Source organism: Hypomesus nipponensis, chromosome 9 (genome assembly GCF_054491055.1).
Source record: "Hypomesus nipponensis isolate SF chromosome 9, ASM5449105v1, whole genome shotgun sequence".
Classification (NCBI taxonomy): domain Eukaryota; kingdom Metazoa; phylum Chordata; class Actinopteri; order Osmeriformes; family Osmeridae; genus Hypomesus; species Hypomesus nipponensis.
The window spans coordinates 25,851,078-25,910,728 of NC_140369.1; the positions used below are offsets into that span (position 1 = coordinate 25,851,078).

Below are 59,651 nucleotides of genomic sequence, written 5' to 3' on the forward strand. Positions count from 1 at the left end.
GCCTCTTATAATCAAGCTCCAGGGTTCTTTTATACAGGGCCCCTCATATTGTCTGCTCCAACCTGAAACAAAAGAACATTGTCCCTTTCCAAGGCACACTGGGTCAAAGTTGAAGGTGTCCATTTGACTATTACAAGGTTCATTGCTTATACCTTGTGTCTTTGTCTTGGCTTTGAAGTGGAGGCCCTATAGGCTCAGGGGGAGGAAGAAGTTCCTCTTCCTGCTGAGTTTAACACCATAGCAATATAATCAATTGAGTCATATTTGAAATGAGCACTTTAAGGACTTGTGTCTTATGTTGAGACCACCACCATTAGTAAGTCATTACAGACACTTCAATCACAGCCACACGTTCACACACTCTCACCATCTGTGTTACAAGTGGTAAATACAACTCAAAAGCGTACCCCCAAAATGAGCAGGCAGACACAGTTTCCTGATCATCTAGGACCTCTACTTTAGAAAGTAAAATGGTATATTTGATCAATATTCAGCAATCACACATGGCATACATACTGGCGTTTGACTATTAGTTTCACTGTTACCTCTGTATGTGGGACGACAGTGGGTGGTGGCAGCAATACCACTGTATTTCCTGTCTCTGCAGAGAACAGTAATACATTTCACTCCTACAATATTCATAAATAACAGTTGAATGAACATGGTCACATAGATTACTTGAAACATACATATGCCTGGGCTTCCAACCTGCTGCCACCAGGGTCTGAAGAAATGCCCCCTTCCACTCCTTCCATCATGGGGCGACCCTGATAGATATCCTAAAAAAAGGGACTAGTTCAGGCAATTCAGCCTTGTACTTGTGTGCCTTAAAGACGATTTGTCATGATCTTGTATTGTTCGGTTCTTCTGCGTTCATCCTGGACTTGCTGTCATAGCAACAAGTCAGTTAGCTTAGACCTGGGGCCTGTACTACGAATCAAGATCAACATGATCTGGATTACTTTCAGTTACCCGGCTACGCGAAGCCTAACAATCGCAGTCACGATAAGCGGTACAACGATGGCGGTTATCAACTCTCTAACTCAACCCAGATCTTTCCAATCTAGAGATGTGCGCGTTCACATAGAGGGGCGGTGTTTGAACCGTATGTCCAATCGCTAACATGGACGAAACAAGAGCCGCATATTTCACACAGGAGGAGCAGACAATCTTACAAACTTTGTCTGCTCCTCCTGCGTGAAATATTGTAATACAATCATATCAGGAATACAGACATATAATATAGGCATAATTCAACAAAGTCTCTGCTGCCAATCTGGCAGAAAATAGCAGACGCTGTAAATGCGTAAGCTACATGACTTATTGAAGATGTGATCATAATTACACGTGTGCATTCCACAACGTTAAACTTTTGTTGCTGTATTATTTGAGTTGCAACCCTGCAGTGGCAACCCTGCAGTGGCAAACGATTGTGGGAGCAAATAAAAAATAAAACCATAATTCAAAACGGTAAGCCAATACTTGTACATATTTTAATCAAATCCAGCTAACTGGACATAGAAGAACTATGTCACCTCAGCCATCCATCTGCAGAACCATCAGCTTACATGTGCGGATAACCACATCAACAATTCGTACAACTACTTTTATGCATTTTCGCTATTGAATTACGACATACATGTATATCCGAATTGCATTTAGCTAAACATACTTATTTAATTAGTGATGCAACCTACAAATGAACATATTTATTTAAATATGGGAAAAAAGGTTATATCTAAATCTTTACATATTGCAACATAATACCTCATACAATATTATTATGATGAAACCATTTACAGAGATCTATCCCCCTATTAGCCAATTACTGTGGGCATTGTTAGTAAGCTTCTTGACATCATCCACAACAAGAAGTTTCTTTTTTTTAGCTCAACATGTCTCCCCATTCCCACCAAAAGTTGGTCTCAGCAGCTTTGAGAATGTTTTAGCAGGAAACTCTTACTGAAGAACTTTTACTGCTATTTAAGAGAACTCTTATTGGTACGATAAAGGAGGAATCTCTGACTGAAAAACGTGTCCTCAAACGTGTGTCTTCATGTGTGAATACAGAGAACTACTTTTAGAAAAGGATTTGCTACATTGTTGACATTGATAAGGTTTCTCTCCTGTGTGCGTCCTCATGTGCACAACCAGATTACACTTCATTGAAAACTGTTTGTTACATTGTTGACATTGATAAGGTTTTTCTCCAGTGTGTGTCCTCATATGAATAGCCAGATTACCCTTCCGAGGAAACTGTTTGTTACATTGTTGACATTGATAGGAATTCTCTCCTGTGTGCGCCCTCATGTGTATAACCAAACCATATGGACGACAAAATGATTTGTGACATTGTTGACACTTATATGGTTTCTCGCTTGTGTGTGTCCTCATGTGTTCATGTAGAGTATCCCTTCGAGCAAATAGTTTGCTACATTCCTGACATTGAAAAGGTTTCTCTCCTGTGTGCGTCTTCATGTGTTTAACCAGATTACCCTTCTCAGAAAATGGTTTGTTACATTGTTGACAGTGATAAGGTTTCTCTCCTGTGTGGCTCCTTACATGATAAACCAAGGCCCTTTTTTCACGAAAGGTTTTGTAACATATTAGACATTGATGTAGTGTTTGTCTTGTATAACGTCCTTCTGGCATATGTTGCCTTGGCAGAGCTTCACTGTCTTGTGTTCTGTTCAGAAAAATCTGCACTCCATGTTCTTCCTGCTCCAAACTCTGAGCTGTAGGACAGTCTGGAGCTTCAACACAGAGGGGCTGAGAGTCACTGTCCAGTTCTGGTGCTGCATAGTCTTGTACATCAGGCTCTGCTTTGATTTGCTCCTCAGTTGTGTTGCTGGGTAGAGAGTCTCCTTCTCTGTTCTCTACTTTCACAGTTTGGTCAAGATGTGAACATTCAGAGGAGCCTTCCTGATCCCAGTCATGTTTCACACTGGTAGAAGTGAACATGGAGTGTGTAGTTTCAGACTGCAGTCCTTCGAACTGCTCTTCTTCCTGACTGGTCCAGAGCTCCTGTTCCTCTTTAATCTGTTGGGGTTCTGGGAGAGAGAGCCGCTGCACATCTGGGGAAAAGAATAGTATGTTTGTGATCAACTTAGTCATTATGCAACCCACATACCTGACAGCTAAAACCAGACCAATTGTGGTGATCTTAGCATATATGTGCTACTCATCCAAAGCTTGAAATTTCAGCCACGTATGCTCCCAAAATTGTATCTGTGACCTCAAAATAATTTGGGGAGTATATGTGGATTTGTTATGGTGCAACCTGCTTTCATTTCTTTAGAAAACCCTGGCTAATTAGCCTTCTGCAGAGTGCCTGCTTGACACAGTTGATACAGTGATCGGTCTACCGTTCTATCGAAAGTTACAGAACCAATTAAACCTAATATTTATGTTCTTAACCTGAATGATCTTAGTAAAAAAAATATGAAAGGGCAGGGTTCTATAGTGCGAGGATTTTTACACGCATTTGCCTGAAAAAAAGTATCGTATAGGCCGTAAGTCTGCAACCTTCTCTATCAAAAGAGCCATTTTCTCCCACAAAAGAAAATGTATCTGGAGCCGCAGAGCTTATTTGACCCTTAAAGTGAAGATTAAGCAGTGTATAAAGGTTGCTGCCATCATAATGGCCCTGTCCTCAACGGTCTTTGCAGAAAGAGGCATACAGTATTTCTTCGATTAAACGCCGCCCTCGAATAAACGCCGCCCTCAAATAAATGCCGCCCCAAAAATGAACAGTGTAATAAACGCCGCCCTCGATGAAACGCTGCACCCAAAAATCTAAAAACTGTTATTTAATTGGTTAAATGAAAACACAGTAATTACACAGGTAAATAACACGAGTATTATAATTCCCTCGACACTGGCTTTCTTACTACAGGTTTGAAACTTCTTCTCCAAATCCACCGTGAAAACTAAAACCACAGAAAGCTATAACGAAAAAATAAAGACCTCATTAACTTAATATGAACGTACAATGACATGCGCAGCATGTAAATAACCTTCAAAAAAGTAAAATACAGACACAAAACATACCCCGTTGGCTGCATGCTGTACACAAGGAAATAGAGGTTTCCTTAGATCCTTAGCTAACATCCGATCAACAACCTTAAACTTTTATCGGAGCATTCAATTGTCAGGGCTTCGCTTGCTGTGGACTCTCTCACTCACAAGTGTTTCAAAAGGCCTTCAAAATAAAGGCACTGTACTTTTACCAAATAAAGTCAGTTAATAATACTGAATGCATGTATTCTAAATTAGGACATGGTTGAAAACAAATGATACATTATGCAATTGTGACAATTACATGTAGCCTACAATACTGCGAATTAGCTGACTTCACCACTGGCGAATTCGCCTTTCATCAATCCCAAGTTTGCGTGCTAAAGATCTGTTGCTGCTGGTGAGTACTTTCTGCACAGCTTTCAGTTTGAAAGCTGGGCGTGTAAGAATGTTTCGGCATGCCGCTTCAGATTTCTAAACAATGTAGACACACGCGCGGCTTCAATTTGATAATAGACTGTGTGTTTGACCTCCTTGTCTATTCTTTGTTTGTCGATGGCCGCACTGCAGCTGCAATTCTCTAAATATCTCTTACTAATTAAACGCCACCCTCGAATAAACGCCGCCCTCGAATATATGCCGCACCAAAAATTATCATTGTGTAATAAACGCCGCTGTGTTTAATCGAAGAAATACGCTATCTCTAATTTGTCGTATGGTTTGCTCTGATCAGCTTTCCGCTGCAGTTCCGAAAACGCTTTTTTTCATTCATCTCTTGCTTTGTACTCTTCTGCAAACCCTGCGTGTTTGTTCTAGGAAAAGTTTTTCAGCATTACCTTTTTTGTTGTTTGATCATTTGTCAAGCATATAGGCATGTCAAGCATATAGGTAACCAGCATTGTTGACAGTTAAAGCAAATGCATCTGTCCACGGAGAATTCAACTCTTTTCTTCTTACGAGACTTTCCTTTTGGATTTATCCCTGGTTAGCTTACCATGGGTCAAAAACTCAAGATTAGCCACCTGCAGGGGGAAAAGACAGCAATAGACTTTGTAGGATGTGATGCATAGGTTAGTTGACAAAATATGCTTATAAAAAACGCCTATTTTATGGTCACAGGAGCACATCGATCTTCAATTACCATTTACATGTAGTCATTTTACAGATGCTCTTATCCAGAGTATTACAGTAAGTACAGGGACATTCCCCCGAGGCAAGTAGGGTGAAGTGCCTTGCCCAAGGACACAACGTCATTTGGCACAGCCGGTAATGGAACAGGTGACCTTCAGATTACTAGCCCGATTCCCTAACCGCTCAGCCACCTGACTCCTTATTTACCGAGTCGTGTCGGTTACACAATCTGAGCTTGGAAATAGTGACTTGCTAAAGTAGGCAAATGGCTCGAGCAAAACATTTCATAATAATTTCAGTAAATCAAACAGCTGCAAGACTCAGTGAAATGTTCTATAGTAAAAAAATGTATACGAATTTGAATCGTGATTCATATTGATTCACAAATTAAATTGTATGTTTTTGTTTTACATGAGTGAGTTTACTAAACTGCTGAAAAACAATACATTTCAAGATTTTGTATGCAGTGGGATTTTTTTTCGTCAACATTTAACTATCACAGCAAACTGGAATCAAATGGAAGCATATTTTGAATCAAAATGTGAAGATGAAAAAAAATCATTAATATAAAAAATCCTGAAACAATTTTTAATCAAATCGTAACCCCAAGAATCGAATTGAATCATGAGGGAGCAAAAGATTTCCCATCCCTAGTCTCCAATATTCACATTGAAATATAGATTTTAAATTGTGATGGATAAACCATGTCCTAAACTCCTCTCTCACCTCTGGCACCTTCCCCTCTGCCTTCAAACAGGCCAGAGTTACCCCTCTACTCCTACAACCCTCCCTTAACCCTGTCGTCCTCCAGAGCTACAGACCAGTATCACTATTACCCTTCTTCTCTAAAACAATTGAACGTGCTGTATCTAACCAACTGTCAAACTTTCTCTCTCAGAACAACCTGCTTGACCCCAACCAATCGGGCTTCAAGACCGGCCACTCCACAGAGACCGCCCTCCTTTCAGTCACCACTGCCCTCCAGTCTGCCAGAGCGGCTTCGAGGTCATCCGTCATCATTCTGCTGGACCTTTCTGCGGCGTTTGATACGGTTAACCACCAGATCCTGCTCTCCAGACTTTCTGAGATGGGCATCACTGGCACTGCACTCCAGTGGATCTCATCCTACCTGTCGGGAAGATCCTACCAGGTCTTTTGGGGAGGCAAACTGTCAGACCTTCGCCAGCTCTCCACGGGTGTCCCACAGGGCTCCGTCCTTGGACCCCTCCTCTTCTCTCTGTACACCACCTCACTCGGACCAATCATCACCTCCCATGGCTTCTCCTACCACTGCTACACTGACGACACGCAGCTGTACCTGTCGTTCTCCCCGACCGATCCGGGGATCTCAGCTAGGATTGAGGCCTGCCTTCCAGAAATCTCCGCCTGGATGACCGAGCACCACCTCCAGCTGAACCTTGCCAAAACGGAACTTCTCATCATCCCGGCTAAACCCTCCATCTCCCACGACCTCTCAATCACCCTGGGATCTGCGACGGTGACCCCCTCATCCTCTGCCAGGAACCTTGGAGTTACCATGGATGACGAGCTCTCCCTCACGGCCGACATTGCTGCAGTCTCCCGGTCGTGTAGATTCACCCTCAACAGCTAGCTACTGATTAGACTGAGCTTTTCAGGTTATTCATCGCTTCACCCGCCGTCCGTAGCAACAGAGTTAATAAAGTAGCTAAATTTGCTAGTTTACGTTATTTTAGGCCTTTTTTTTCAGGTCGGCCTCCCATCCCTCGATAGTAGAAGGCAGAGGTATGATCAAATTGTCCAGATTCAGGTGTAACAGGCTGTGTTCCCACATGTTATATTTCGCGTCAGAATTAGCTTACCGCAATGACTGTTTATGAGCGTTACCATGAAAATCGCCGGCTCCGGAAGTTTCCTTTCTCTTGCTATTTAGCTAACTTGTTAACCGTAACCATGATGCGTTGGTAGGACAATGGAGGCGTATGAAGTGATTTAAAGACGTTAGCCCTACTCCGGCTCTAGTGTGTGGTAAATCTACACTACCTGGTTCTTAGATAATTGGCGAGTATCGCTATCGAATCATACCGAACTGGCATAAGCACCAGCCCAGAACCAGCACCTTGGAATTTTCGGTTTAAAAGGGGTGTGTGTTCGTGTATGTTGGGATATATTATGTACCTTATCTAAATATTTTAATTAACTTTGGAGGTGATAGTTTAAACCTAAAGTTTTGCACTTTAATTTGTAAGCCTTTGTTTGTTTGTCAATGACATATACAGTTTGTTGTTTTCAAAATAAAATGAACTGAAATGGTAAAAAAAAGGGAAAATATTGGTTTCGATTAATCGACTAATAAAAAAATAAATAAGTCTACAGATTAATCGATAGAAAAATCGTCGTTAGTGGCAGCCCTACTTGGTGCACATACACACTCAAAATAAATATCTGTGTTTCCCATTGGCAAGACTGTGGCGGCCTGCCATTAGTCTAAATAATCCCACCACTGTTTCATTAAGTTTCAAAATGAACTGAAAATATTTTTACAATTCTCATTTCATAAAACATCTCTAATGCTGTGTTTTGCACCATTACTATAGCAAAGTATCTCTCACTCCTAGTCAGTCACCCCTTTCTGCCCCCCCGTGTAATGTGTGCATGCGTTTTCATTCACACACACACGCACGCACTGGAATGTTCTTAGCTATGTGCATCCAAGAAAACAAGTCATTTGACATATCGTTTAACTGCCAACTAAGTTAGTCCACTCTTCTTACTCAAAGTCAGTCGCCTCGCTTACATCTAAAGAGCTGACGTTAGCTACTTATGATTGTTAGCGTCATAATTACAAGCAGCTCTGATGATTTTCAGCATTTGAGTAGCAAGTTGGCTGCTCAGACAATAGGCTCTAAATGAAGTTGTAGTAGTTAAGTTAAGTCCAGGCTCACAATGACTCTTCAGTGTTTCCCCAAGGAATTTTTTTAGCAGTGGGGGCAGGTCTGTCCGAGCCCCCCCCCCTCCCTCTTGGCCAAAATAAAGTTCTAACCCTATATTTTGGAGTAGGTTAATGTAATAGTCTAATAACAAATGTGATATTGCATATATCTTTGTCCTATTTTCCGTAAAACAACACAGTTAGGCTACTTAAAGTATGTTTTAAATGGCAGAAATATGCTGCCAATTAATAATTGAAGTAACAATTTATTGTAAATGGTCAGTAGCCTAGCCTATCGATCAAGGTACTCAAAAGCATATACACCGTTGGCTTCATTTGATCTTGATAGGCTAAGCATTCTTTAGCAAATAATAACAATATACCCACTATTAATTAAAACTACTTCAGCATATTAATGCACCTAAAATACAAATGTGAGCAAGGGCAGCAATCGCTATCGAATCAACAGGCATACAATTATGCTAGCAGGGGAAGAATACAAACAACGAAAATCAACAGTTAACTTACATTTGTAATAACTGTAGACTAATACAATAACAGGCTTAAATGAACTGAAAACATAAGTTATACGACTTACAGTTCTCAAAGACGCCCACACGCAATCTCAACTGCGCTGTGCAGCGCGTGTCCTTGCTATTCTCCGACATGCACTCTAACAATCACTGCTGATAGACGGCCTAAAATCTTGTACAGCCCTATTTCTGATACCGTGGCGGCAGAAATGTTGCCGTGGCGGGCCGCCACGACAAAATCAACATAGGGGAAACACTGCTCTTACGTCTCTTATAGACTTGTTGCTCTTGTTGGTTAGCTGTAACTGATTTAAAAATCTTGTACTCACTGTGAAATATTTTACTGATGGGAAGTTCGGATCTTTGAATCTCGTTCAGTAAAATGAACAAATCTTTTTTTGAACGAATCGTTCGTTTCCTCTAGCTACCAGTACAGAGCCTATGCATGCAGGTCACGTGAAAAATGATCCAAAGACTCATAGAAAGACCGAGTCGGGAAATGAAAGAATCATTCGTTTCCTCTAGCTACCAGTACAGAGCCTATGCAGGTCACGTGAAAAATGATCCAAAGACTCGTACCCGAAGACCGAGTTTGTTTACTATGCAACAGTCCCAATGCGCAGCCACGAGAAAATGAACGAATCACTCTTTAAGAGTAATCGTTCACGAACGACATATTTTACTGTTGATTGCTTTTCTACAGGTACACTCTTGAACTTTTTTGAGGTTCATGTTGTAACTTGATTGTAACTTGTTTAACTACATGCTCTTATAGTTTTTCACTTTGGATTTTTCATAATGTATGCTTCATGTTTGGCCACCCGCAATGTTTGGGGATATCTATCCAGCTCACCTGATTCTAATGAATGGTTGTTATAACAACCCATTTAATTGAATTAGGTGTGTTGGAGCAGGGAAACATCTAAAACATGCAGGACAGCGGCCCTCGAGGACCGGATTTGGACACCCCTGGACTACTGCAACAAAAGGGACGACATGTTTTCGATCGTTTCAATCAGACTGGTATGGAAGAAAATATTTGCTATGTGGCTGTGCTAACATTCAGCAGCTGTAGGCTACTGCTTGTACCGTTTACTGCGTTTACTGTTTTGACATATTAGCCTAACAATAAATTAGGCAATCTGGTTTTCATAACTCAGTGCCTAGCCTCTTATTGACATCACCGCACGTCACTGCTTGTTTTGGGTATCACTGATGTTGTGTTCTTGCTAAGGCTGTCCCCAACTAAGATTTTCTTTGGTCGACCAAAACTTCAGAAAATCGACTAATCGAACTTTGAAATGCTTTTTTTAACGTACAAACATTTTCGCGATCTGACTAGGGCTGCAACGATTAGTGGACGTTATCAACAACGTCGACAATAAAAAATTGTCGACAAATATTTGTTGTCGACAAATCGTTTGATCTCATTAGACCTATTTTAAGTGCCTGCAATAACGTGATTTGACCAGTGCGGCGCTGTAGCGCTAGACTAATGCTGCCCTCCCTTATGCTATCCAATAGAAGAAAACAGGGGTAAACATTTTAGGGTGCAAACGGGCCTGAAAAAGTATTGTGTGGAGTTTCACCAAAGATCCAACTAAAATTACTGTAATATGTAATGTGTGCAAGGCGGAACTTGTTTTCCATGGTAGCACAGCGTGCATGCATGAACATTTAAAACGAAAGCATCCCCGCACGAGAGGAGATGGAAATGGCAAGAGGTGAGTGTGCTCAAGCTGGAAGGCTAGTTAGCTACACCAGTTGTTAATAACAAATTACGCAGTATTTCACGGATACTAACCCCGTAGCAACGAGCAGCATGTCCACAGACAGCAGTTAGACAGTTCAGTGTATACAACCATTGTAATGAGACAAAAAGCCAGTCCAGAAATGACACTGTTCCTCACTGTTTTTCATTGAACAGAACCCTGTTGTCTTACAAGAGATATGTTTACATTCCTCCTTTTTTTGTCTGTAATACAACTGACTTATTTTTGTTTATTTATCTTTTATATACTTTAAAGCAACATGATTGAAACAATTCTTTGAGAGCATTTTTGATTAAGGTTGGACACAATTGGACAATAAGAGATGTGATAGCCTGTTCAGTTGGCTCAAAGTGCAATACAAATTTTTTTTTTCAAAGCTGAAGTGGATTCTTGGTTTTATTTATTAGTTAGAATAAGTATAACTCAATGTTTTAACAAATTGCAAATTTGCATTCTGACTAATCAATGAAAAAAATCGAATAATCGATCTAATAATCGTTAGATTATAGATTATAAATATTGGTTGTTTAAGATGCAAATCCTCAGAGCGCGCTTATCACTGCCTAAAACTTGCAGCATGCGAATTTACGTAGAAGCTGAGTGGGGAACAGTGCAACAGAAAGATTTTGTTGTCTTGGCCGGAGAAGATAACGTCATTCGATTTGGATTTGATTCTTATAATAAGCATTTTCATTTTTCAACCCAGCGCGTTAGCATGAGCGAAGTAAGGCTAGGCCAACTTACGTTTTTCAGATGGTAGGCTACATCATATTCAACGTCGAACTATAAAAAATAAACCGTTGTTGGCATAGTTTGCATTCAACGTTTTTCGAGTCTCCCGGTTGACCAAGACCATATCGACCAGAAAATTGACTAGTGGACTGAGTGGGGACATCCCGAGTTCTTGCCTACAATAAAATAGTTGAAGAAGACGTCCCATGCGGGAGGCTTGGTTCTGGCCTGTGACTAGGGATGGGCGTGGTTAATCGAATATCCGGATATCCTAAAGTAAGTTAGTATTCGAATACTTTTTCGAATACTTATGAGCGTAGTTTAATTTAAAAAAAAACATTTTATTGAAAAACCGTAGCGTCGTGTTGTGAATTCTAATAGTTAGACGTTGACGTGGTGACGTTAGAAAATGGTGAAAACCATCAAAAAAGGTAGGCTACGCCTGTGTTCTGCTGCGAGTCTCCTTTCATTTCATTTGGCGCTACAAGAAGCATAGTGACCTGGCTAAGCAGTACCTCGCAGCAACCTCAGGTCCTGCAGTCTTTTCTACGCCGGCCTGCTCGTAAATCGACTCCATAATCGCCTCTCCCCTGAGCATGTTTACATGCTAATTCTCCTGAATAAAAATGCGTATGGCTAATGCAGTTGTGGCTTATTTATTTTCTTACCAGTAGCAATGTAGAGCTAGCGTAATCGGCTGTTTATGTTTGCATTGTGTGGTGACGCACCGTATCCTATAGGATTCCGGTTCCAAGTTAATATGCAATAGTTCTCCATGTGTGTCTTTCGTTTTTATTGAGGATAGTCTACCCAATGTGTTTAATTTAGTCATGTAGCCTACTTTTTATTTCACATAATAGGCTAATCGCTTCTCCGCCAAATTAAGAGCCTACGTCTGAAGACGCAGCGTTTTTTAAAGTTGTCTTTTCGTCATGTTAATAAATTGATCTTTCATTTGTTTTCTTTATTCAACCCTTATTTAATCTAATAGCTTAACAGCCCCAATTATTGCCAGAATGTGTGGTGGTTCATGTGTTTACTGTATGCTTTGCGTCACGTCAGGCTAATTACATAACGGAACCACATTAACAAAATAGATTATCCGGATATTCGAAAATAATTTCGGATACTATTCGAATAGTGAAATCAGTTAAAATCTCCATCCCTACCTGTGACTGTAATGTTGAAAACAGTAAAGAATCAATTCAACTCACTTCATGTAGTGGTCTGATTAATATGAAGATACTACAAACGTATTTCTGGAAAAACGCTCACGGGTTGTCCTCCCTACTAGGCTGGTACAAGCAGTCGTTGGGATACACGGTGCTCTGTGCAGTGAACCACTCAATCGCAAGAAACGAGTCTCACTACACACCTGGGTATGGCCGTGCTAGACCAAATATATAATTCATGATAAACTGAATATGCATACACCAGATTACAATCATCTGTAGTTAATAATCGAACCTGTTTGGTGAAACTTTATCTCAGGTTGAGTAACAATGTCCGACAAGCGTTGCAGTTGCGCGCTCTCCTCCTTTGAACGACATATCTCCCCTTCGTACTCGGCAAACAGTTTTTCGGCGGCCGCAAATATCTCCAAAGCTGCCGTTGTTAATCGCTCATTGAGAAAATCCCTGAACACATTTAGTTGAGACATTTTGATGGTTAAAAACCTCGTATAGTTTACAAAGCTGTAGTTCGATGAACTTAGCTTTCTCCTTCTTCGTGCACGTTCTTTCTAACCGGATGTAAACAAGTCAACGTGTTCCGGGGGGTATTCGTCGTAGCTCGCTAAGCGGTTTAGCGAGCTAATTTTCAGGCTAAGATTATTATTTTTTTACGCCCCTCTTTTTGGTTCGTGGAAGCAACTTTTGATAAATCACCATAGTAACATATCAATTAGCACTAACCTGCTCCAGAGCAGGCTAACTTAAGTGTAGCTGGAGCTTGCCACACCCCCGGAAAATAATTGGCAGCTCCCTGTTGACCAAGGAGATTTGAGTTCGATTAGCTTTCCATACCAATAGAGTTTATTTCACACGGATGAGTTCTTGTTTGAGCGATATCGATTCAGCCGACAAGGACTTACTTATTTGGAAGACCTTCTCGACCCGTATAATATACACGCCACAGCAAGCTTTTTGCTTTATGAGCTTAATGCTGCTGTATGTTCAAGTTCAAGTCTTTTATTTGTCAGGTACACAGAACAACACAAGGTTAGACTGGGCACTGAAATTCTTAAGACAAGACAACGCAAGCACCTGGCATAACATAACATATAAGTACACAGAACATAATTTACATCTATGTTGAGCTTAAATAAGTGAAACTTCCTAAATATACAAATAGTAATAAATAATCGACTATACTAAGCCTCATATTAAAACTTCCTAAATTACAGATAACAATAAATAGTACACTATACTAACCCTAAATGCACATAAAACCTGTTCCAACCCTATAACCTATTCTAACCTAAGTGGAGTACAGTACAATAGTGCAAATTAGCAGATCAGTGACTAAGTCAATGACAGGGGCGGCGCCAGATAATTTTTAATGCAGGTGCTGAGGGGGTGCTAGATCATTGACAGGGGGAGCTGCGCAGATATATATTTTTATATTAAATAAATACTATCAGGTCAGGAGTGGGACCCACTTTCAGCCTGGGAGTGTAATGGCCAAAACCAGCCCATCCCCACCAGGGGCCAAGCCATACATTGAACATTCGGGGCTTAACCCGAACCTAGGACCTAGTCAAGGTTTTGATGTGAGCTGAAATTGGAACTTCATAGTAATGCGAGTACGCATAGCCCGCAAGTGAGATTTTTTGCATTAATTTCAGTGTGAAATTGTTTTTTGAGCTTTATGTAGCCTAATATAAACACACAAACGAAATTACAACCCACCATTTTACCTTAAATATGAGGGCTTTTGAGAAAACATATTTTTCCCAACCTGGCAGGAACCTAGATTTATAAAGTGACTGATCTTTCTTTTTTTACCTGGCTTTTTCAGTTCCTCCTGGCATGTTTTTCCCATTTATTGTATTATTTTTGAATCTGCTTATTCTCCCTCCACAACAATAAATTGTGGTTTAGGGTTGTCTCCATGAAAACAACCTTGGTACACGTACTTGTGTTTGAAAAAGAGAACATGCGCGACAACTGAAAACAGCACTTTTTAATGCACGGTCTGCACGTGTGCGCGCCCGGATGCTGCGGTAACGCCTGCCAGAAAGCAACGTGGTAAAGAGACTGAAGGATGGGTGGGAACAGTCTCTTAGAATCCTGCTGGCTTTCCTTAGGCAACATGTGTGGTAGGTGTCCTGTAGGGCTGAGAGCTTCCTGCCGATGATGAACTCAGCAAAACGGACCACACTTCATAGGGCCTTGTGGTCCCTATCTGTGCAGCTCCCATACCATGCTGTAATACAACCAGTCAGAATGCTCTCGATAGTGCATCTGTAAAAGTTAGTGAGGATGACTGAGTCCATACCAAACTTCTTCAGTCTCCTCAGGAAGAAGAGGCGCTTACGGGCCGCTTTGACCACCTTGTCTGTGTAAACAGACCAGGTGAGGTCGTTGCTGATGTTCACCCCGAGGAACTTGAAGCAGCTGACCTCCACTTCAGATCCGTTGATGAGTAGGGGTGCATGGTCCTCCTCCTGCTGCCTCCTATAGTCCACAATCATCTCCTTGGTCTTGCTGATTTTGAGAGAGAGGTTATTGTCCTGACACCATGATGTTAGGGTGTCAACCTCCTCTCTGTAGGTTGACTCTTCACTGTCAGAGATGAAGCCCACGATGGTTGTGTCGTCAGCAAACTTAACAAGGAGGTTGGAGCTGTGCGTTGCCACACAGTTGTGAGTGAACAAGGAGAACAGGAGAGGGCTGAGCACATAGCCCTGGGGGGTGCCTGTGTTGGTGATCAGTACGGATGAGGTGCGGTCACCGATTCTCACCACCTGTGGCCTCCCCGTCAGGAAGTGGAAGATCCACTTGCAGAGGGAGGTGTTTAGTCCCAGGTCCACAAGCTTGGAGACCAGTCTGGAGGGGATGATGGTATTGAATGCAGAGCTGTAGTCAATGAACAGCATTCTTACATATGTATTCCCCTTGTCCAGGTGGGAGAGAGCGGTGTGCATTGTCAGAGTATGTTAATATGTAACGCTATGTTTTAGGAAATGTCTTGTCTTATCTGTTGTGCCTGTGCTTTTTATGTTTCACTGTGGGAGAGTGGGAAATGTCATATCGATTACTTTTTATGTTTTGACATGTGAAGAAAATTGACAATAAAGCTACGTGAAACTTTTACTGTGGTTCAGACTCTGCATAGCCTTGAGTTTTTTTGCGTCAGGTAGCCTACATTTTTTATACAGTATAGGCAGTGCTCAAAGTGGGCCGGTACTCACCGGTGCGCAGTACTGGCACCTCTACATTTTACTCTCAAGCTAACCGGCACCTTTTCTTGCGAACAGGTGTTGTATCACCCGATGCATGACTCTCTGGATTGGCACTCCCTTGGGGGAGCGCGCGTGATTCAAAGAGTGAAGGATTTCGTCTTGATATCGCATCCAAAAGAAGGGGAGACAGAAGTCTCACATTATACCGTCTTTGTTGTTGAATTCAATAGAAGGATGTCGGCTATCTGTGTAAAAATATCAGATGCTATTTTCAACACAAAATCCTTAAAATTCGTCATTCAAACGGTATAGTAACGAACGCGAACCAACATTCTTGCTCCACGACATCGCTGTCTGAGGAAATGTACCCCAGTATGATCATGATTACTGCTACACAAAATGTATTTTGTGTCGCAGATTCAAAGTATTTCACATGATATGGCTCTTCATACTAATGTATAGGTTCAAAGGCATGCGATTTTAATGCAGTTAGCCTGCGCATAGGGTGGGTTACTCAGACAGGTCAAAAACCAACAGCCTTCTGATCCAGAATAGGCTATCAGCTGTCCTGAAAAGGGACCAAAGGTTCACATGCCTAGCCTACAAAAGACAAGTAGGGCTACTAAGAACAATGTATCAACTATGTATCAACATCAAAAGAACCATCAAATCCTTTTTTAAGATAGGAAATATTATTCTTATTGTTTGAGTCATTGAAATTAATGAAACAATAATCCCACACCTACCATGGACTATTCTGTTTTCAGACTTGTCCACCCTATCCATACATATACTGTATATTGGCATTCAATTTATGCTATTAAATGTACATAATGCTGGCATAGAAGGATAGAAACGTATGCGGGGGGAGAGCATTTCATGGCAGGTTTTCCATTAGATGTAAGTGCAATGCACCCCCTGTTAACCCTGACTAGGACAGTGTGTCATGCCTGAAACTTATTGTGGTTATTAATACTAGTGCCCTCAGTGTACAGTAAGAATCATTTGATGCTGGGATATACAGAACAGATAATAGAGGGGGGGTTGCATTTCACGACAGGTTTGTTAGGGTCCATCCGTCAGGAGGAAACCTATTGTTTTCGTTAGTTTTATTATTATTATTATTAGGGTTCCTCCGTCAGGTTTCTGACAAAACGGTTTCTAGTCTTCCGATGAATCAGTGTAATGCATGTTTATTTGAGCCCATCACAACACTCCAGTCATCTGTTTAGCGAGACTGTGTAAACCACTGCAAAACAAGCCAGGTTCACCACAGTAGCTAGCTACTTGTAGTAGCTAACTACTTGTAGTCTACGCATGGTAGAGATAACGCTAATGGTTATCTCTAATGAAGTAAATTGATTGTTCAGGTGGATCCCTTGTCTGTTGCACAAATTCATTTCAGTAACCTAAGCCAGGACACATCCCCACTGATGCTAGGCATGATTTGAAATTCCTTTCCATGACAAGTTATGGCACTCCAAACAACCTTTTAAAAAAACTATAAGTAAGTTATTCTTTACAGCAGCAACCCAGTCATCCCATTGTCCCATTTTCATAGGAAATGTACAAGCAGTTTGAACTTTGGCTGAATCTAACAACGCTTACCACAGGAGAAACAGCTACTTTTTAATACAGTTATTGAACATGACACTATTCAACACTGAGAATAGCTCAATGGGCTGGGATGGTGACCTGTAAAGTATAAGGTAGTAGGTTGGAATCCAGCCATTATCTTTTGGCCTGTCATCATTTTCATTATCTGTTTAGTTAAACAGGATGACATCATTCTGAAATACCATGCCCATTTTCATGCTATTTTACCTTGAAATGTCAACCGTTTCTTAACCTTTGTCCCAAAGCTGACCAAAAACTAATACTCATATCACACAGTCGGAGCACAGCTAGATAATCAGCGTCACCACCCTTGGGTACCCAGCATGCAGTGCGGCATGCCCAAAAACGCAAAGACTTGTGGACAATAGTTTGGTTACAACAGCCTTGCAAGGGATTTCAGTTGTTGTGTTCGTTTAGTTAGATTTTTGTAATGTTACTGTTGGTTAGTTAATATAATCCTGTTGGTCACCCTGATTTTGTATGTTGTATAGTTTAATGGGACCAGAGAGTCGGCTGCTATACCGCCACAGGCTATTCTTGCTAGGAGCTGAATATGAACGCTGCCCTAGCCCAGTTGCCCACATGACTTTTGTTAATTTGTGCATTGACTGAGAGAGTGGAATTGTTTTTGGCCAAACATGAAGTCGTTTTGATCCTTGTTGTCCAAGTCTCCATCTTCTGTAGTGTACGTGTTTATAACATTTTGCTATTTTGTGGAGGTGCTGCTGCTTGCAGCTATATTTGTATTCCTTCTTATCACGATATACAGAACACACAATTGAGGGGGGGTGCATTTCACGACAGGTTTGTTATATTCCTTCTTTTCACGAAAACACCCCCTGCTAACCCTCAGTGGCGGTTCTGGCACATTGTGCGCCCAGGGCGAGTTTATCACTTGCACCCCCCCCCCCCCCCCCCCCGGGGGAAGAAATCGTGTGCCGCCCCCTACCCCGTCGGCCGCCCCCCGACAGCGCCCCCAGAACGAGCACCGCTACAACCTGGCTGCAACAAACGAGAACGAAACTGCTGCACGGCAAGCTGGGGTGCCTGCAGCTGCCTGAAGGGGGCACCAATATGTCAATTCCCCACAAACTGAAATGATCGATAATCCAAAACCGCGCAGATATTTCTTTTTTTTTATACTCGTGCGCCCCCCCACGTGACATGAAAAAATGCCGCCCCGGGCGGCTGCCCGGTCTGCCCGTGCCTAAAACCGCCCCTGCTAACCCTGACTAGCAAAGTGTCACATGCCTGAAACTTACTGTGGTTACTCATACTAGTGCCCTCAGTGTAAGTTTTTGCAATGCATATTTCAGCTAAACAGTACATGTAAATCAGCATCTAAATGAAAATGTGACGAGAAATTGGCAGTGTAGTTGCTAAGAATGTGCTTATTTTATTGATGAAACGGCTAATTTGTAAATTTGCTACGACTTTTCGATAACCTAGCTAGCATTGCAGTGCAGCGCCATCTACTGTTCTGGCGGTGAATTGCTTTCAGCACGCAGAGCCGTCGGATAAATTCAACCAATCCGTCCGACTCGGTGCGTGTGTCTGTCTGAAACGGAGTCAGAGAAGTATAAATCGGCCTTTAGCCCTAGAAACTACAAACTACTACTAAGAGCTACATAGCCAGCGACGGACTGGGGGAAAAAAGTTGCCCGGGAGTTACTGTCTGACGCTTTGCCCACTCAGTACACGGCACGTTTCAAATGTTTTTATTTTGATGATTATAACTGACAACTAAAGAAAATCCCAAATTCAGTATCTCAGAAAATGTGAATATTGTGAGAAGGTTCAATATTGAAGACAACTGGTGCCACACCTTAATCAGCAATTAACTCAAAACACCTGCAAAGGCCTTTAAATGGTCTGTCAGTCTAGTTCTGTAGACTACACAATCATGGGGAAGACTGCTGACTTGACAGTTGTCCAAAAGACGACCCTTGACACCTTGTACAAGGAGGGCAAGACACAAAAGGTCATTGCAAACGAGGTTGGATGTTCACAGAGCTCTGTGTCCAAGCACATTATTAGAGAGGCGAAGGGAAGGAAAAGATGTGGTAGAAAAAAGTGTACAAGCAATAGGGATAACTGCACCCTGGAGAGGATTGTGAAACAAAACCCATTCAAAAATGTGGGGGAGATTTGCAAAGTAAGACTTTAGTAAGTAAGTAAGACTTTATTTATATAGCACATTTCTTACAAGAATTGCAACTCAAGGTGCTTTACATAAAATCAACAAAAACAATAATACAAGTGATAAAAGTAATAGATCTAAAACATATAACAAACCAGACTAGCCGCATTCTATCTGCGGTCTCTTGAATCCGTCTTAGATCCGAGCTGCCCAGTGCAGTTTCCAAAACATATAACACACTATCCACAAAGCAAAAGTCTCAGTCTTTGCGGTGTCTCGATACAGTCTTTGCAGTGTCTCGATACAGTCTTTGTGGTTTCCCAATAAAAAATAAAAAAAATAAAAAGTAAAATTATAATAATAATACAAAATAAACAAGATATAACCATAATAATAATACAAATAAAAGAAGAATGTAACTCAACAAAATACAATCCGCAGTCTTTGCGGGAATCCAAAACACACAAGCCGCGGTCTTTGTGGTATCTCGAGCCGCAGTCTTTGTGGTTTCCCAATATAAATCAAATGTAACTCAACAAAATGACTAAAATGTAAAACATAAGCAATAGTGCAAGTCAAAAGACAAGCCGTAATCTTTTCTGGAATCCAAAGCAAATCTATAAAACTAATTTTTTAACTACAAAATTAGTTAAATGCTTTGGTAAAAAGGTAGGTTTTAAGCTGTCTTTTAAAAATGTCTAGCGTGTTTGCTTCCCTAATATTTATGGGTAATTTGTTCCATAGTTTTGGGGCGTAATTGACAAAGGCTGCATCACCAATCTTCTTATGACTGCTTCTGGTGACCTCTAATAGGCCTGCATTTGATGATCGCAGTGTTCTTGCTGGTGTGTAGTTTATAAGAGAGTTAGCCATGTAGCTAGGTCCTTGTCCATGTAAGTCAAAGTCAAAGAGTGGACTACAGCTGGAGTCAGTGCTTCAAGAACCACTACACACAGACTTATGCAAGACATGCGTTTCAGCTGTCGCATTCTTTGTGTCAAGCCACTCTTGAACAGCATTAGAAGCATCTCGCCTGGGCTAAAAACAAAAAGGACTGGACTGCTGCTCAGTGGTCCACAGTTATGTTCTCTGGTGAAAGTCAATTTTGCATTTCCTTTGGAAATCAGGATCCCAGAGTCTGGAGGGAGAGAGGAGAGGCACACAATCCACGTTGCTTGAGGTCCAGTGTAAAGTTTCCACAGTCAGTGATGGTTTGGGGTGCCATGTCATCTGCTGGTGTTGGTCCACTGTGTTTTCTGAGGTCCAAGGTCAGCGCAGCCGTCTACCAGGACGTTTTACAGCACTTTATGCTTCCCTCTGCTGACCAGCTTTATGGAGATGCAGATTTCATTTTCCAAACAAGACTTGGCACCTGCAGACAGTGCCAAAGCTACCAGCACCTGGTTTAAGAACCATGGTATCCCTGTGCTTGATTGGTCAGCAAATTCGCCTGACCTTAACCCTATTGAAAATCTATGGAGTATTGTGAAGAGGAAGATGCGATATGCCAGACCCAACAATGCAGAAGAGCTGAAGGCCACTATCAGAGAAACCTGGGCTCTTATAACGACTGAGCAGTGCCACAGACTGATCGACTCCATACCACACCGCATTGCTGCAGTAATTCAGGCAAAAGGAGCCCCAACTAAGTATTGAGTGCTGTACATGCTCATACTTTTCATGTTCATACTTTACAGTTGGCCAATATTTCTAAAAATCCTTTTTTTCTATTGGTCTTAAGTAATATTCAAATTTTCTGAGGTACTGAATTTGGGATTTTCCTTACTTGTCAGTTATAATCATCAAAATTAAAAGAAATACAATTTGAAATATATCAGTCTGTGTGTAATGAATGAGTATAATATACAAGTTTCACTTTTTTAATGGAATTAGTGAAATCAACTTTTTGATGACATTCTAATTATATGACCAGAGGCCTGTTCCATAAAGTGAGTTTACCGAATAAGCCAGACTTATGTCGGTTAGTCTGACTCATTTCTAATTAATTAGGTTCCATAAAGCTAGCTCAACGTAGTTCGAACTCGGTTACTATGGCAACTTAGGCTGCAAAACTAGTCTGGTCAGGGTCAGACTAACTGTCAGGCTTAACGTGACTTGGTGCTTAACCAGACGTTCCTGTAACACTGACCCTAACGGGAAAACGATGATTTACCACGTATATTCTAATTTTCTTACTCTCATCAGTTCAATATGTTCAACATTTATAGAAAATCAACTTAAATAGCCTACATAGCTACATTTAGCCTAATGCATTAAACAATGAAGAACAATGCTTTGATAGGCTGCACGACAGCCGTTAAATGTATGGATGTTGATACTTGATAATGTATTGATTAATAATAGGCTATTTATTTTTTTTAATTTCAAAAAATTCAATTTAGATGAGTTTAGAGGGTGTTTTTTGATCAACGAAGTAAAGGTCTAAAAAGGTCCTCCTACGTTGCCTGTCATTCACAACGTCAATCATGGTGTGTCATTTTATTTTGATTGAAAAGGTGGATGAGGGAGCTGTCATTGTACACGATTTAAAGGGAACGTTTTTTCTGGAAGAAGTCACATGGCCGTGTGCATTGCTTTTGACATGGTGGATTGTATGATCCATGTTTTACCTTTCGGGCTGCTTAAGAATAGGGTGCACACGCAATTAGCTTGACTACTTAAATATGACTTGAATTAGTAGGACTGCGTAAGCTGAAATTGGCCTTTATGGAATCGTTTCAGCACTTTATAATTAAACTTATTCAAGTCTGGTTTAGGACTTTAAGTCTAGCTTTTTTGAGCGGCCTTTATGGAACAGGCCCCAGCACCTGTAGTTAGAGGTGCCGGCAATGTCAGAGGGAGGGCCAGTTGGTGATGAAAGTGGGCCGGTATTTTGGACCATCACAACCCCGTCGGCCCACCGGGGATTCCCCTGGTATCCCCAATGGCGAAATGAGACCCCACTTGGTTACGGCTAAGGCCGCAATATGCTTCTCCGACTCCGTTTACGGATGGGCGGGCCGACGGATACGGACAGATAGACTTTGTTTATGGTTCTCTGTAGGCTGTGGATGCTGAAAACAATTCACTGCCAAAACAGTAGGTGGCGCAGTGTTTTTTGTTGAAGACGACCTTAGAGAAACCGTCTTTGTGTGGAAGTCATCGAGTGTTTATTTACCTAGATTATCGAAAAGTCATAGCAAATTTACAGCAACTACACTGCCCATTTCTCGTCACATTAATTCAGATGCTGTTTTCCATGTACTGTTTAGCTGAAATATGAATTGGTAAAACTTACAGCAATGGCACTCAAAGGATTCTGTTTGTCTTGTTGGCCACAGCAACCACGCCCCCGCCCCTGAAGCAAGCAGTTCTTACTATGGACCAATCACAGCCAGGGGGGTATCCGAAATTAAGACGGATAGTTTGGAAATTTAGGAGGTGCACGTCAAGCTCTCCGGGGCTCTCCGAGGGCTCTCGGTGTAGTGTAAACTGGCAGTTTTTACATGATGTACAGGACTGTGTAGAGCACAAAACCAGACCGTCAATTTTGTTATCAATTATTAAGCCTAAAATATTACATTTTATGGGACTCTCTGGATGATCTGTCCGCCATTGTTGCAGGTTAACCAGGAATCACATACCACTAGGTTTCAAGTAAGCTCCCGAAAACACTTGGTTTTAAGGGGTGTATGCCCCTTCGTCTTAGCCCAACCCCTCAATCAAAAAGAGTATTGGGACACCACTTACTTTCACGTGAAGGCACACAACTAAGGGCTAGGGGTAAGACAAAGTATTGGGATTCGACCCAATTGGTTGAGGATGCAGAGAATCTGTGACCATCACAAAAGTACCAACAGCAAAGTAACACAAAATAATAGGAGTAGTAGTAGAATAATAGAGTAAATATATAAGTGAAATATCCGGATGAAAAATGTCAGTCTGCTCCCGGGAACAGCTCAGAATTGTTGGGATTTGTGTGTCACCTTGAAGCTCAATAAACATTTTTGCATCAAACATTGCATTCCAGTGCTGTTCCTAACTTGAAAATTGGATGAAGACTGTTGGAGGGCTTTTGTAGATTAAAGAAACTTCAGCAAATCTAAATAAAGTGACACCTCTTTCAAATCGCCCAACTGGTTTCCAGATTATCTAGTTTCCAGATTATCTAGTTTCCAGATTATCTAGTTTCCAGATTATCTGGTTTCCAGATTATCTGGTTTCCAGATTATCTGGTTTCCAGATTATCTACTTACCATTAGCATGCCTGCTGTGTGTTCACTTAACAGCAACAGCTGCCGTCTGCGTCTTATCACCAGATTTGTCACTAATTCCCAAACATACTACAGGCAATTCTCAAATTATATCATCATTTAATGCGGCAAATGTGAAAGTATAAGTGAGCACGACATTACAGACATTCACGACAAAATAAATGGATACAAAATGAAACATTTCTCTGTCTGGGGCTAATATTTCACCATGCACACTCAGCTCTCTTTTCCCCATCTATTTTAGCGCTCTCTTATTTGAGGGGAATGAAAATGTACAAAACAGTAGTTCGATTCGCTTTCTCCTTCATGCGCATTCTTTCTTACCGGATGTGAACAAGTCAAGCTGGTCTGGTGAAGTAGTGAAATGGTGCGTTCATGATAAAAGTACATAAATTGTTTGGTTGTTATTAGTCCTCTGATTGTTTAACCTTATTCAATTCGGTAACGTTTATAAATAGTTTAGCAGTAGAGCAATGTTTATACTGCACTGTGGAATGTTTCGTTTCATTTGCGACAGTGGTCGGATTTTAAATTTCGTCATTTAGCAGAAGCTCTTATCCAGAGCGACTTACAGTAAGTACAGGGACATTCCCCCCGAGGCAAGTAGGGTGAATTGCCTTGCCCAAGGACACAACTTTTGCATGGCCAGAAATAGAACCGGCAACCTTCTGATTAATATCCCGTTTCCTTAACTGCTCAGCCATTTGACCCCCCTCTGACTCTGATTAATACCTCATACAATATTCCTATAATTAAATAATTTACAGAGATCCATCCCCCTATTAGCCAATCACATTGGGCATAGTTAGTAAGCTTCTTGATCAAAAATAGCAACAAGTTCCTTTTTTTAGCTCAACATTTCTCCCCATTCCCACCAAAAGTTGGTCTCACCAGCTTTGAGAATAGGTTTTAAGAGGAAACTCTTACTGAAGAACTTTTACTGCTTTTTAAGTGAACTCTTATTGGTAAGAGAAAGGAGGAAGCTCTGACTGAAAAACATGTGTCCTCATGTGTGCATACAGAGAACTACTTTTAGAGAAGTGTTTGCTACATTTCTGACATTGATAAGGTTTCTCTCCTGTGTGCGTCCTCATGTGCACAACCAAATTACACTTCATTGAAAACAGTTTGTTACATTGTTGACATTGATAAGGTTTCTCTCCTGTGTGTGTCCTCATGTGCACAACCAAACTACTATTCATTGAAAACTGTTTGTTACATTGTTGACATTGATATGGTTTCTCTCCCGTGTGTGTCCTCATATGAATAGCCAGATTACCCTTCCGAGGAAACCGTTTGTTACATTGTTGACACTGATAAGGCTTTTCTCCTGTGTGTATCCGCATATGAAAAAACAAAGCACTTTTTTCACTATAAGTTTTGTCACATTGTTGACACTGAAAAGGTTTCTCTCCTGTGTGCCCCCTCAAGTGTATAACCAAACCATATGGACGACAAAATGATTTGTTACATTGTTGACATTTATATGGTTTCTCGCTTGTGTGTGTCCTCATGTGTTCACGTAGAGTATCCCTTCGAGAAAATAGTTTGCTACATTCCTGACATTGAAAAGGTCTCTCTCCTGTGTGCGTCTTCAGGTGTTTAGCCAGATTACCCTTTTCAGCAAACGGTTTGTTACATTGTTGACAATGATACGATTTATGTTCTGTGTGTTTCCTCATATGAAAAACCAAAGCACCTTTTCCACTAAAGGTTTTGTTACATTCTTGACACTGATGTTTTGTTTTTCCTGTGTGACGTCTCTGTGGCATATGTTCCCTTAGCAGAGCTTCACTGTCTTGTGTTCTGTTCAGAAAAATCTGCACTCCTTCATGTTCTTCCTGCTCCAAACTCTGAGCTGTAGGACAGTCTGGAGCTTCAACAGAGAGGGGCTGAGAGTCACTGCCTGGTTCTGGTACTGCACAGCCTTGTCCATCAGGCTCTGCTTTGATTTGTTCCTCAGTTGTGTTGCTGGGTAGAGAGTCTCCTTCTCTGTTTTCCACTTTAACAGTTTGGTCAAGATGTGAACATTCAGAGGAGGCTTCCTGATCCCAGTCATGTTTTACACTGGTAGAAGTGAACACTGAGCGTGTAGTTTCAGACTGCAGTCCTTGGAGCTGCTCTTCCTCCTGACTGGTCCACAGCTCCTGTTCCTCTTTAATCTGTTGGAGTTCCGGGAGAGAGAGCCGCTGCACATCTGGGGGAAACAAGAGTAGGTTTGTGATCAACTTAATCATTATGCAACCCGCATGTCTAACAGCTAAAACCAGACCAATTGTGGTGATCTTAGCATAATATGCTACACATCCAAGGCTTGAAAGTTCTGCCGCATATGCTCCCAAAATTGTATATGTGACCTCAAAATAATTTTAGGAGTATTTGTGATCTCCCTCACACATGGACTGTCCCAAAAAAGGCTGAACGATTTCAGAAAATAAGCTAATTGCGATTATTTTGACTAATATTGCCATTGCGATTTAATATGCGATTATTATAAGATTTATTATTAATAAATATAGATATATACTACTGATCTCCAGTCAGCAACATAACACAAAGTTCATAGAAATTAAGGAAAACATACCGCCTTACCTTTTTGAAAATATTTTGGTATATCAAAGCTAAATGTATGTGCGTTGCACTTTCTTAACTAAAGCTAGCTAACTACCGTTTTGGGGAAAAAACCTTGCACTGTGGGGGCCGTCGGAAATATTAGAACTCGCGCATCTAAATGTTAAAAATTAAAAGGAAAAAAAAAACAGTCTGAACATTTCTGATCCAGTCAGTAGCCTAACAGAAACAGTATGGCACTAACAGCCAGGGTCAAATTTTCGAATTTTCAACGGCAGTCTCCCTTCTCTAGAGAACGTTTTTGGAGGACAACTTAGGTTGGTGGTGTTGCCCTGTGAGGTAGCAACGTTAGCCAGGCAGGTTTTGCACCATACTAATTGACACTGCGCAGCATCTTTTTTAAAGGCAAAATTGGCAAAGTGTCTGTAGTGTCAGGTTCTGTTGAGCCTGAGGCCATTGTACAGGTCAAGGTAAAGTGTAACGTGCACCAAAGTAAAATCGCAGCCTTTGTGATTACAAAATCTCGTTTTGTCACATTGCGATATAATCGCAAATGCAACTAATCGTTCAGCCCTCATCCCAAATAAGTAAGAAACATGGTAGCTAGGCCTACGTAACAGCCCAACGCAGACACAGAATTTAGACAATTATCACACTCCCGACACAGCATATTACAGAACATAGGTACCACAAATAATATATTACTAACGCCATTATATTAATAAAATCCGACCAAAACGAAACTATTCCACAGCGCTGTATACACAATTCTCCAACTGCTACATAGACTATTTTTTTTTACTTTACAGAATTAAATAACGTTAAACAATTCGAGGACTAAGAACAACATTCAACTTCTTTTTATCATGAACGCACCACCGCATTTCGCTAAATTAAAGATTGCCCACTGCAACCATAAAAAAAAAAAACTTCTCGGTTCTCAGCTAACGACTCTGCTTCTGTCTGGAGGGGGCTAAGGCAGATAACCAACTACAAGCCCAGAGCCCCCCACTCCACCAACGACTCCCGCCTGGCCAACCCCTGAACAAGTTCTACTGTAGATTTGAAAGACAATTGGACAGTCCTGAACTACCCCTTCCCATCCATGAGGCATCCCCCCTCACCCCCTCTACAGTGACGACTCTCCATTCAGGAGGGTGAAGTTAACAGACTTTTCAAAAGGCAGAACCCCCGCAAAGCAGCTGGGCCGGACTGTCTCTCCTGCCACTGTCAAGCACTGCGCTGACCAGCTGTCTCCTGTGTTTACCAACATCTTTAACCTTTAGGAGTGAGTTCTAAATATTACCGACGCTGCCACCAGAGTGAGTTATTTTTTAGCTAGCTTTAGTTAGCTTCCGTTACCTAGCATAATACTCGTAGCAATGCTACTACCTGCTAGTGTTACTTGTTAGCCTCCTAATTGTACATTTTGAAGCCATACTATAGCGTTTGTCATATAGTTTTTGTCTATCGGAAAATAGTCAGTTGGAATCTTCAGAAACACATATGTGTGACGGTGCTCTGTGGGGCCCGCTTTCGAACGATCGCATATACGTGACGCTACTAATTAACGGGTTAACACATCCCTGGAGACATGCCATGTGCCTGCCTGTCTCAAGTCCTCCACCATCATCCCTGTGCCCAAAAAGCCAAGGCCAACAGGACTTAATGACTACAGAAACATCGCCCTGACCTCTGTGGTAATGAAGTCTTTAGAGCACCTGGTGCTGGCACACCTTAAATCCATCACAGACCCCTTCCTGGACCCACTGCAGTTTACCTACAGAGCCAACAGGTCGTTAACTTGGCCCTCCACTTAACCCTACAGCATCTGGACTCCCGAGCATCCTACGCCAGGATCCTGTTTGTGGACTTCACCTCTGCCTTCAACACCATCATCCATGCCCTGCTCCAGGACAGCTGAACGTGCCCGACTCCACCTGCAGGTGGATCACAGACTTCCTGTCTGACAGGAAGCAGTTCGTTAAGCTGGGAACACAAGTCTCTGACTCCTGGTCCATCAGCACCGGATCTCCTCAGGGCTGCGTCCTTTCTCCTCTGCTCTTCTCCCTGTATACCAACAGCTGCGCCTCCAGCCATCCGTCTGTTAAACTCTTGAAGTTTGCGGAAGACACCACCCTCATTGAGCTCATCTCTGACGGGGATGAGTCTGACTACAGGTGGGAAGCTGACAACCTGGTGACCTGGTGTAGCCAGAACAACCTAGAGCTCAATGCTCTTAAGACAGTGGAGATGGTTGTGGACTTCAGGAAGAACACAGCCCCTCTCACCCCCATCACCCTGAGTGACTCCCCAGTCAACACTGTGGAGTCCTTCCGCTTCCTGGGCACCATCCTCTCCCAGGACCTCAAGTAGGAACTGAACATCTGCTCCCTCACCAAAAAAGCACAACAGAGGATGTACTTCCTACGGCAATCTGTACAATGACACCGTGCACATTGCAATTTGCACTATTGTATCCTTCTCTGTGCATCTGTATTTTTAGGTTAGATTTTAATTATAACTTATATTTTAAATTTGATTTTTTATCCTAAATCTCCTTAGTATTAGCTAGACTTTGCTCCTTTTGTATAGTTACATACATATTTAAGTTTCAAGATTCCTGTATGTTTAATGTATACACCTTCATGCCAAAGTACATTCCTTGTTTGTGGAAACATTCATGGCGAATAAAATCCCTTTTGATTCTGATTTAATAAGTAACTGATAAGTCTGACAAGCGTATTCGGTCTCCTATTGGCTGATCCCACCAGCCTTTCTTACAGGTAATTATGCCCATTGAAGCTTATTGGACACTCACTGAAATGTGTGCTTTAAGTTTGTGATAAGCACATAAAAATTATACTTTTTTCATTCGAGCAATAATAATATAAGCTGTCCATGATTCTGTTAATAAAAAAAAATCTGCCACTCACTTTCCCCCAAAATGCATAGCCTAATTCAGAGCTAGCAACATTGATAGTCATTTGACAAAATAGTGTTGCTGATTCTTCCTGTTATTACTTCTACGGGCCTGGTTGTTGTTGTTGTCTTGTTCCTTCCAAGACAATATCCAATATCAACAGGTTGTGCTCTTCTTTTCTTTTGATGGTTTATATACAAATAGTAATTCATTTTAATAGTTAACAAGATTTTAAAGCTTTTCACGATTTGTTAATGTATTTCAGAGACAATGGTTTATGATAAGTATTTGTACAATATAATGAGAAAAAAACAACAAAAAAACATTTATAATAATAATATTAACAATAATAATAACAATAATAATATATTATTTAATCCTTTTTATCCGATGCCGATGCCAAGTAAAGTAAAGACTGCTCGCTACAGGGAACGCGTGAATTCCGACCCTGCAGCAAGAGGGTCCTACCAGACTGGTCCTGCCAGACTCATACATTTCATTTGTACTGTCTGGGCTCTCCCCATGGACAAGCGTTAACTTCCTTGAAGGCGGGTACACGTTTGAGGTTTAAAACTATTGGATCTGCCCGGAGCCACTCTGGATCTGCCATAACTAATAGCTAATGTTTGCCTTAGTCAACTCTAACAGAGCAAGCTGGAAAATCTAACTTTTTCCGAACCCCGTGGGGTGGAGGGCCACAACATCATGGCCACCAACAAAACTTAGCAAAGATTGTTCTTGCTCAGGCTTTAACTTCTGGGAATTCGGCAGCGTTGCCAACTCAAACTAGTGCACAACATCAACGTCATTGTTCTCAGCCACTCCCTCTGTTTGCTGATTGGACTGCCAAGAAACTCAGACAGAGTAACAAAGGAAAATGAAGCGGATGTACGTAGGAGGGCAGAGCCAGTCAAAAAGCACAGTATCTTGCCGAAAGATTAAGGGTCTGGCTATGAGTAATGAAAATGGCCCAAATCGAGGGGCGGCACCAAGCATGCATTTGAAAATATCACTGCACGCAGTTGGATAACACTACGACCAATGTTTACTGACTGATTCCAGACTTTGACATTGCAGCGCTGTTGTCATTTGTTTAGCTTGCCTCTGGCCGGCTTATCAGATACACTGATGTGATTGGTGTAGCTCGGCTCCAAGGGCATGGGTAATGAGCATCATTGCCAGAGTGACTCGCTGAGCAAACTCAAATTGTGCTCTAGCGAGAACTCTGGATTTCCAGGGTAGTTCTTTCCAACAATCCTTGTTCTTTGAATCTTTCATGAAATATTTACAAAATGCCATGGTCTGTTCTCTTAAGCAGTTTGTGATAAAAAAATAATAAAATGAAAATGGTATGTTGTGGAAATGAAAATGAACGATTTGCCTTCACTGAAAACTTAGATTTGATAACAAATATGTTTTAGATTTTTGCATGCAATTGATTGCTTCCTAATGTCAAACCAAACGCCATAATTCCCAGACAAAACGCTCTCAAACTAAACGGCGTCATTCTCAGACAAAACGCTCTCAAACCAAACATCATTCTCAGACAAAACGCGATTCTGAGAAAAAGCAGCTTTTCTCTAGGTGTGTGTATGACGGGTGTGTGTGCAAAGAATGCAGCTTCAGACAGCACTTCTTCAGAACCAAATTGATTTCACCTTTGGCTCTTATCATGCTTGAAAAACACAATTGAATTTACATTTACCCCCCTATTTTGACGATCTGAAACGCAAGTATCAAAACGCAAAGCGCAAGTAACTTTGTGGGCGTGACTTCAGCTTAGTTGTTATTTTGCTGGCGGGATAAATGACTTTGCGCCTGGCGCAAATCTAAAAAGGGTTGGTCTGAAGTAGCTACATTACTAATGGGTGTGGTTTGGGCGTAACGTGCAATAAACCAATCAGAGCATCATCTCACATTCCCTTTAAGAGCAGCGCTTGTTTCATGGCGAATTGCTATTATAACGGCGGATTTGCCAGGCGCACGCCAGCGGTTCACAGCCGAGGAGATCGACGTTGTCGTCAGGGCCGTAAAATATAGAGAAGTGGCATTGTATGAGAAAGGCAGAGCAGTTTTCTTATTGCACTAAATTGCCCACTCATGCTACTCATTCAAATTATTATTCTTATTTTTACATATATATATTTATTTAATTGTTATATTTTTTAATTGTTCAGTTCTTAGAATTAGTTTAAGTAATGTACTTAATTTATACCAGCATATGTTTATTGTTTGCACCTTCCTACCACAGCAAATCGCGTATTTGTGTAACATAAGCTTCATGGCGAATAAACCGAATTCTGATTCTGATGGGCATAGGAGAAGAAACCTAACCAAATTAGCTTTGGTTAAACAGTCATGGGAGGGAATTACCACCGTTGTTACAAATGAAGTTCACACACATAGAAATTTCTTATGAAAATCTTTTTATAATCATTGAAGAAATGTAACACGCCATAAATCAAAACAATGTATTGTAGCTTTGCAGAAAGAAGACCCTGGCTTCGCCAGCAGTGCGCACGGACCAAGCTTGCGCCCTTAAAATAGCATCTGAATATTACGCCATTGATTTTAAACCACGTTTTTCCCGGTCAGTGGCGGAATTGTTTTTCGGAAACTGCAAAATAGCACCAGGGAACGTTTGCGCCGGAACACGCCTCCTTTTTCGCTGACACGCCCACGGGAGCGCAAAGTCATTTCGACATGCATCTGTGGAGGGAAAAGTCGGCTTTGCGTCGAGTGCAAACTAGGAATGACACTTGCGTCGTTGACTAAGTCAATTGCGCTGGGTGCAAGATAGGGCCCTTAGTCATTTAGCAGACGCTCTTATCCAGAGGGACTTACAGTAAGTACAGGGACATTCCCCCTACTAGCCCGACTCCCTCACCGCTCAGCCATCTGACTCCTGAATTGAGAGCGTGATCATTTGCTATAACGCAAACCAAAGAATGAAAGAAAAAACAGATGGTCCAGGAGGCGGGATGGACTGAGGCGTTAATTTTGAGCAAAAATATCGAATTTAGGTTCAGTTTTTTTCATGAACACTTCAAAATTACTTTGCAAATTCATATATATTTTGTGTTTAAATAATTCAAGCACTTTTCAAGTACCTCGTCATTAATATGACTGTTTTCAAGGGTTTTCTAGGACTTAAATTTCAAATTCAAGTACTTCCAGCACTTTAAGCACCTTCTACGAACCCTGTGTTACTTGCTTTTCCACTGGTACACTTTCACTTATAGCGATTCATGTTGTTTAATTGTAACTTGTTTATGTACATGCTCTTATGGTTCTTCCCTTTGGCACTTATTTTGGTTGAGCACAATGTGTACTTCATGTTTTGGCTACCCGCAATGTTTTGGGGCTATCTTGTTGTTATTATCAGTGACTTCTTTTGTAAAGCTCTCTCTTAGAAGTCGCTTTGGATAAAAGCAACTGCGGCTGCATGAAACGACCAGCGAGAGTTGCCGCTTGCAGTCGGGGAGGAGTTAAAAACACCTCCTTGAAGTCAGACATTCTTGCTTCTCGAGGTTTGCTGCGATGACATCAAGCGCTGTTTGCTTATTTTATTGCTGACAAACTCCATGGTTGCGAATTTAATAGTTTTCGCATTAGAACTCGCAAGAATCAGTGCACTGAAATTTGTTAAACTCTTTCTCCAATCTGCATATTGATAATAGAACCAGAACTCAATTAAACTTAGTCTTCCGTTAGTGAAGAGGCGGACTAAAACTCTTTCTTCAACAAATATTAAATTAAACAGTTTGATCCGGATTTGAACATGAAACTGAAGGTGTCAGAATAAATACAAAACACACACTCATCAAAGTTGTCGTGTGTGAGTATGGCCAATCATGAAATGGCTGTGTCGTCATTAGAACCCGTGCAGTTGCTCTTGAGAAAATGCGCTCGGCTACACAGCCGGCAGTTCTCGAATCGATCTCACGGTACTTTGATGGCTACGTCACAGTGAACTAACCTCGGTGCCGTCTCAAGTCGGACATAAAGTCTAACCAGAATTCACTGTTTCAAGTCAACCACCTGCAGCCGGCTGCAGCGCTGCATGAAGTCAGTCCATGTCAAACGTACCTAAGGATTATTTTATTTTGAACAACGTGATGACACATGTACAGGCCCGTAAAGATTAACCCCGCACCGCGTGGGGGGGCTTGCAAGGATGGGGGGCCTCGCGTTATTATAATTTTTGTATTCAATTTGAATTACATGGGATGCACACTATGGTCTTATTGTCTTGTCTGCGTTTCCAGAGTTGATATAAAAATAACGATAAGTATATTTAATTGTGCTTTTTTTGTTAGCAAGGTATGGGACGTGACGAAATAGGTCAGATGGTCAACACAGACCAACTAGCCCGCAGCAAATAGGTAGCTAACTATAGCGTAGCTCGGATCCTGCTACGCGGACTGGTGTTATTGTTTGGCTCGGCCGTCAAGGTCATTTTCCAAGCTAAAACTGATCAAAACATTTCAGAAGCTCCATGTCACAAGAGAGGCTGTCAGGTCTGGCCATCCTTAGCATAGAGAATAAACGTACGCGCAGTTTAGATGTAAAGAGCGTGGTTAAAATGGAACTGAACTGCGATTAGACACGTAATATTATAATAGTATATATATTTAATGACTTAAAAAAAATATATAACATACAACTGTATGCCATATTCTTTAAATAATCGAAATCTCTAGTGTGTAAATTATGTACTTAAAAATAACTGGGCGCCGCCATATTTAAATGACGTACATCTGACATCACGAGAATGGTTGTGCTCAATTTCAGCTCGCCAAAACTGCATAAAAAATGGACGAAAATTGACCCATCATACCTATCCCTGTTCATCCTTTGGCGTATGCTTTCGAACCTATACGTAATTATGTACCCGCAGGACCGCAGCTGATCCATATGATGCAGAATATGATATAAATATAAGATATAAATATAGTTAACACTGACAGGTTGAACAACACTGAGTGGTGTACTTGCAGCTAGCTACTTGTCGTAACTGCACGACAATGCCAACAGACAGAATCGATCTGATCAAAGAGGCAGACCTGCATGACCTGGGTGTCGGTGATCCACCAAAATGATCGTTCATCTTTGTGCACAGGCTCTTTCTCATGCTGTGTGAGGAGAAAGACCTTTTATGTTAGCTTATCATAGGTGTAACCTATGAATCATAATATGATCTGAGTAGCCTATATGTCATGCTATGCCAAGTTGCCTTGCGTTGTCTTGTCTGTCCTAAGAATATCAGTGCTCGGTCTGACCCTGTGTTGTTCTGTGTATCTGACAATAAAAGACTTGAACTTGAAAGTTTGGCGCGCCCTATAAATAGCTGGTAAGTTTCAGTTACTAGTAGCCTCTTCAAGTTGTGGGGAAAATGCTCACTGGTCAGTAGCGAACCGTGACTCTTAAACCTTGGCCCTCCCCGACTAAAATTACTAAAAAACACAAGATAGAGAGCACGCAGCATTAAGGCCTATTGTGTTGGTCATTAAGTACTATTTGAGCCAGTCCTTGCGGCACTATTCACGTAATTGTGCAGAATCAATCTGTGGGTACTGTCAGGCCAAATAGTGTCCTAGGGCCAAATAGTGTCCTACCTGACGTCACAATGCCGTTCAGAAGCAATGACGCGTCCGTCGCTATGCCGACATTAAATTCCTGAGATATCTACTCGTGCTAGCAGGAAACTGTCATGGTTGCTATACTGGTTACTTGGTAGGAAGTTTAGTATTTAAGCTTCTTTAAACCAGTAAGTTTTCACTCGTTCGATAGCTGGTCCTGGCTGGCTAGTTGTTTGCATCGAAAAAAAATCGTATTTAGCATCAATTTAAACAGACCGGGAAGGCAACACGTATGCTATTCTACTTGCGTGCGTTGCTGTCTCGGGAATGTCAAAAGAAATATAGAAACACTATAACATATAGTTGGGCTCTCCAACTAACTTAACTCCAACTTCTCATTAAAAGTTAACCTAGAAAACGGCGCATAACAAATATGAAACAATGTCCTCCTCACTAGCGGGAACGTTACTCGCAGCTTCACTTGTGAAGTGAACTAACAGGGTATTTAGTTTATAGGCTTGTGATCGCGTTCTAGTTCTCCGTTCCCACATCGGGCTTGTCATAAAGTTAGCGATAACAATGCCCACCCATTTAGAGGGAAGATATGATTGGTCAATTTGACTGTCAATGGAAATTAGTCTTTCATTGAATTTCTATCAAGCGGCCCTCTGTAAAATTCATAGCTGGACCACCAATCACAGAGCTAGCTGCATAGCATTTCCCTCCCAACAACGGAGGCAGCAAAATTCTGATAGGGTGACAAAACAGGATTTTTTCATTTAACTCTTCAAATTACAACATAAACTAAATAGCGCAGGATTGAAGGGTTTATTTCAGAAACATTGTAAATTTATGGATAGATAAAATACAATTATAACAGATTACTTTTAAAATATATATTTTTAGAATATATTAGGCCCTCTCTGAGGGCCTAGAGGGCCTGACCCCACTGTCACTGGTTGAGTGGTTAACTTGTTCACGGCTAGCTTAAACAAACTACAGTGTAGGAAACGTTACGTAACGGAGTTAGCTTTGGTTACAATCAGATGTGAATTTAGGAGCTAGAGCTAGCAAGCATAGCTATGTCAAAAACGCCAGTGTGTGTATGTAACGTTATGTAACGTAAATTAATCCCTGCAAACTCTGAATCCGGGGGCAACTGGGGGCGTTGGCGCTGTATAGCTACAAGCCATTTTGTAAAACCGGTTGCCGCTTGGGTAGGACATGATAGTGAAGCCTTCTGTCATGTAAAATGTGTTTGTACAACCAGCCAATAAAATCCTACTTTGCACCTTGTTTTAGCTGGTTCGTTTAAAGCCATTTCTATGTCTGTTCTCCCTGACAATCTATCAATGTCTATCTTGATGACTGTTGGCAGCCGGCAGTCACAGTACCTAACCATTCTCGTGACGTCAAAGACATGACGATACAAAGATGGCCCAGTAGTTAAGTAGTAAAGTTTAAAACCTTTTTATTAACAAATGGAACATTTTGCTCTTTTAGTTGTCAGATAAAGTTTTGTGATCTTATTTTAATAATTATATGAGCCGTACTTCATAATCAGTCAGTTCCACTATAAAGACTTTGCACAGATTTGCTAAAAGACGCGCAAATGTGAATGCACCTGCAAACCTGTAGAAAGTAGCCTACCGGTGTATCAACTATATGTAGGCATATTTGTTATGTTGATGTAACATATGTTCTGTTTGAGCTCTTTGATAGGCTCTAGCCTACGTTTTTCTTTATGTTGGAATACATTTGTTCTCTGTTTGAACTGTTTTTTCTGTTTGAATACATTTCCCTCAAAAGAAAAGCTTGAGTGTCAATATCTTGCATTTATTATCTTCGCGATTTATCTTTGGATAATGACCGCTGGACAAAACATTATCCCATAAATATGGGGGGGGGGGCTCATGTGTTTCCGTTACGGCAGGGGTGTCCAAATCCGGTTCTCGAGGGCCGCTGTCCTGCATGATTTAGATGTTTCCCTGATCCAGCTCACCTGATTCTAAGGAATGGTCATTATAACAACCCATTTAATTGATTCAGGTGTGTTGGAGCAGGGAAACATCTTAAACAGTGGTTTTTCAACCCTGTCCTCAGGGACCCCCTGTCCTGCTTGTTTTAGATGTATCCCTGCACCAACACACCTGATTCAAATGCATGTTCGTTACCACGCTTCAACAGAGCTTGATAACGACCCTTTTATTGGAATCAGGTGTGTTGGAGCAGGGAAACATCTAAAACATGCAGGACAGCGGCCCTCGAGGAGCGAATTTGGACACCCCTGCGTTACGGTACTGCTCATGTACAGTTTCGGTTGTAACTGCCTCTCAGTCAAATGCGGCTGAGGTCTTCTAATTTGATAGATGACACTCATATAGCTTGCTTGTAGCTAAGGACACAGCTAGTTTTCTGTGCTAGTAAACCACTCAGTCGCAAGAAACGGGACTCATACATTCTTCTTTTATCTATTTAATACCCAAATGTTGACGACACCTGGGTATGACCAAACTCTAGTTATTAATCGAACCTGTTCGGTGAAGCTTGATCTCAGGTTGAGTAACAATGTCCAACAAGCGTTGCAGTCGTGTGCTCTCCTCCTTTGAACGAGAAATCTCCTCTTCGAACTCGGTAAACAATTTTTCAGCGGCCGCGAATATCTCCAAAGCTGCCGTTGTTAATCGTTCATTGAAATAATCCTTAAACACATTTAGTTGAGACATTTAGGTGGTTAAAAACCTCGTAAAGTTTACAAAACTGTAGTTCGATTAAGTTAGCTTTCTCCTTGATGCGCGTTCTCTCTAACCGGATGTAAACAAAACGAGCTGTTCCGGTGTTATCACCCAAGTTTTTTTTGCAAAACACTAAACATTAAAGGTATTGATACAGTTCGTAAATAAACATTAACAAAACCAATTAACAAAAAAAAAACATAATATACAAACAATTAAATATTTCACCAATGCTAACTTATTTCAGGGGTCCAGTAAAAGGTCACATGACATGAAAACGTATTTTATTAACGTTATTTAACATTAATTAGTTCCCCTAGCCTGCCTTTGGTACCCCAGTGGCAAGAATTTTCGATAGGTGTAAACCAACCCCTGGGTGTTCTTCTCCGTCTTTGAGAAAATGAAGGCTCAAATGCTCTGTTTGAAAACCTGCTCCTTATGACGTCACAAGGAGCCAGGCTACCGCCCTTCTCACTGCTTTGCCCGCCCAGATAATCTGGCCCGCCCATGAAAAACTCAGCTACCATCAATCAAAGGCAAGCGCGATATCGGTTTTTCTTGGAGAGACATCATGGCTAGAAAACGAACGAAGCATAACAGTTGCTCTGTGTTAGGATGTACAATTCAAAACAAAAGTATTTTTTTAGTTCCTTCATCCAAGCCTCTGCACAACCAGTATCTTAATTTTATTTTAGCTTGAAATGCTCCTGCAAGCTTGCAAGCTTCAAGGGGCCTCCTTGAGACGACACGTCTCCAGCAACCATTTGCATCTGTTTTGGCGGCAGTTGAACAAAGAACATACCTTAATCTGAACTTTTGAGGAAAGTTCAGACTTCACCTTTACCACGAAAGTACAAGGTGGAGAATTGAGAGGTATATTTGTGTCATGTTTGTTACTTTGTTTTAATGTTTCGGTAGTGGTAGTAGTTGTGTTGTGGTGCTCTTAGTCTTTTAATGAGACGAGTTGACTGAATAGCTTGTCTTGTCTCCACTAATCAGCTAATACCTATCAGAAATATGACTCTACCGGCAGTTTTTAAATCTTGCTATTTTTGCTTCACCATATTTGCATTGGACTCTATGGGGCGAGAGTTGGACTTTGTCTCGCTTTCGTGGGGCTCTGAACAAATGTGTAAGTCTGTTGGATTCCACATGCAACTGTCTACAACCAGCACAAAATTAGCTATCTATTGATCCAAAAACGAAGCATGAAGAGTGAAAATTGTGGCAATGCTGGCAATCAAGAAATACTTTTTGAAACTGATTTCGAAGCTTCCCTCCACTCTAAGCGTTTCAGTCTGCACTCTAGGCTTTCACGTACACACCCATGTAAATCTCAGAAACGGTTTGAAAAACTCCTGAAACATAATCAGTAATATTTTCTTTTTTTTAAATAGATATCAACAAGCTCTTTTTTTATAGTTGAGGGTTTTGTCAACATTTTAAAGTTTAAATGGTGGCTGTAGCTGAAGGATTGAGGAAGAAGAAGGATTTGAAAGTTGAAGTTTGAGGAGATTAGAAAAAAAATAAAAAATAAAAAACATGTAAAAAATTTGATGAATATTGATTTATATTAATAAGCATAAGAGGTACAAAGCTGAAAAGTCATAGCCTGAGACTACTGATTTTTTAAAATAGTTTAACGGTTTTAATAGCTGAAGATTTGAAGGCACTCAAAGGTGGCGCGGAAGAAATAGAAGAACTAGAAGAACTAGAACAGCATTTCCTGCTGAAAATGCGTTGGAATGCTGACTTTTTTTATTTATTTTTTATGGCTGGAAATACAGAAATTTGAAAATAGCCTACCCGCAACCTGAAACCTGAAATTAATTTCAAAAATGTGATTCACACAAGAGGCAGTGTGGTAGCTGAACTGCATCATCTAACAAAGCTAAGTGCTTAAATACAATGCGGGAGAAAACGTTTGAACGTTGTGAAGCAATCAAAGAAATAGTTAAATTTCAAGAGGCAGTGTGGAAGCTGAACTGCATGATCTAACAAAGCTAAGAGCTAAAATAGCCTACAATGAGGGAGAAGCTGAAAGCTGAACTGTTAAACAGAGAAGAAGTAGGCTAGCTAGTCATAACAAGAATATTATCGTTTTAACAGCTGAAATTATAGTTGGGATAGTAATAGCAGTAGCAGATGTAGCCTACCATTGAGTGCATTTACTCGGCTTTCTTAGTAGGATTCAATGTGTTGATTGAATGAAACCTACAGCAGTAGGGGCGATACAGGAAGACACGAGACACTTTGTTGCAGAAGGATGATGGTGCAAGTTTTGTCCGTGGAGCAAACAACGATTTAAAAAAAGAATAATGTAACTCAACGTGTTTGAGTAATCGCATAACTAATTACACATGTGAACGGAGTAATTTTATTATTGGCATAAACTGACAATTGCTATCGGGTTTCTCATGGTCAAGTGAACGCAGTCAGTGGCGTAGTAGAACAAAAGTGTCATTAGCATAGTAGTTAATAAAATAGTTATACTACTAATATTCGTAGGTTATAAAGAGGAGACAGGCCTGTTTACGGACGCTACATTCATTGACAGAACCAGATATACAGATAAATTGCCAGAGCTAGATAGACAGAGATAGATACAGATATGAGATAGTAGGTGTACACAAGCACATAGCCTACATCTTTCTCTAGTTTTACCAGCCTTCAAATGTGGCCATCCCTTTCCCGGTTGCAAAAGCATGTTCCAAAACCTTAACTGCTAGCTTAAATTGTCATATAGTAATATATTCTTTTTGCATATACTTCTACGAAAACGGGATGAGGGGATGCGATCTCACATCTGAGTGAGGGGTTGCGCTCTTACCACGAGGCCATACTCAGTTGAACTTTGTGTAATTAATGTCATAAGACCCTAAAAATAAATATCATAAACGTAAAGTAGCAAAGACGTTACGTTGTTTATAATACAACAAGATATATAATAACATATTTGACACTTGCAAATCGAAAAATTTGTCACATAACTTGTATTTATCAAGTTGTCAATGACGATTATGAGACTGACGTCTCGAGGACTTGACGTCACTTGATTCCTTACTTCGCTCGATACAGTCGCCATACCATAAACTGACCAACAGATGTCCCTATGGAGAAGATGTATCGAACGCTTCGAAAAAGCGATAATTTTTCGAGACAATTGTGTCAAATAGCTCGTTGCTTCGAAAAGCTTTGTTTCCCCCATCACTAGTGTGGCATAAGATACAGCAGTATCGGTAGTAGTTGTGTTGTGGTGCTCTTAGTCTTTTAATGAGACGAGTTGACTGAATCGCTTGTCTTGTGTCTCCACTAATCAGCTAATACCAATCACCTGTGTAAGAGACTGGCGCGTGTTTGTATGGTTGCCACGGTGATGGTGCAGCTATGGCTGCTAATGCGCTGAGGGCAGAGAATCCCAGAAATTTAGCTAGAATCCACACCTCAAACAAATTAACCTAGACGCAAAACTATACGTCCAATCCAAAAAAATACGATATTTTCCGAGACCCAAGACTCTGCCGAAACCAGAGATGTCCTTTATATATTGGTGCCGTAATGACATATGACTCTACCGGCAGTTTCTAAATCTGGTTGTTCTTGCCTTTTCTGACGAATTTGTCACCAGATTTGCATTGGACTCTATGGTACGGTGTTCATTTTAGGACATCCTCAGATCTCAGACTCAATTGTCAGACTCAAAACGAAAAGGCGTTAAGTCTCAGACCAAAAGTCGTCAGACTCAGGCGAAAAGGTTTCAGTCTCAGAAAAACTTCTGTTTTTCTCAGACAAAACTTCCTCAAACTAAACGCCGTCAGAAAAACCTAATTCTCAGAACAAACGCTCTCAAACCAAACGCCATCGTTCTCAGACAAAACGCTCTCAAACCAAACGCCATCATTCTCAGACAAAACTCTCTCAAAATAAACGGCGTCCTTCTCAGACAAAATGCTCTCGAACTAAACGGCGTCATTCTCAGAACAAACGCTCTCAAACCAAACGCCATCGTTCTCAGACAAAACGCCCTCAAACTAAAGTTTGTCCGAATTTTTTTTGTCAAAGTTAGCTAGATGGGGTAGCTGCTGACTAGCTTTCTGAATTTGCTAAAGTAGCAGCTTTTAAAGTGTTGTCTCTGTTAACTGGTACAGCAAGAAAACATTTTTTTTGTATTAGTAAGTTTTCTGCAAGCTAGTTCACTTGTGTAAACCCATGTGTCGTCCTCCAGTTGCCATGGATACTACAAACAAACTCCACCATGTCCTAAAGTGAACACCGAGTGTTCATTTTAGGACATCCTCAGACTCAAACAAAACAACATAAAACTAAACGGCATCAGAAAACGTGTGCGTCGTGTGTTGATGACGTTTATGATTCTTTAGCAAAGTTTGTTTGCAGTGTCCATGGCAACCGGAGGACTACACATGGGTTTACGTTACACAAGTGAACTATAGATTGCAGAAAACAACTATTTAGTATTAGCTATATCAAAAGTAAGTTTTGTTGTACCAGTTAACAGAAACAACACCATGGTATTCACTTCAAAAGCTGCTACTTTAGCTAATTCAGAAAGCTAGTCAGCAGCTCCCCCATCTAGCTAACTTTGATAACAAAAATTCTGACAGAGTTTAGTTTGAGGGCGTTTTGTCTGAGAATGACGGCGTTTGGTTTGATTGCGTTTGGTCTGAGAATGACAGAGGTTTTTCTGAGACTGAAGCCGTTTCGCCTGAGTCTGACGACTTTTGGTCTAAGACTTGACGCCTTTTCGTTTGAGTCTGACTTGAGTCTGAGATCTGAGGATGTCCTAAAATGAACACTGTACTATGGGCGAGAGTTGGACTTTGTCTCGCTTTCGTGGGGCTCTGAATAAATGTGTAAGTCTGTTGGATTCAACAGACAACTGTCTACGATCAGCACAAAATTAGCTGTCTATTGATCCAAAAACGAAGCATGAAGAGCGAAAATTGTGGCAATGCTGGCAAACTAGAAATATGTTTTCAACAACATCCAAAGCTCCCCTCCACTCTGAGCGTTTCAGTCTGCACTCAAGGCTTTCACGTACACACCCATGTCAATCTCAGAAAGGGTTTGAAAAAGTCATGAAACATAATCAGTGATATTGAAAAAAGTTGAATAGATATCAAAAAGCTGAATTATTTGAAATTAGTTTAGGGTTTTGTCAACATTTTAATGTTTAAATGGTGGCTCTAGCTGAAAGATTGAGGAAGAAGAAGGATTTGGAAGTTGAAAAAGTTAAGAAGTTTGAGAGGATTTGAAAGAACTCCATTGGAAACCCAAGTAAAAATTTTATGAATATTGATATTTATTACACGGCTGTTCTTAACGCTGTAAAAAGCTCCATTCACTTGAATGAGGCTTCCCAACATTCTGCGGTCTGATATCTTCTGATAACAGACCGTTGCTATGAATAACAGACCGCTGTCAAGGAAAGTGTCCTTTTTGCTTCTGAGTCACATCTTTTGTAGCACTCCGCAAGTAGTCCGGTAACTTTTCAACCCCAGCGTACTCCGTTGCTTAGCGACGTCAGCTGATTTGAAGCCTAAAGAATGTTCAATGTCTATGAAGTTCAACGTCTTTGGCGAACAATTTCTCTGCTGATCAACACTACGAACGGTAACAAATAAATTGTATAAATACACTGTTAAGTAATGTTGTTGGCAAGTAGCCGTGTAATAAGCGGGATAATGTATAGAACGCCGGTCATTATCAGGAAAATAAGCCCCTTCAGAGCGAAGCTACACCCCTCCACTTCGCGTCGGGGTGCTGTTCGCCCTGTCGGGGCTTAAACGGTTTTGATAGCTGAAGATTTGAAGGTGCTGAAAGGTGTCGAAGAAGAGGAAGAAGACTTAGAATGCTGAAGCAGCATGTTTTCAGAATAGAACTGAATGTTTTTCCACAAATGCTTCTCCAACAACATTCTCCTTATAAGCCAAATACTAAATACGGATGGAAATCTCCCCTCCCCTGAGTCACCACCTTACCGCGGTGGAGGGGATTGCGTGTCCTCGTGATCCTGGAAGCTATGTTGTTAGGCAAACAGGTTCCAGGCGAAGGACCAGACAAAGCGTGGCTCAACAAACCACCGTAAAGAAAACGAACAATGGTTTCCAGTTGCCCCTGCCCGGAAGCGGGTCACCGGGGCCCCCCCCCTGGAGCCAGGCCCGGGGGAGGGGCTTGATGGCGAGCACCTGGTGGCCGGGCCTTTTCCCATGGGGCCCGGTCTGGCACAGCCCAAAGAGACAATGTGGGACCCCCTTCCAGTGGGCTCACCATCCGCAGGAGGGGTATGGGGGTCAGGTGCAGTATGAGACAGGCGGCGGCCAAAGTCGGGCTTTGGCGGCCCTATCCTCGGCTACAGAAGCTAGCTCTAGGGACGTGGGACATCACCTCGCTGGCGGGAAAGGAGCCTGAGTTGGTGCGCGAGGTAGAGAATTTCCGGCTAGATATAGTCGGCCTCGCCTCAACCCACAGCATCGGCTCCGGAACTCTTTGAGAGGGGCTGGACTCTCTTCCACTCTGGAGTTGCCCTCGGTGAAAGGCGTCAAGCTGGGGTGGGAATACTTGTTTCCCCTCGGTTCGGTGCCTGTATTCCCCCCTGTGGACGAGAGGGTAGCCTCCCTCCGCCTTTGGGTGTGGGAAGAGTTCGGCGAGGCCATGGAGAATTACTTCCAAAGAGCTTCGAAAAAGTTCTGGACCACCATCCTGCAACTCAGGAGGGGGAAGCAGTGCACTGTCAGCGCTGTATATGGTGGGGATGGTGTGCTGCTGACCTTAATGGGGGATGTCCTGGATCGGTAGAGGGAATACTTTGAAGACCTCCTTTAATTCCATCAACACGCTTTCCGACGTGGATGCAGAGTCTGGGGACATCAGGGGTGGCCCTTGTATCTCTGGGGCTGAGGTCGCCAAAGTGGTTGAAAAGCTCCGCGGTGGCAGGGCCCCTGGGGTGGATGAGGTCCGCCCAGAGTTCCTTAAGGCTCTGGATGTTGTAGGGCTGTCTTGGTTGACACAACTCTGCAACATCGCATGGACATCGGGGACAGTGCCTCTGGACTGGCAGACCGGGGTGGTGGTTCCCCTCTTTAAAAAGGAAGACCGGAGGGTTTGCTCAAACTTTAGGGGATCACACTCCTCAGCCTCCCTGGGAAAGTTTATTCAGGGGTTCTGGAGAGGAGGGTCCGTTGGATTGTCAAACCGCGGATTCAGGAGGAGCAATGTGGTTTTCGTCCTGGCCGTGGAACTGTGGACAGTCTTCACATGTTTTGTGGATTTGGAAAAGGCGTTTGTAAGGATGGATCTGTCAGCAGGCATGCCGAAAAGAGTCACGACAACTATAAAAAAGGGTTGACTCGGTTTTCATTAGCTCGACGTCGGATCATGTCACCAATCCACAACAGAGTGGCGAGCATGAGTGAGAAAAATCTCTGTTCAGAGAGCTTAAAGGTGACATGACATGAAAACTTCATTTTATGAGGTTATTTAACATTAATATGAGTTCCCCTAGCCTGCCTTTGGTCCCCCAGTGGCTAGAATTTTCGATAGGTCTAAACAAAGCCCTGGGTGTTCTTCTCCGCCTTTGACAAAATGAAGGCTCAAACGCTCTGTTTGAAAATCTCCTCCAAGTGACGTAGATACGAGAAAGGTTACCTCCCCTCTCTCTGCTTTGCCCGCCCAGATCATCTGGGCCGCCCATTAGAAACTGAACTACAGTACCACCGTGCAAGGGCAAGTGCGATATCGGGTTTTCCTGGAGAGATCATGGTGAGCAAACAAACGAAGCACAACAGTTGCTCAGTGCTTGGATGTACAAATGCAAGCTCAAATCTTTATTTAATTCCTTCATCCGAGCCTCTGCACAACCAATATCTCAATTTTATTTTAGCTGGAAATGCGCCGACACAACTTCCCAAAGTTTTGCATGTTTGCGCCAAACATTTCAGCCACTACTGTTTCCTCAACTTGAGCCAACACAAAGCTGGCCTTGCTGAAATTAAATTCTGGATCATTACTAAATCTCCTTGGTCAAGCTACAAAACTTGGACAAGTAAGTTAACTAACGCTATATAATTGTGTTGCTTTACTGTACATTGTTACCTACCCTTAGAATGTGGCTGTAACATTAGCTCTGCAGCTAACAGCTGAGTTACTGTTGCTAACGTACAAACCCTGTAACGCCAGCATCCTACGCCAGGATCCTGTTTGTGGACTTCAGCTCTGCCTTTAATACAATCATCCCCGCTCTGCTTCAGGACAAGCTCTCCCAGCTGAACATGCCTGATTCCACCTGCTGGTGGATCACACACTTCCTGTCTGACAGGAAGCAGCGCGTTAAGCTGGGAACACAAGTCTCTGGTTCCCAGTCCATCAGCACTGGATCTCCCCAGGGCTGCGTCCTTTCTCCTCTACTCTTCTCCCTGTACACCAACAGCTGCACCTCCAGTCATCCGTCCGTGAAACTCCTGAAGTTTGCGGACGACACCACCCTCATTGGGCTCATCTCTGGTGGAGACGAGTCTGATTATAGGTGGGAAGCAGACAACCTGGTGACCTGGTGCAGCCAGAACAACCTAGAGCTCAATGCTCTCAAGACAGTGGAGATGGTTGTGGACTTCAGGAAGAACACAGCCCCACTCACCCCCATCACCCTGTGTGAGTGTGACTCCCCAGTCAACACTGTGGAGTCCTTCCGCTTCCTGGCCACTATCCTCTCCCAGGACCTCAAGTGGGAACTGAACATTAGCTCCCTCACCAAGAAAGCACAACAGAGGATGTCCTTCCTGCGGCAGCTGAAGAAATTCAACCTGCCAAAGACAATGATGGTGCACTTCTACACAGCCATCATTGAGTCCATCCTCACCTCCTCCATCACCACCTGGTACTCTGCTGCCACTGCCAAGGACAAGAGCAGGCTGCAGCGTATCATCCGCATCAGAGAAGGTGATTGGTTGCAATCTGCCTTCCCTCGAGGACCCTGAGATGGGCGAAGAGGATTGTGGCTGACTCCTCCCACCCTGGACACTCCCTGTTTCATTCACTCCCCTCCGGCAGAAGGTTGCGGTCCATCAGGACCAAAACCTCACGCCACACAAACAGTTTCTTCCCTTCCGCTGTTGGCTTCCTCAACAAGGCCAACAGCTCACACTGACTGAATGTCTTAACTATTTACATTTTGCACTACATTCAATTCCTGTAATATTTGTATTTTATATTGTAAATTGGCAACTTATTTAACTTTATTGTATATTTTATTTTAATTGTATTACACTTATATTAGTATATATAGTTTGTATCCTTAGTATAGTTAGACCACATTTAAATTTAAGATTCCTATACGTTTACTGTATGCACCTTCCTGCCAAAGCAAATTCCTTGTCTGTGCAAACTTTCATGGCGAATAAATCCCATTCTGATTCTGTCACCACCCAAATTAGGACAAAAGTTGCTGTAAGCAGCCCCTGTTATGACCACCAGGCTGTGCCAGACGTACACTTTAACATAGAACGAGTCTTCCGCCTGTGCAACAACACCCTCGCAACATTTCCTTCTGTGGGGAAGCCTTCTGTGTTTCCAGTGATGTTATCTGTAATGGAATGTTATGTGACAAACCCTGACTGCCACTTATTATGAAATCAACAGGACTCAGGCTACTCAAATGAATGAATATGCAGAGGCAGAAATTTCGCAAATACAGTTGTTTTTAAATCAATAGCTGGTCAATGAGATTGCATGTTACAAAACAATAATTCACACACACCCATTTATAATCTGCCATCAAAGGAGTTCTCCACCACATTATACAGGCTACTGAAAGACCAATCACCCAATAAAGTTCAACACGATCTGGATTAAAAAAACTACAAATCACTCAGAATCTGAAAGGGATTTATTCGCCATGAAAGCTTCCACCGACAAGGAATTTGCTTTGGCAGGAAGGTGCATAAAATAAATGTATAGGAATCGTAAATTTAAATGTGGTCTAACTATACGAAAGGTACATAAACTAGCAATACTAAGTGGAATATAATTTAAATAAGATATACAATATAGGTATAATAAAATATAAGTTGCTGTAATTTTCAATATAAAATACAAATAGTAAATGGTATAGATACGATTTTGAATGTAGAGCAAAATGCAAATTGTTTTAAGACATGAAGTCATAAAGTAAAGACTGTATGTACATCGTGACTGTCTCCTGACCAAGTAAGTGAGTTTAAACTTGTAGTATTGCGTTGTGTTGTTGCTAAATCTTGTGTCTGGGCAGGGCTGCTAAACAGCAGTTATCCAGCCCTTAAGTTAAGTAGCTAGCTAGAGATCGTGCTCAGGGTACTTGCCGCTGCGTGAGACCCTGGCCTTTGTTTACATAATTAGGGTCATTGTAGGAAGCAGCTAAATAGCCCTGACATCTGTAACCAGATTCAGAGCGAATAGTGTTTTTACTGTATGTACATCGTGACTGTCTCCTGACCAAGTAAGTGAGTTTAAACTTGTAGTATTGCGTTGTGTTGTTGCTAAATCTTGTGTCTGGGCAGGGCTGCTAAACAGCAGTTATCCAGCCCTAAGTTAAGTAGCTAGCTAGAGATCGTGCTCAGGGTACTTGCCGCTGCGTGAGACCCTGGCCTTTGTTTACATAATTAGGGTCATTGTCAGCTGCGCCTTGCATATTTAAGGCGGTTAGCACTACAGAGGCAGCCTTGTCTGGCAGCCTCGTCGCACGAAGACTCAGTCGATCAAAGACAAAGGAGTCTACCTGCGGGAGTCCACCAAGGAAGGCCGACGAGGAGGATCACCTCTTCTGATAAGTATCAACCTATTCATATTCATAATTAGATTATATTCTACCTAGAACTTATTCATAGCTAGCATGTGTTTCTTTAGCATTCCTGTTCATTACACTACCCGTAGACGTAGATATGTCACAAAATATATACGGTCTACTTCTAACCTTCACTACCTATCCAGATCTTCTCCACCTGCCCTCTCTCTTTCCTTAGGGCTCTGGAACTGCCAGTCTGCTGTGAACAAGGCAGACTTCCTCCCGGCGTTTGCATCCCATGCTTCTCTTCATGCCCTTGCGCTGACAGAGACATGGATCCGCCCAGAGAACACTGCAACTCCAGCTGCTCTCTCCGTCAACCACTCCTTCACTCACTCACCCCGCTCAACTGGGCGGGGTGGTGGGACAGGTTTGCTTCTTTCCCCACATATTAAATACACATCCACGCCACTCTCTTTTACTGCCAAATCATTTGAACACCACTATGTGATGATAACTAATCCTATCAAAGCATGCTTAATTGTTCTTTATCGCCCACCAGGACCGCTAGCTGACTTTGTGGACGAGCTGGACATGCTCCTCAGCATCCTCCCGGATGATGGAACCCCCCTGATAGTCCTTGGGGACTTCAACATCCACCTCCAAGGAACGCAGGCTGCTGACTTCTTGTCCCTCCTGACTGCCTTTGATTTGACGCTGCTGAGCACACCGGCGACCCACAAGGCAGGCAAACAGCTAGACCTCGTCCTGACACGTAACTGTATCACTGACTTAACCTCTGTAACCCCACTGCACATATCTGATCACTACTTTATCAAATTCTCTGTCTCTCTCCCTCCAACTCCTCCTACCTCCCCTCGTAACTTTCCGGCGCAACCTCCGCTCCCTATCCCCCTCCCATTTCTCCTCTGTTGTAACTTCCTCCATCCCTCCCATTGACGAGTTCTCATCCTACCCCACTAACACTGCCACCGACACCCTTTTAACCACGTTAACTGCATCACTTGACTCTCTCTGTCCCCTGTCAACCAGGCCTGCTCGATCTTCTCCCTCCTGCCCGTGGCTTACGGATGTTATTCGTGAAAAGCGGTCCACCCTTCGAGCAGCTGAGAGGAGATGGCGCAAGTCCAAAGACGGTCTGGACCTTGATAAGTATCACTCCCTCCTTAAATCCTTCTCTTCTCACATAACTGGTGCTAAAACCCTCTACTTTCTTAACAAAATTAACTCTGCTTCTAACCCCCACAAACTTTTCTCTACCTTCTCCACCCTTCTTAACCCACCTCCCCCACCCCCCCCCTCCACTCTGACAGCAGACGACTTCTCCTCCTTCTTTGAGGAAAAAGTCTCCGACATTAGCAGTCGGTTCCCTAAACCCACCTTTCCTACCCCCTCACCTTTCACGACTGACCCAACTAAATGTCTAAACTCTTTCTCTCCCCTGTCCGAGTCAGAGCTCTCTGACCTCATTCTCTCTCATCGCCCCACCTCCTGCCCCCTTGATCCTGTTCCCTCCCCTCTCTTTCAAACTATCTCCCCCTCTATCATAACTTTTCTGCTCCATGTCCTAAACTCCTCTCTTACCTCTGGCACCTTCCCCTCTGCCTTCAAACAGGCCAGAGTTGTTCCTCTACTCAAAAAACCCTCCCTTAACCCTGCCGTCCTCCAGAACTACAGACCGGTATCACTGCTACCCTTCTTTTCTAAAACAATTGAACGTGCTGTATCTAACCAACTGTCTAACTTTCTCTCTCAGAACAACCTGCTTGACCCCAACCAATCGGGCTTCAAGACCGGCCACTCCACAGAGACTGCCCTCCTTTCAGTCACCACTGCCCTCCAGTCTGCCAGAGCGGCTTCGAGGTCATCCGTCATCATTCTGCTGGACCTTTCTGCAGCGTTTGACACGGTTAACCACCAGATCCTGCTCTACAGACTTGGAGAGATGGGCATCACTGGCACTGCACTCCAGTGGATCTCATCCTACCTCTCGGGAAGATCCTACCAGGTCTCCTGGGGAGGCAAACTGTCAGACCCCCGCCAGCTCTCCACCAGTGTCCCACAGGGCTCCGTCCTTGGACCCCTCCTCTTCTCTCTGTACACCACCTCACTTGGACCAATCATCACCTCCCATGGCTTCTCCTACCACTGCTACGCTGACGACACCCAGCTGTACCTGTCGTTCCCCCCGACCGATCCGGGGATCTCTGCTAGGATTGAGGCCTGCCTCGCAGACATCTCCGCCTGGATGACCGAGCACCACCTCCAGCTGAACCTCGCCAAAACAGAACTTCTCATCATCCCGGCCAAACCCTCCATCTCCCATGATCTCTCAATCACCCTGGGATCTGCGACAGTGACCCCTTCATCCTCTGCCAGGAACCTTGGGGTTACCATGGATGACGAGCTCTCCATCACGACTCACATTCCTGCAGTCTCCCGGTGGTGTAGATTCACCCTCTACAATATCCGGAAGATCAAGAGATACCTGTCTGAGCACTCCACCCAGCTGCTAGTCCAAGCACTCGTCCTCTCCAAGTTGGACTACTGCAACTCGCCGGTCTCCCAGCATGCGCAACGCGCCCTCTTCAGAGGATTTAGAACGCAGCGGTCCGTCTGGTCTTCAATCTACCCAGACGCTCCCACGTTACCCCGCTCCTCATCTCCCTCCACTGACTACCCATAACGGCCCGCATCAGATTCAAGACCCTGGTACTGACCTTCAAAGCGGTGAACGGGACTGCACCCGACTACATCAAGTCTCTCCTGCAGCCTTACACTCCCACCCGCCGCCTACGGTCTTCTTCAGACAATCGCCTTGTGGTCCCACCTCTCAAGACCGCCCGGTCCCAACAAAAGCTCTTCTCCTGTCTGGCCCCCCAGTGGTGGAATCAACTCCCCACCTCCATCAGAGACACTGACTGTCTCTCCCCATCTTCAAGAAAAGGCTCAAGACGCACTTGTTCTGGGAGTACAATGGTACTTAGGAATGGTTTAATGGACCCAATGTTAGTTTCCTCAAGGATCACAATGACTCTCGCTTAGAGAGTTGCTCTTGTTGGTTAGTGGTAACTGATTTAAATGGTTGTACTCGCTGTGAAATAATTTTGCTGTTGCTTGGTTTTCTACAGGTACACTTGCACTCATAGCAATTCATTTTGTTTAATTTTAACTTGCTTAACTACATGCTTTTATGGTTCTTCCCTATGGGACTTATTTTTGGTTGTTCACAATGTGTGCTTCATGTTTTGGCTACCTGCAATGTTTTTGGGGCTATCTTGTTGTTATCATCAGTGACCTATGCACTTTGTAAAACTCTCTCTTGGAAGTCGTTGTGGATAAAAGCGTACGCTAAATGAATACATGTAAATGTATGAGCCTGAGGAGGCAGATAGGACCTGTTACTTGAGGATGACCCTCTTGCAAACATCACGTAGAAAAGTGACCCCCTTTACCCCAGTAAACTGGACATGGGAAAGTCCTTCTCTTGAACCCCCTGAGCCACTAACACCATAAGCGATTTTTACATGATGTACAGGATTGAGTAGAGCACAAAACAAGACTGTCATAAGTTTTGTACTCTATTGGGACACCACTTACTCTAACGTGAACGTGCAAAAACGAAGGGTTATGGGCAAGTGGTAGGGGTAAGACAGAGTATTGGGGGACTTCCGGTTATGCCATTTGGTGTTAATACTTGGTGTCTGCGCTCCGATAACTTTCAGATTATTTTTACCAAAATACCCTAAATCTCGATTTTAATCTAATTTTGAGTGCCTTGTATGATATCGACATTCGAAAGGGACAGAAGTGACGGGCAGGTCGACAAAGACCAACAAGACGTTGACTCAAACGTCTACGCCCAGTGTTAAAAGTTGTGCTAGCAACATGGCGGATGGCCCTTCACCGCTTACTAGGTTGGTTCAAGAACTTGACAAACTTAGAAAAACAATTACTGGCGAATTTACAACTCTACTAAATGGCTCCCTGGAACCTATCCATTCATCAGTCCAATCGATTGGGGCAACATTATCCACCCAAGCATCCACAATCAGAGAAATGTTACCAGCCTATATGATCATAGCGACAGGATAAACCAGATAGAGCATCATGTGGATGGGCTACAATCCAACCTTAAGTCGGTGATTCAGGAGAACATTGCGCTTTTAAGGTTAAGGTGGAAGATTTAAAATCCAGATCAAAGCGTCAAAACCTCAGAGTGCTGGGGATGCCAGAAAATACTGAGGGGAAAGATCCTAGAGCCTCCCGAGCTGGATTGCGCCCATAGAAGTTTACAGCCCAAGCCACGAACGGGAGATGCACTGAGACCTTTTATTATGAGATTCCACAGATACACTGAGATTGATTCACTGATCATTTTGATAATCAACTCGGCGTCTCTAAATACATGTCCGCTAGCCTGGCTGACTAGCTAGCTCTAACTATAATGGGTAAACAAGCATTGTTAAGTTTGTGTGAGTTCAGGAGGGCAGTCAGCTCTACGTAGTTTGCCTTTACCCGTCAAAGGCTAAATTCTTCTTTGTTAGCTTTCACTTATTTCAAGTTGATGCATTATGCTGAGCTTCGGGGATATTAGAAAGTTAACATTCGAAGATAAGTTCACTGTCATGAATCGGTCCAGACTCCAGGATGTGTTGCAGCCAGGCATGTTATGGAAGATCTGATCAATAGTTTGAGTTGAATTCTTTGTCTTAGAAAGGTGGCCTTGCATGTGTTGTCTGACTCCGACTGAAATAAAACATTTTGGAAACGGCATGGTAATCATTCATTTGTCACAATAGTAATTTTGAATGTAATGCAGGATTCCAACTCATACGTTTTTTTCAATGTTGTCTCTCTGAAAAAAACATTTTTTGGGGGGAATACTTAGTTAATGATTAGTTAGTGTATCATTACGTTATGGCTTTACTTGGGGAGGCATATGATTATTAACAAATGATTAAGTAGCCTACTGTCTCAATCCATGGACTGCTAATGTTGTAATTAACACATGAATTAAGGTATTACCATTAGTTTACCCTGTTAACTCAGGGTTTTAGTTCCCACAGTTAGCTAACAGTATTAGTTGGCACGTTTAACTAAAGTAGTAAACCCACCTATCAGTTCATGTGTTGATATCAATTGAAATTGATACATTATTCTGGATTTAATTAATAGTAATGTGACTCAAACGATGTGTTAACAAATGCTGTGTTCATGATCAGTGCATAATTAAGTACTTTCTGAGTTATGTATTAACTGATGATGATTCATACATTAGTCAAAGTATTAATGAACGCTCATTAATGCACCCTTATTGTAAAGTGTTACCAATTTCTCTTATATAAGATAAGGATAGGATAGGATAAGGTAAGGTATTAGATAGGACAAGGACCCTAATTTACCGGAGTCAGATGGCTGAGCGGTTAAGGATTTGGGCTAGTAATCAGAAGCTTACCGGTTTGACTCCAAGCGGTGCCAAATTAAGAGCTTCTGCTAAATGACTGAATGTAAATATGTGGTAGCTACATACCTATAAGTTTACTGAATAATGATGTAAAGCTACAAAAGTACTGTCACGCAGACTTGAGACTTGTCTTCCAAGCATAATTTCAGAAGACCAAACAGGTTTTATCCTTGGCGGTCAACTGTCATCTAGTGTGCGTAGACTTGAGTGTGGTTCCATGTCCCTCTGCTTCTTCAACCCCAGAGATGGTGATTTCTTTGGATGCAAAAAAAGGCGTTTGACCCTGTCGAGTGGCAGTATCTGTGTACTGTATTACACAAATTTGGTTTTGGCTCCAAATTAATCTCTTGGATTCGCCTGTTATACTCTGCACCTGTAGCTCGTGTTAAAACAAATTTCTTCTCCCTTCTCTCTCACACGTGGCACATGTCAGGGATGCCCCCTGTCACCTTCACTATTTGCACTGGCCATTGAACCCTTGTCCATAGCCCTTCAGCATTCTCAGGCATAGACAGAGGAGGCATGAAGCATGAAGTGTCGTTGTATGCAGATGACCTATTGCTATATGTGCAAGATCCTGTGAACTGCGTTGATGAAATAATAAAATCTGCTGAAGATGTTTGGTACTTTTTCAGGGTACAAACTAAATATTGCTAAGAGTTTCTGTTTCCCAGTTAATCAACCAGCCAAATCCATTGCCTTTTCACTTTTTCCCCAACGGTTTTAAGTATTTAAGTGTCACTATTTCCCACTCTCTCAAGTCACTGCATAAACATTATTTCATAAAACTGACTGAAAATATCTAATCAGACCTTCAAATATGGCACAAATTACCCCTTTCACTTGCTGGCTGAATTGAAACCATCAAAATGAACGTGCTACCTCGAATCTTATTTCTGTTTCAGACCCTCCCTCTTTTTCTGATGTAACCCACCTGGTTAAAAGGTTAAATTGTATTTTATTTATGTTATATATTGTTTTATTTACGTTTTCTATATTAATAGTTTTATTTTGAAAAACTGAAGTTTATTTTGACGGATAATGGGAAGTAGTATGCAGAAACGCAGATAGCTTCACCTTTCTCATTGACGCATACAGCACTGCTTCTACTCGCACGTGTTAATTGAAAAAGTGACAAAAAAGTATGAAAACTGAATTTTATGTCTTGAAAATTTAAAATATTTGAGTTGATGATTTTGTATGATAATGGCTCCTGTTTAGATGTGGAAAAACCGTTGATGAAGCACTTATTTTCTTTAATAATTCCTGAGATAATCCTTCTTGGTCAGGTGTTTTTTTTATTTTTTTGGTTTTGCCCTGTCCTAGTGTTTCCCTGTCATTGTTGTCACCTGTGTCTCATTCAGTTCTCGGTAGTTTCATTGTGTTCACCTGTGTCTTGTTTGTTTCTGTGTATTTAGGTTACTGTTGTGTCCAGTCTTTGTCTTAGCATTACCTTTTGTCCCTGTGAGTACCCCGTCTGTTTTGAGCATTAAACCCTTTTCGTTTGCAACTCCTGCCGACCCTCCTGCGTTTGGGTCACACACTTGCCTTCAGTGGACCCCGGAGCCTGCAGCTGAAGGTCCACCCCAAGTCCTGGCTCCAGCCCAAACCCCCACTCCAGCCTCGTTCCTGCCCTGTACCCCCGCCTCGTTCCTGCCCTGGGCCCCGCCTCGTTCCTGCCCTGGGCCCCGCCTCGCTCCTGCCCTGGGCCCCAGCCTCGCTCCTGCCCTGGGCCCCAGCCTCGCTCCTGCCCTGGGCCCCAGCCTCGCTCCTGCCCTGGGCCCCAGCCTCGCTCCTGCCCTGGGCCCCTGCCTCGCCCGAGGCTGTGCCGCCCAGTGCCACGCCATCCGAGGACTCCTGGCCGCCTCCACCCGAGGGTGGGTCCTACCCCTCCACACACCGTGACAACTGGGTCGCTAACATTCAGATGCTGAAAAAATGGTGCCATTGCCCAAATATCTGGTATGTCTTGGACTTTCTCTTGCACTTCCACTTCATTCCCTGCATTACTCTTTGCACCCCTCCCTCTGCGACCCTCCCAACACACTAATAATCCTGTTCTCTCCTCACTAAAAATTAGGAAACAATTCAGATACTATTATGGGTTAAAATCCCCCTCTGTCCTTACTCCCATATGCAACAATCACCTGTTCCTTCCATCAAGCATAGACAAAACCTTTGCACACTTGTTGAAGAGGGGCCTTGTCTCTTTTAGTGACCTTTATGTAGATGGGACCTTTGGAAACTTCGTTGACTTAGCCACAACATTTTATATTTCTAATTTATCTATTTATCTTCTCTGCCTGAAAAAACTGTTAAAAGACATCATGTCCTCCCCAGTATCACATATAGGAGCATACATATGAGTGTTACGAGTCATGATGTTGCATTGTAAAGAAATGTGTCTTGATGATGTTAGTTGAATTGCTAATGAAGGAAATACATGGATGTTACCAGGATTTTTCAGCTCTGTGGATCCAGGATTTGACATATCATATAACAAGTCTCTTTAGGGAATTTATTTGATCAGAGTAAATTATAGCACTTTATTGTGGAGCTTACTGTTATTAGGTTCTTAATATTTCAAAAAGTTGACACTGAAATCAGCTATTTTTAAAATTAATGACCAGATATGACATATCTGCCTCAAACACATCATTCTGTATGCTTTTATTGCATAGTATTGTAGCCTTGTTATGCTTGACAACTTGATGTTCACAACTGTCAACTTTGTTGTATTAAGAAGCATAAAAGAGAGATCTTGTGTATGTCCTCATTAAATAAGAATTTGAGTTGATTTGGGCATATGTGTGTACGTATATTGGCCGGGTTTCCCAGATTCGTTAAGAAGCTCTTAACGCAAAGAGCTTAGGAGTGTTCTAAGAGCTTTCTACAGCATTCTTAGAACGCTCTTATTAAGAGGCTCTTAGCATTAAGAGCTTCTTAAAGGTGACATGACATGAAAACGTCATTTTATGAGGTTATTTAATATTAATACGAGTTCCCCTAGCCTGCCTTTGGTCCCCCAGTGGCTAGAATTTTCGATAAGTGTAAACCAAGCCCTGCGTGTTGTTCTCCGCCTTTGACAAAATGAAGGCTCAATTGCGCTGTTTGAAAATCTCCCCCTAGTGACGTAGATAGGGGGAAAGTTACCTCCCCTCTCTCTGCTTTGCCAGACCAGATCATCTAGCCCGCCCATGAGAAACTGAGCTACCACCGTCCAAGGGCGAGTGCGATATCGTTTTTTCCTGGAGACATCATGGCGAGCAAACAAACGAAGCTTAACAGTTGCTCAGTGCTTGGATATACAAATGCAAGCACACATCTTTTTTTCTGTTCCTTCATCCGAGCCTCTGCACAACCCATATCTTAATTGTATTTTCGCTGGAAATGCGCCGACACAACTTCCCAAAGTGTATGTCTGCTCCAAACATTTCTTCAACTTGAGCCAACTCAAAGCTGGCCTTGCTGAAATTAAATTCTGGATAATTACTAAATCTCCTTGGTCAAGCTACAAACCTTGGACATGTAAGTTAACTAACGCGATATCATTTTGTTGCTTTACGGTATATGGTTACCTAGCTTGCTACCATTAGAATGTGGCTGTAACATTAGCTCTGCAGCTAACAACTGAGTTACTGTTGCTAACGTAAAGATAAATGACATCAAGTGTGTGTGTAAAAACAAACGCTGTAACGTCAGTGTTGTACACTTCTTTGTTATTTGGATATCCGTTCTGCTGTTGGTGTTATGGCTCGCGATATCCGCCTTTCTCCACATTTAAATGACTGAGTGTGCACCTCTGCAAACCAGGGTGATCAGATGAGAATGGCTAAATTCGAGGCATTTTACAGCAACGGGGGCAACGAGCCATTGCGATACATCCTGTAAACATTAGCGCATGTTGCCGCCCCTCTCCTCCTCATTAGCATTTAAAGCTACAGACACAGAAACAGCGCGTTCTGAGGAAAACTGATTGTGGGACTACTTGTAGTGGCTATATTTCTGCACCATGGCTGAATTTCGGGAAAGAGACTTCAGATACAGTATTAGGGGACAACTAAGGCCTATATAAAAGCATCCAAAAACAGCATGTCATGTCACCTTTAACGAATCTGGGAAACCCGGCCATTTTATTTGGCAATAAGTTATAGTGCATCTCAAGTGATGTTACGGAGTAATCCAAAGGTAATGTAACAAGTAGTGTAACTAGTTACTTTCAGCAGTGAGTTATCTAGTAAAGTAAAGCATTATTTGTTTAAGTAACTAGTAATGTGTAATATTACTTTTTGAGTAACTACCCCAACTCTGCCTTGCACACGTTCCTGGTTAGAAGAGGTGATGTCATTTTTACACCTTGAAAAAAATCAGTCAGAGGATCTCTGAAGAAAATTCACAAAACCTGGGATCCTTTCCTTTCTTGTGCAATCAGCCTTCTGCCTATGCCCCCCCCCCCCTCTTCCCTAGTTAATTTGTTTAATCACTGTTTATTTTACTATGTATTTGTATCTACTCATTCTTAATCCCTGTTTCACTGTTTTATTTTACCAATGCAGTTTTGTTTTCCTTTGCCTATCAGTGCTTTCCTATACATTGTGTTTAATAGGACGCAGGGGTGGGTGGGAGGGGTAGGGACGTGGATGGGAGGGAGATGGTTGTTCACACATTGGCCGGGTTTCCCAGATTCGTTAAGAAGCTCTTAACGCTAAGAGCTTCTTAGGAGTGTTCTAAGAGCGGTCTACAGCATTCCTAGAACGCTCCTAAGATGCTCTTAGCGTTAAGAGCTTCTTAACGAATCTGGGAAACTCGGCTATTAACAGTATTTGACAAAACTCGTTGTCCTGTTTGGGGTGGGGGGGGGGGGGGTAGGGGAGGTAGAGTGGAGTTTATACAAAGACAAGTCGGGCTGGTAGTACTGACCATGAACCGTGCAGCTGCAGCTACTGGCATAGGGACTTAAACGTGCCACTAGATTTATAGCTGAGCCTATTTTATGTGAAGGAAGAATCATAACTACAACTAGTCTTCTCCCGCATTCCTCAGCCCCTAATATCCAAATCTTCACACTTTAGGCTTAATATCTTCTACCGTTTAGTGGTAATAATAGTCAACAGATTTAGATATGGTTTCCAGTAATATAGAATATATTAAAAAGCTGAATGATAGTTTCATTTAAAATCAGATAAATCCGTACTTCATGTACTTCATGTAGCGCCAACGTCGCTTGCAGCCGCCTGCAGCCCGGCTGACTTTTGAAGCCAATGGCATTATCAGCTTCAAGGCGGCCGCCGGTGCTGCAGGAAGTTGAACACACCTAGTGTTATGTCAAATATATGTCACTACACGAACACGTGTCTGAGTTTAAATGTAACTTATTATTTGAGTACTGTATCGATACTTTTGTAATGATTTGTCTTTTTGCACACACAAAAAAAACTTTGGGCAATAACACCGGAAAAGCTTGACTTGTTTACATCCGGTTAGAAAGAAGGCGCATGAAGGAGCTAACTTCATCGAACTACAGTTTTGTAAACTATACAAGGTTTTTAACCATCAAAATGTCTCAACTAAATGTGTTCAGGGATTATCTCAATGAGCGATTAACAACGGCAGCTTTGGAGATATTCGCGGCCGCTGAGAAGTCGTTTGCTAAATTTGAAGAAGAGATTTATCGTTCAATTGAGGATAGCACGCGACTTCAACGCTTGTCGGACATTGTTACTCAACCTGAGATAAAGCTTCACCAAACAGGTTCGATTAATAACTACAGATGATAATAATCTGGTGTATCTATATTCAGTTTATCATGAATTATATTTGGTCTAGCACGGCCGTACCCAGGTGTGTAGTGAGAGTCGTTTCTTGCGATTGAGTGGTTTACTGCACAGAGCAGGGCCGGTGTTACAAGCCAACTGGTTTAAGACAACAGGTGCATGCACAGCTGGGAAACCAATCAGTCTGCCTCTATCGCCAGATTCGGCACAAATTCACAAACGTATTACTGGCGATTTTCAGGTCGGATCTCATATTTGCCACAGCAAATATG

At 42.3% G+C, this 59,651-nt stretch overlaps 3 protein-coding genes across 3 annotated transcripts in view; 1 reads left to right on the forward strand and 2 right to left on the reverse strand.

Moving 5' to 3' along the window:
* Positions 1 to 1,479: 1,479 nt before the first annotated feature.
* On the reverse strand, positions 1,480 to 12,861 carry LOC146274009 (uncharacterized). The gene is made up of 2 exons (XM_084704480.1): positions 12,564 to 12,861; positions 1,480 to 3,074 (listed from the first exon to the last, which is right to left on the reverse strand). Exons 1-2 carry the CDS (start codon positions 12,754 to 12,756, stop codon positions 2,041 to 2,043), a joined length of 1,227 nt encoding a protein of 408 aa, XP_084560606.1. The 5' UTR covers positions 12,757 to 12,861; the 3' UTR covers positions 1,480 to 2,040.
* A 10,750-nt stretch (positions 12,862 to 23,611) lies between these two features.
* On the reverse strand, positions 23,612 to 37,427 carry LOC146274010 (uncharacterized). The gene is made up of 2 exons (XM_084704471.1): positions 37,142 to 37,427; positions 23,612 to 25,729 (listed from the first exon to the last, which is right to left on the reverse strand). The coding sequence occupies exons 1-2, from the start codon at positions 37,332 to 37,334 to the stop codon at positions 24,492 to 24,494; spliced, it is 1,431 nt and encodes a 476-aa protein (XP_084560597.1). The 5' UTR covers positions 37,335 to 37,427; the 3' UTR covers positions 23,612 to 24,491.
* Positions 37,428 to 59,094: 21,667 nt separating this feature from the next.
* LOC146274011 (uncharacterized) overlaps positions 59,095 to 59,651 on the forward strand; it is a 15,960-nt gene continuing 15,403 nt past the window's right edge. The window contains exon 1 of the mRNA XM_084704468.1: positions 59,095 to 59,356. Coding sequence (XP_084560594.1) covers positions 59,101 to 59,356 — 256 coding nt within the window. The 5' untranslated portion in view covers positions 59,095 to 59,100. The remainder of the gene's footprint in view (positions 59,357 to 59,651) is intronic.

Excerpts from the sequence above, each read along its gene's own strand:
- LOC146274010 (XM_084704471.1), bottom strand. The coding sequence starts at position 37,334 with ATGTCTCAACTAAATGTGTTTAAGGATTATTTCAATGAACGATTAACA. Across the intron at positions 25,730-37,141 it reads GATCAAGCTTCACCGAACAG|ATGTGCAGCGGCTCTCTCTC; the intron begins GTTCGATTAATA and ends TGTTTCCCCCAG.
- LOC146274009 (XM_084704480.1), bottom strand. The coding sequence starts at position 12,756 with ATGTCTCAACTAAATGTGTTCAGGGATTTTCTCAATGAGCGATTAACA. Across the intron at positions 3,075-12,563 it reads GATAAAGTTTCACCAAACAG|ATGTGCAGCGGCTCTCTCTC; the intron begins GTTCGATTATTA and ends TCTTTTCCCCAG.